Source organism: Triturus cristatus, chromosome 11 (genome assembly GCF_964204655.1).
Source record: "Triturus cristatus chromosome 11, aTriCri1.1, whole genome shotgun sequence".
In the NCBI taxonomy this organism is placed as follows: domain Eukaryota; kingdom Metazoa; phylum Chordata; class Amphibia; order Caudata; family Salamandridae; genus Triturus; species Triturus cristatus.
The window spans coordinates 13,400,577-13,472,665 of record NC_140594.1 but is presented as its reverse complement, the minus strand read 5'-3'; positions in this window follow the sequence as shown (position 1 = coordinate 13,472,665).

Here is a 72,089-nt window from a genome sequence, read left to right as displayed (position 1 = left end):
TTCTAGGACGCAAATGTGTCAATATCTTACGCCTGCCTCATGGCAGGCGTAAGAATGACGCAGGCGCATTTAACATGGGATGTGCCCATGTGAAATGACCCATTGCTGTAGTTGCGTCACTTTTGTGACACTCTCCAGCAATGCGTAATTTTTGCTCCTATAGGTACGTCAGAAATACTGATGTATCTGTAACTCCTTGCGACATGATGCGTCATACTGTAAATATGACGCATCATTGGTGTCGCAAAGAAGGTGCAATGAAAAGTGACGCATCGCTGTTTTCTCGCAGCGATGCGTCACTCTTCATAAAAGAGGCCCTTAATCTCCTCGTGCCTAACAAAAATGAATGTGTCCTCATGTAACGTAACTGGTGCTATGTAAAGCTCTCTGAAACCCGATACCTACGAGGTCAAGTCTGCGTTGTTAAAAAACTCTGTAAAAAATAAATAAATAGGTGGTGGTTTTATAGTGATTTCTCATGTTGTACAGCAAGGGGCTTATTTATGAGAGAGCCCTGCATCACTTTTGCACCACGGAAAATGATACATGTTTGACACAGGTCTCTCATATCAATTTATAAAGCCACAAAAAGACACCCTGTATGGCTTCGAGTGCCTCATAGATCATGAGCAAGGCGACGCAGCGCAAATCGCTGTGTCACCTTAGTCTGCCACAGGGAGGAGTTCCATGGGTGTTGAGGTGGGTTTCCCCCATAGAACACCCATAGATTTTGATGCTGTACCATATTTACAAAGTGGAAGTGCTAATCTGTACACCTCCCAATGTGAGGTACAACGCGGAAAAATGTTTTATTTCTCCTAGCCTTTTCCTCTTTCTACGTGTGCTGCATTCTTGCGAATGTTTTTGTGCAGGAAGGTGCCCCTTCCTTACCAAAAACAATCTTGCATGCAACTACGGCAGCCTTACACCACGGTGCCAGGGTGCCTAAGTGGCTGCAGGCTGCTAAAACGCGCCCCGCCCGAGAACAGGAAACGATCAAACCAGGAACCACGTGAAGACCATATTGACTTGGCATGGCCCTTGGTTTGATTTATTCCTGTTGCGTGCGCCAAGGCAAGTCACCCAAGCCAACATTTGTTTTTCTCTGAAGAAGTATGGGAACGGTGGGTTGTAGGAGTTATGTTGATCCCAGAACTACCGGAAGTTTCCGTGCCAGCCAGACCAGGACGCTTTACCCTGGCTTTCTACATTTCAGACATGACTGAGCTTGGTAGAGTTCTGTAGGTGTCAAATGAGCCCGGACCCAAAATCCACCGCTACTCACATCACAAAAAAATAGTTGATTATGACTGAGAAAATGTGATGTCTCTAACTTGAAGCTGGTGGCCTTTCCAGTTGTGAGTAATATGCCCACCCCCACAGGTGGGTTCATTGTCCTATTGGGAGAAGGGAACAGACACAGAATAGTGGATTATTAGACTTATTATTGCCAAATGGATTTCTTTCAATGTTTGTCCTCAAATATATCAGCCAGTGTGCAAGAAAGAATACCTTTTGCCCTCTGACTCACACGATAGTATGAGTAACCCCATATTTAGAGATGTACAAAGAGCCTCTGGTCAGTGTCTTGTGCACATGTTACAAATACAGACCTTCCTTCATACCCATTTTTCACCCATTCCATTTTACGACAAAAATTGCTGAACGATTGGAATGCAATGAAAAATCCTTCTAGGCTGCAGCTCACTTGTTGCCTCTGGATATTGTGAGTCCAGATTCCAGTTACAAGTGATGCAGCGCAACGCAGCAAGACAATGTGCTGCGCTGCATCGAAAGGGGAGAGCAGGAATGTGCCGTCATTTCTAACATATGGCACATTACTGCTCTCTCTCCGCGCTGGTGCACTTGTGACTGTCAAGCGCCAACATAGGCACCTTGAGCCATGGTGCAAGGGGGCATGCGCTACAGGCAGGATTGGTTTTGAACAAGAAATGACCCCTTTCTGAACGAAAACAATCCTCACTGGCATTTCCCTCTTTCTACACGTGCTGCCGAATGCAGCGCACATGTAAAGAGGAAATAATGAAGAAAAATGAAGATATTTCTCCTTGTTACGCCTCCCCTGGGAAGGTTTAGCATGTTGATGCAAAGGTTTACCAGTCGTAGTATATTTGGGGGTGCACTAAAACCCGGGAGTGGATGCATGTGAACACCCACACTCCACGCATGGAACGCCTTCCCTCACACAGACTTACGTAAGGCAGTAGCTTACGCTGCCTTGCATTACTCCAGTTTTACTATGTCACACAGAGTCAATCAACGTGGCTCTACATGGCACTAAAACTCAGACGATGGTTATCTTAGCACCATTTTTATTTTGCTGTTGCTGTTTTCAGAAAAAAATACTCTTTCTTGTACTACACTTCTTTCCTGTTTTCCAAAAAAGCCACAAATGAAGCTATATTGTGGCTAGCTTTCACTCAAAGGGAATCTATAAACCCTAAATACCTTTAAAGTTCCCATGTTTTTTTGAAAAAAGGACGCACATTTGGCCTGGATGTATTTTGTGGGTTACAAAGACTAATGTGGGAACTGCGGCAAACATCCAAAAAAGGGCTCAGCCCCAGGGTGAACCCTAAGAATCCCTGTAAAACTGATAAACTCATTAAAAAAAATGAAAAACCTCCTGGGTAATTGATATAACGCACTATTTGCAGAGCTGAAAGGACACAGGAGGGCTATTACAGGCAACCAGGGGCTTGGAAACTGTTGCTGCTATCGATCGACTAAGGTCTTTTACCGTTTGTTTCATTATATTTTAAACGACCCAGCACTTTCCTCCGCATACCCGCACTTAAATTGAACTACTCACCTGCCGTTTGAGCGGGGCTTCTCCTTCCTCACCCTTATTGAGCGCCATCTTGGGGGTAGTTGTGACACAATAGGGCGCCATATTGGTGAGCGCACTAGTGTTTAGGTACACGACGGCTGCCTAATTAATTGGGCCAATGCAAGCGAGCAGCGCGCGCGCGCAGCGGGCGCACCAGAGGCAAGCCTGTCTGTGCCCGTCCGCGCTCCGGACGTGCTCGGTGCGATACACGCTGCCTTTGTAGTCAGCGAGGTACGCCGCATTTATTCAAGAGAACAGCTTCTGGATATAGGTAACAGGGTAGAAATTGCTGCTGATTTTGATGCTGCCTACCTCGGACCTGTTGCGGGAAAAAGATGTACTAAAACATCTAGCAGCTTAAACTGCGGGCTGATTAACAGCAGGTCACTAGTAAAACACCACACGGAAATTGCTTTGCTGATCGACAATATGAAGCTCGATGCCCTGTTTCTAACTGAAACCTGGATTAGAGCGGAGTCCGTTGTAGAGATAGGTCTCGCCTGCCCTGATGGATTCAAAATTCTACACAACCCAAGGAAAGAGGGTAAAGGGGGAGGGGTGGGAGTGATATTTAGGGAAGAACTTAAGTTCGCTCTCCTGCAGGTGGATGAGATAGACGGGATTGAATTGATGGGATTTTCACTGCAGGAAGTTAAAGGCAGTCTTTATACAGGATTGATCTGTTACCGCCCCCCAGGGAGTACCACCATGTATCAGTCCCTCTTGGATACCATCACCAACTTATCCCTAACACACTCTAAAATGATCATCCTGGGCGACTTTAACCTGTGAGAGAATGCAAGCATGGGTAACTATTTGAGAGATCTGAAATATACCTGCACCAACTTTAATATTCAACAATTAGTTACCTCCCCGACCCATCAGGGTGGGCATATACCCGACCTCTTGTTCGCAAATGAGTCAGAGATGAAGATATTAAACATCGTACCTCTAAACTGGACGGATCACTACCTAATCCATTTTAAAATGCTGTTAGCCGGTTGACGAGACCAAGCCAAAACCTCCGTGACATTCCGGAGAGGTAGGAACTGGGCTAAATTGGGCAGGACAGGCGCCCTCTTAACACCACCCACAGTGAGCCCCTTCCGTGCATCTAGCACGGTAGAGGAAAACCACACTATTTATCAGGAGTTCATTACGGATGCCTTGGACCAATTAATTCCACTGAGGAAAATAAAAACCAGAAATAAAATCTCGGCACCCTGGTATAATGATGAACTGAAACAGTCACGTCTACTGTGCAAAAAGGCTGAAAGGAAATGGAGGGGGATAAGGTAGTATTAAGGACGGCACAGACTAGATATAAGATGCTCATCCTGGAAAGCAAAGCCAACTTCTATGCCAAAACCATCGTACAAGCATCTAATGGGACTAAAGAACTCTTCAAGATTGTTAGAGATATCTCGGCTCCAACCTGTTTGGAGAATAAGGTGGAGGCCTCACAGAGTTATGCAATACGATCGCTGCCCACTTTCAGGAAAAAGTGGCAAAGATCGTTGGCTCCTTTAAGGACAACGAAATTGCTATCCAGGACCTTGGTATAGAGGCAACTGAAGGGACTTTGGGTCAGCAATGCTCCTTGGTTAGTTTTCCTACCCTCACAGACCTCATTTTTAATACAATGGTGCAAAGTATTTCTTCGGGTTCGCCACTTGAACCCCTGCCCCAGAAAGTGTGGAAGACATATGGCCGCCTGACTCTTCCCTGGCTACGTCAGATATGCAACCACTCTCTGGAAGAACGCATAGTCTTGAAGGGATGGAAGCAGGCGGTGGTGTCACCTTTAATTAAGAAGCCCTCTTTGGACCCGACTAACCCGGCCAACTTTCGCTCCTCCCTTTTCCAATTAAAATTTTGGAAAAGGTTGTAAGTAGATCTCTATCAGATTACCTGGAGGAACATCACTTGTTGGACAGGGATCAGTTTGGCTTCCGATGATGGACAACTAGCGGATGCGGGCCGACAACAGGAACACCGCGGTTTTGGTGCTCCTGGATATGTCGGCCGCATTCGACACAGTGAGTCATCCAATTCTGCTTGAGAGACTGGAGGGTATCGGGGTAAAGGGACAGGCACTGCAGTGGCTTCGGTCTTACTTGACGGGGAGACAACAGATGGTAACTTTGGGTCCATTTACACCTGGGAAATCACCCATAGTCTATGGAGTACTACAGGGCTCTAGTATCAGCCCCATTCTTTTCAATATATATCTACAACCACTTTTTTCTATTATTAAAGCGTTTGGGGTCGAATTAGTCAACTATGCGGACGACACGCAACTGGCATTTTCTGTGGAGGGAAAACAGGCGGTCCCCATGGAACAATTCCAAGAGTGCAATCGTCTGACCACAGATTGGCTGCAGAGAAATTCCTTGCAGTTCAATGGAGGGAAGACCGAGGTACTGTATTACTCACCAGCAAGGCTGCCTCTGCATTCACCGGTGGAGTTCAGGCTTGCCCCTGAGGAGGTTTTGCTGGCCCTGGCCAATACAATACGCAATCTGGGGGTCCTAATAGATAAAAACCTCCAAATGGATTCACAAGCAAATAAGACAGCCAGTGTGTGTTTTGGGTTATTGCGCCTGCTGTGTCGGATTCTTCCGATTTTGCCGAAGGACATGCGCCCCCTGATTGTAAGGAGCACGGTGTTGAGTAGAATGGACTACTGTAATTCCCTGTACTTAGGGGCCCCTCAATACATCTTCCAGGGGCTGCAAAGAGTCCAGTCGGCCGCGGCTAAACTTGCGCTAAACCGTAGGCGCGACTCATCTTCTAATCAGGCTCTGAGAGAGCTCCACTGGCTTCCAATCAGGGAAAGGTTCCTCTTTAAATCTCTTTGTCTGATTTACAGAGCAACAGATAGGATGGGCCCAGTACCTCTCCAGGAAAGGTTCACCTGGTATCTCCCCCAGAGACAGTTTCGCTCTTCCAGCACCAATTTGCTGGTAACGCCTAGATTCAAATGGGCTAGAATGGGCGGGAGGGCATTCAGCGTTGTGGGCGCCCAGATGTGGAATGAGCTACCACAGAGGATTAGACAGATCGACTCTTTAACTGATTTCAGAAAGAGCCTTAAAACATGGCTCTTCCCGAGAGCCTGATCTCTTCGTCCTGCCTAATCCTCCAGCACCGGCAATACTTGTCTATATCAGAGCGCCAGGATACCCGTGGGGTGACAGCAGCGCTATACAAGAATCAATACAATACAATACAATACAATCCTATAGCTCTTGAAAGGTCTGCAGGCATAGAAACATAGAAACACGAGCCACAAAAGCATTCCTGACATCAGTAAATTAAAACCATCCCTAAGCAATCAAGGAGAAGGTCCAGAGAGATTCTAGGTTGCAAGGAGCAAAAATCTGGGAAATGATAGAAGAAAGTGAGTGATGAACATGAAAAATATGGGAGCAAATGTGTTATAAAGCATCCTTCACTCTTTAATGCTGCTTTTATATAGGATTCAAACAGAAACTGACATCATCTTGGATTGGGAACTTCAGGCAGAAATCTCTGAGCAACCGCCATTTTGGAAGAGGCAACTCAGAAGGTATGCCTCTCTCCTCTAACAAACGGCCTTGTCGAACCATGCGAGGAAGGAACCCAAGATGTATGTTGCACAATCTGGCTAGTTCCCTTGCTGCTGAGTGCTCCTCGCATATTGCAAACCACCCTCCCGTTAACAGCAACCACGGAACAAGCAGAGTGGTCTAGGTTGTGAAGATGTGCAGCTGGGCACAGAACATGGCATCCTGCAACAAACTTCCAGGGGGGTCTCACGTTAGTAAGGTCATCCAGTCCTACAACGAGCCAGAGTCTGGCGTCCTGCCAGTCCACGGCTGCCTTGTCCACTCCAGTCAGTGGCAATGTGGTAATATCGAGTCGCACAAGGTTTTATATCCACTGGCATTCAATGGAAGGACAGAGCGTTCCACTGGAAGTCTGTGATGCCAATCACTCACCTGATCTGTAACAGGTTTTAAGGTAAAAGTTATGGAGGCAGCTTCAACTTGGGTACATGGAGCAGAGTCGCGACAACACTATCTCTATAAGTAAGAAGCTCTAACCGTCGCTTGAAGTGCCACATCTCTGCTCCTGGGTGAATCACAACATGTGGGGCATTAGAAGCTCAGTTGGTGCCTCACAATGTTGGTCCGGGTCCCACAGAGGTTACAAAAGTTCCAAAGTGAAGGAAATGCCTCCGTCAAATCCAGAGCCTTGAGTGCATATTATTGGGTAAGGGAAATGATGGCCCAGAACATAGTTTTATACAATACATGGATAGGTAATAGCTATAAAAAGTCTATTTTCCTTATTCTCTCTCAGTTATGGCATGTTAGTCACCTATACTGAAAAAAACACCATTGCCCTCGCAAGTTTGATGGAACAGGATATTCACGGTAAATGTTTCACCAAACCCATGGTCCCCTCACCTCATTTAAAAGGGGGGGCTGGTTTCTGATGGCAGAACCTCATCTGGCTCTGTGTTGGGAACCTTTTTCCTGTGGCTCAAACATCAGAGGGTCACCAGGGTCAAAGTGTCACAAGGCCCACCCTATATAAGGACAGGCTTTACCACACAGATTGTCCTTGCCTGGGTCCACAAGGCATGTCAGACACAGACAAGAAATGCCAACAGTGACCACCGCCAACAGGTAAAAAGCTCTGCTGTCAGGGACATTGTAGGCTTATTTTCAAGCCCCTTGCGCCGCCGGTGTGTCTCTTTTTTTGACGCACGGGTCGTGCAGTGTGCTGGCCCATATTCACAGGCAAAGCCACCATGATGGCCCCTTTTCACACATCACTTTGCATGAAAGGGGCATGCGATGGGTGTTGCTGTAGCTGTTCCCACACAGCACCTATGGATTTTGCTGCATTCCCAGATTTACAACATTTTGTAAACCTGGGAATGCGTTACAATCGAATGCCTCCCGATGGGAGGTGTAAGGAGGCGCAACGAGGAGAAATGTTTTTATTTCTCCTTGTTTTTTGCTCTTTCTATGTGTGCATTAGTGATTGTTTTTGTGCAGGAAGGTATCCCCGCAATGCAGGCACCCTTGCATCATGGTGCAAGGGTGCCTGCATTGGCGCATGGCAGCCAATTGTGCACCAGAACAGGTTAAAGCACAGGGATGCATTATATTGTTGTAAATATGACGTATCTCTGTGTTTTTACAATGACACAACACAGCGCATCAAAATGGCGTGTCTCGCCACGCTGCGTCATTCTGTTGTAAATGAGGCCCTGTGTTTTTGTATTTGAGAAACAAACCCCCTGCTTGACATGTTACAATTTGACCACTAGCTCTCCTGCCATGGCAGTAGATGGTTCTACAAGTTTATAGAGACGCAACCTCGCCCATTTATTGAGGGTGGGAGGGTGATCCAACCCCCAGTATCTAAATTCACCAGCTATATGTTTCCGACACATCTTTCTATGACGCATCAGAGTACAGAGTAGGTTATTTATTCAATAATTTATTCACATGGACATAAGAGTTAAAGCAAAAATTTTAAAACTATATTTTTTTTAAACTGCTTCCTGTCCTACAAACATGCACCTTACAAGAAGGTGGCACTGATTTTACATGTTTTAACCCAAGTACTGCTTGGGCAGTCTGTCCACAGGGACATGTTAATGAGGCAAAGTGTTAATGATTGAAGGTTTTATAGGTTGAGCCTTCTGTATGAAGCCTTCTTCCCACTTTACAGGAGTGTTCAGCTGGGTAACAACCAATGTCCCTGGGTCTTTGCTATTTTGAATGGTTTTCTAATGGTGGCTCCACACTGCCTCTGCCTGGACAGGTTCCTCCTCGCTCAGGCCCTCCATGCACCAGGTCAGGCTGTCCCAACTTACAATATCTTCAATTTTGAGTAAAAAAACTGCGCATTGCTCATCTGCGTAACATAAGTGCTTTAAAGCTCAGAGACTTGAGGCTGACATAATTGAACATAAGGGCCTTTTATACTAATGTATGAGCTGCAAAGAGCACAAGGCATTTTCCACTAAAAGGAATACTTTAAAAACCAGGTGGCATTGATGAAAACTCTGACCTTTCGTCCATCCGCCAGAAATGGAGGGGCAAAATCAAAACTCAATTCAGGTTTTTAGAGACGGGAAATGGAAGACTGCATTTAAGTAGAGATACTTTTCTGTGGGATAAAGGCATAGAGGATGAGCTCTGAGGAGGCAGCTGACGGCGTCTCAGGGTCCGCCGGACAGGACACCATACGTTTTAGCTGAAGGCAGATAGACGCAATGCTTCTAGGAACTATGGGCCAGATGTACATGGGTATGGCTTTGCGGTTACCAAAACGCTAATGTTTGTGATTCGATATTTAGTAATCGCAAACACCGATGTGTGTTTGACACATTTTGTGATTTCCAGTGGGTCTCAAATAGACTTACCTTATTAATATTCATGAAGTAAGTCTTGGTGTGCAACCCATTGGGAATCGCTAAAATCTTAGGGATGGTGGCCTGGTGAGGTCAGCAGATCACCATGTCTGTGATTGCTTTTAAATTAAACAATGTCTATTTATGTTTTTAAATGTAGCCGTTTTTCTCAAAGAAAAACAGGATGCATTTGAAAAAAGAGTAGGCAGTGGTCTGTGGCACCACTGCTTGCTTTTTACAAATATTCACAAAGAGAAAGGGGTCCCTTAGGGGACCACTTCGCGTTTGCAGATGTGTTACCACCTACTTAAAGTAGGAAGTAAAATCAAAATGTTTTGCCACCGCATTTCAGTCGTAAAACATTCACATATACCACTGCAATTCGGTATTAGGAATGACGGCCTTAACACTCCACCCCCCACCCCCAATACCGAATCGCAAACCCAATTCTGACCTAAAAAAGCTTTGTACATCTGACCCAATGTGAATAAAAACATAAGAGTCCAGGCTTGGGGTTGCACAGAGTTCAGGAAACATAGATCCAGATTTAAATAAATGTGCATGGAGGGGCTCTGCCTAAGAGGGTCAAAGGACTTCTGACACTCTGGGGTCCACATAACATTCTTTGGCTGCTTTTTAGAAGTGAGTTTTGTCAGGGGAACCACAAGAGTCCCATAGTTCTCAACAAATCTTCAATAACAACCAGTCAGACCAAAGAAGGCCCTGGCCTGTGTCTGGGCTGTAGGAGCTTTCCAATTCAATTTTTTTTTATTTTGGCCTGGAGAAATTGCACATAGCCTCCACCTACCAGTGGCCCTGGCACACAACTGAACTTAACCCAATTTGGCACTTACTGGCCTTAAAAGTCAGGCCTGTCTGCTGCAGGGCCTGAAGCACTTCCTTCAGGTGGTTTAAGTGATCCTCCCAAGTGGAACTATGCGCAGCTGTATCATCCAGATAAGCTGCATTGAATTGCTCCACCCCAGACCGGACCCTGTTCACCAACCTTTGGATGGAGGCAGAGACATCCATCAAGCCAAAGGGCATTAGTTTGAATTGGTAATGTCCCTCTGGTGTGGAGAATGCTGACCTCTCCTTTGCTCCTTCACTGAGGGGAATCTACCAGTAGCCCTGGATTATATCAAATGTACTCAGGTACGTAGCAGCCCAAATGAGCTCATCAGATCTAGATATAGGGTGAGCATCAGTCTTAGTGACTCCATTTACTCCTCTGCAGTCCACACGAAACCTCAACTCTCCCCCCCCCCCCCCAACAGGGGTTAGGTACGGTACCAGCCCCACTGGGATGGCCCATGGACTGTCAAAGGGCACAACCACCCCCAGTCCTGGCATCTTAGCTACGCAGCCTTGATGCTGACTCTGACCTGGTCATACTACCTGTGCAACTCAATCTTGACAGGTAGGCTGTCATCAGTGTCAATGTTCTATATATTCCAGCTGGTGATACCTAGGGTCAGAGAGAAGAGAACAGCAAACTGCTCCAGCACCTGCTTGCAGTCTCTGTGCTGTTAGTCTGTCAATTTGGGAGAGAGTACAACTCCCTCCACTCACCCATCTCACACATTGTAGATGTGGAGGTCTGGCTCTGGCTCAGTCTCCTCCTCTCCTCTATCATCAGTGACCATCAACATTGTATTGTCTTGGTGGGGTTTCAAACTATTGACAGGCAGGACCTGCTGTTTGGAAACCCGGGTTCTCAAACACTCATAAGCTATCTCCCCCAGGTCTTTAGTGCTAGTCAGCTTAGGGAGAGGTGTGGCTCAGCGGCCTGGGCAGCTGACTCTGGAGCACGGGGCTCACAGTTCGGATGTATGATGGTACAACGCGTACCATCACAACGCGGTATGTTACATTGCGGTTTTGACAACGCAAGTCGGTACATCGACTTGCGTTGGAGGGCGCTGGATTTAGGAATAGTATGAATTACTATTCAAACTCCAGTCTACGTACAGTAGGGAAGGTGTTGGAATAGTAATTCACACTATTCCTTAGTCTAGAGCGCCCTCCAGTGCAAGTCGGTGTAACGACTTTCGTTGTAAAAACCACGATGTAACCATACCGCGTAGTAATGGTTGCGTGGTAAAGGATGTTTCCCTCACAGTTCAATCCCCGGCGGCAGCTCAGCCCAGCACCATGGGATTCTGGGCAATAGATCGCTTAATCTTCCTGACGGCCCCAGCGCTATGAAACCCTTAGGGGTGATTTGTTCACACTTTACAAATACCGGGTTATAGTGTGCTAGTCACTGGCATAACTTTTCTTGTGCACAATAAGTCAGTATGTGCTCTTTCAAAATTAAATTGTACAGTCCTTCATAAGTGCTCAATGGTAAGTACTAATCCAGCCCTCTAATGCCTTCACTGAGATGTCCACAAAGTCCACCCAGGACTGTGTGTTAACTTTCTGGGTGTCCCTGGGGTTAACCCTGTACAGCTCCGAGGTCAGACAAAATCTCTTGACTAAACATTTTATCATGTAGGATTTTGCCTCATCCACAGGTAGGGTCAAGAGCCCATCCCTCCAAGCTACTGGGATCAGTTCCCGCAGGAGCGAACCCAAATACTAAGAGTCGACCCTTTCAAAGGCAGTCAGCAATTTGTCAATATCATCCCCCTCGGTGCATAATGGAACTGTTCCCTTGGGAAGCCATGGATTAAACCCACCACCCCTGGGCATCTAAGCATCTTCTTCATTGTCACTTCCATCACTTCTTTTTACATTCGCCTCCCCCTATCTCTCCATAGCAAGTGCTAAAGTCTTCTCTTCTGGGGCTATGGAAGCCAGCTGAGCCTCAAGCTCTTGCCTTCTGAGGGCACTATCTGGGTCCTCTGTGGGGGAGCCTCTCTCCCCTCCATTAACTGGAAATATAAACCTAGTACTATAAGAAATAGATGAGTTGTCATCATCCACCTCCTGGAGTTGTTTGGAGGGTTATCGTCCCCCACCCCTTCCTATTCTGGAGTTGCCTGTGCCCAGGTCTCAAGGGACCTATTAATCTCTGCCTTCCTGATCTTGTTGCTATTAGGTAGCCCCCGGACCTACACTGAACCCCAAGCTCAGAGACTGTGAGTTTGTTTAGTTTAACCAGATCTACCTTCATGGTATGGCTGGTTTTGGGTCACACAAACTTTAAAAATCAGAAATAGAACAATTTTAGAAAAATCATACAGATGGATTAAAAATCAGTTTTAGTCCAAATTTCAAAAATTCAAAAATCAAAACTTTTGTTTTAAGTCAATTTAGAAGATCTTTAAAGATCTTAACTTATTTTACTGTATGGTATATTTGAACACAAGTACGTATCCACACCGCTGAACACCAAGAGGCCCATTAGGATGGCGGGCAGAAAAACACCCCGCCCGCCGGCACCGTGGGAAAATCGATGGCCAAATTAGGATTAACCGCCAAAAAAATCAGACCGCGGCAGAACGAGGCCAAGAAAAACCACCCGTAGCGGGCGGAGATGGACAAAATCCGTCCGCAAGTATAGCGGAGACACCACCTCGGAAATTAGGATATCCCCGACGGTCCCGCGGTACGTACCGCTGTCTCCGACCGCCGCGGTTGCACAATGGGATAAATGGAAGAGCCAGCGGAAGAGCTGAAGCACAGCCACCGCGGTGGACAAACCTTCACAAATATGGCAGATGAAGCCAAAACCCCACAAGAAGGTCAAAAAGTGCACACAGAAAACTAGCCATGTCCCCCAAATACACAAAACACACCCCAATGACACAACCACATGGCAAAACGAAAAATAAAAATCCCAGGACAACACACCTGTCAGCAACACTTCAATTGGACACACCCACATAGCTGAGTATAACACCAGCCCCTTCCCTGACCACAATCCCTTGCAAAACTCCAGGAGCGAAGGGACGCATACCCCAGCTGACAGGAGAGGCAAAGGACACAACATCACTAGCCACACCACACACAGCACCACCACCACCTCTACACCAGCACAACTAACCCCCCTGCACAACACACACCATACACAGCACAACCACCACTCACACTCCTGCACCCACAATCACTTTGCACACCACACACCATGGCCACACAGAAAATGCCCAAATTCACTGAGAGTGAGTTGAAGGTCATGGTAGATGAGATAGTCAGAGTGGAACCACAGCTTTTTGGTAGCCTGGTCCAACAGACACCATTAGCCACAAGGACACAAATGTGGGCAAGGATAGTCCAAAGGGTTAAGGCAGTAGGGACCACCCCAAGATCAAAAAGGAGATCATCATGAAGCATTGGCATGATCTGAAGAGGGTGGTCAAGGAGAGGAAGAGCAAGAACCATGAGCTGGCTCAGAGGACTGGCGGTGGGCCTCCCATTCCACAGAAAACGTTCACACAATGGGAGGAGAAGGTGCTTGCCATACTACATCCAGAGAGTCTCACAGGATTAGCCGGGGGAGTGGAGGCTGGTAAGTACAAACAAATGACTACCGCCACTCTGCCATGTACTTTCTTGCACAACTACAAAGCTACACCACCTAGGACACATACCATTCATCTCCACCACACACTCACAAAAACATGGCTCACAGATCCAACATTCACCCACTCCCATTCACCCCAAACATAGCTAACAACATAACTATGGGGGCATGTGTACAAGCAGACAGCACTACAACTCCCACCAGGCCCCCTGGCACACAACATCAGCAAGATGGATCCCTCACCCCACCCACCCCACCCAGAAGCATGTGTCAGCCATTACACAACCCACATCAAACTCACAGGTAGGTAGCCATCTTCCCTGGGAGGGTGTCTGGGGGTAGGAGGCCTGTACCACTACACCCACCATGCCCCCTCTCCCACACCTCAGCAGGATGGAGCCCTCCCCCACCCAGGAGCATTTGGAAGCCATTGCAGTACACCAAACAAACGTACAGGTAGGTAGCCAGTACGTGCACCCACCCATTTTTAAATAATCTAATGGTGCCATATGACAACACCAGCCCTCTCATTGCACAAAGAGGCATACCTACCCCATTGACAAGCACAGTGTGCACACAGGTAAGCTAAGGAAACTGTCACAGCTACCAAAGTGTGACACACCAATGCAGAACTAGAAGAAAGTCAGGGCACAATCATGCACAGCACCTATTGACAGGTGCATCGCCATGGGGCCAGAGCAACAAGGATCATTCGAAAAATAAGACTGCATGTGTGGTGGTAGAAATCAAGATATGCACATGACAGGACAAAGGGATGCAGGAGATGACAACGGCCAGTCCATGGCCAGATGTGATGTCTGCCAGGTCAGACAAATAAACAATGAGTTCGCAATTAAACACATGTTGTGCGAGGCCCTAGATGGCAACAAGTCCCTGTAAACCTTAATTGTGGATAGGTCGCATGGTATGCCTTGATGCCTCACACCATGGACAAGTAATGCCTGTACCACTGCATCATGTCAGGAAGCACAGTACTGCACATAGTCAACAATGTGATGATATGTCAATTGTGCAGTGTACAAAAAGTGAATGACACACAGCTAACACAAAGCTTGCCGGGTGAACTGCAATGACCATTTCACATCTGACCCACAGGTGACCAAGAACTCACTGCAGAGGACAACCCCAGCAAACTGCAGAGCCAGTCTCCACCCCGGAACAAGGACTCTCTGATGTTGACTCCCAGGACTCCATGGACGATGAGCTTGAGGCCGGCCCATCTGGTGTGCCAGAGAGCAACAGGTCCCAGGACCCTATCGTCCCCCCCACCACATTGGCAGCAACAACAAGTCCACAGCATACCCCTGCTGTCACGGCCTGTGTGGTTACCGCGACCACCACCACCACCACCACCAGTGCTGCCTGCAACACCCTTCCTATCCCAGAGGAGGACCAGCACACACCATCAACGGAGGAGGGCAGGGAGAGGATATGGGTGCCTACAGTGGTGAGGCAACAGGTCCGTGGCAGCAGGGCAGGTGGGAGGGGCAGGGTCACCCAGGGACACCAGGAGGCTGGGACCTACTCCCTGGAACACATCACCAGAGTCCTGGGTGCATACGAACAGGCCCAGGGACAAACGGGCTGGTTGGACCAACTGTTACATGAGCTCATCCTGCTGATGAGGTCCAACGACACCCGCATGGGACAAATCGTGGACCTCTTGGGCCAGCAAGTGGCGGTAATGAGGGACAGGCATGCACCACAGACAACACCTCCATCTCCCTCTGGTGGGCCGCACGATGACAGTTCACCATCCACACTGCGCCCACAGAGAGGGGTGAGTCCTCAGACCCCACTGGCCCCTGCAGCAGGGCCCCCCCACCAAACATCAGGCAACACCAGTGGACAATTAGCAAATCAGCAGTCCTCAGGCACACATGCCTCAGTGGCATCCCCATCCAAGGACTCTCCTGCCCCTAAAGCATCGCACAAAGATAATCGTACAGTGTCTGTGCCCACCAAGGAGGTGTTGCATGCGAAGGGTACACCAAGAAAGGGCTCCAAGGCAGTCTGACCAACCACCTCGACAGCCATTCCAAGCCCAGTGATGCAGGGGCCGGAGGGCACTGTAGGGGTAACACCTAGTACACAGGGGAAGGGGGGGCAGAGGCGAAGCAAGGCAAAGCGTTCCGTTGGGTCCAGCACATCACCAGAGGGGCTGCCAGCACCTGCACCTGCTGCAGCAGTGGTGGTGAGTGTGCCTGTTGTGCCCAAACAACTTCCCATTGATCCACAGTCAGTCAAGCCATTTAGGATCCCCAAGAAGTGGAAGGGCACCCCTCCATAATCTCCCAGGCACACCGTGACTCCCGTCTGCATGACTCCCCCTCCACGTGCCACTATACCACCTGGTCCAAGCAGCCCTCCAGCTTGCCAAGCCACTGATAGCTCTACCTCAGCTGTTCCGCTCTCTCCCCCGTCAAGTGCCCCGACAATCCCCGAGACACAGCCAGCTACCAGTCCGCCTGACAGCCAAGTCTGAGTGGTAGTCACCCTCACACACCTGTGTCTCACATAGGTGGGCCTGTACTGCACATTGTTGCCCCCTGACTGTGTTGCTAACCATGGAAAGGTACAGTCGCACACATTCCCTGTGCAGCTTCTCATAGACTCACTCTGCAATTTGTCATGCCCACTGGCCTTGTCGTTCACTGCTGTGTGCCCCCTGCCTGTGCAGCTTCTCATGGACTCACGCTGCACTTTGTCCTGCCCACTGGCCTTGTTGTTCACTGCTGTTTTGCCCTTGCCTGTGCAGCTTCTCATGGACATGCTCTGCACTCCGCCCTGGCCACTGGCCTTGCTGTTTTGCCCTTGACTGTGCAGCTTCTCATGGACATACTCTGCACTCTGCCCTGACCTTGCTGTTTTGCCCTTGCCTGTGCACTCTGCCTTGGCCACTTGCCTTGTTGTTCACTGCTGTTTTGCCCTTGCCTGTGCAACTTCTCATGGACATACTCTGCACTCTGCCCTGGCCACTGGCCTTGTTGTTCACTGCTGTTTTGCCCTTGCCTGTGCAGCTTCTCATGGACATGCTCTGCACTCTGCCCTGCCCACTGGCATTGTTGTTCACTGCTGTTTTGCCCTTGCCTGTGCAGCTTCTCATGGACATGCTCTGCATTTTGTGCCTTACTCTTCTCTTCTCATGGTGCCTATCTGCAATTTGTGAATAAAGACAGTTGCTCCAATTGTCTATTTTGTCAGTGTCCTTACTGAATAATGTTATTTTGCTGTGTGTAAATGGTTTACTGTGCCACATGGTCTGTGTGGCACTTCAACATAGTCAAGGTTTGGGCTCACTTACTCTCTTTTTTTCAGGGGTGACAGAGTCTTCAGTTCTTCTTGACCCAGATACTTGTGGTGGCAATGGTGTCAATTTCGAATGGTTAGCAGACGTCATTTACTTGATTAGTTCATGTTAGCTATATTGTACACATGTCAGGTTAGGGGGCACTGCCAGCACAAAGTGGGTTTCTGCGCACAGTATTGCAGGCAGGCTGTCTAGGGTCCTCTTGTGTGTGTTCTTCCTATATGTGTGCCCAGTCGTGTATGTGTGTGGTCATCTTGTGATGGCCAGTCATCCTAGTCCCATTGCTTACTTTCCATTTGTGCTCTTGGATGGCCAGGTACTGTGCAGTGTGAAGGGGGTGACTTTGTGGGGAGTGTTGATGTGTGCATGCCTCTGCAATGTCAACTACATACATGTGTCACCCAGGAGTTGTGTGCCTGTTGTTTTGATTGTTCAACCCTGTGGATGTGGTTGTATGCTCATGTGTGAGTTGTATGTTGTGCACTGTGCAGTGTGTTGGTGTGTCCTTGCAGTTCTGTCTGACTCCTTCTTGTTGTTTTTGCCACTTGTGAGTATGCAGAGGGTGTTACTGGCAAGTCAGTGTTGTGTTTTGTTGCACATCCATGTGTCTGGTGGCTGTTTGTGGGGTCTGTGCAAACCTGCTGCTCCCCACTGCCATTGTGGTTGTGTTTTCTCATGCCTTGCTGTCAGATGGTGCCTTCTTGCCTCCAGTGTGGCATGTTGTGTGTGTTGTCATGCCATCCCCTATCTGTGCTTCAGCTGCCTACCCATTGTGGGTCTGCACTTCCTCTCTTTGTGTATGGTACACTCCTGCCATGTCCCCTACTGACATGCAGTACACTTCACTTTGGTGTGAGCTGTCCCCTTGGTTTGTAGGTGTGTGTGCCTCCCCGTGACTTCATTTGTGCCACTGTGCTTTGTGGTGCAGTTCTTTGTCCAGGGTCAATGTGTCACTCAGGGCATTTCCCCAATGGGTCAAGTGTGATGTTCTGGTGCTGTTTGTCAGTCATGGTTGCTCCTATGCAGTTCAACTGTGTGTGCTGCTCAGTCCTATGGTCAAGTTGTTTCCACCTTTGTGTCCCAGACTTGTGCATCTATTGGGTGTTGTGTTGTATGTATTTGTGTTGTTTGTGTTCTTGCTTCACTTCCTGGGTGTGCTGTTGTCTTTGTGTTGTGCTGTATGGTGTTGTGTGGGTTGCTGTTCTGTCACTGATGTCTGTGTGTGTCTGGTATGCTTGGTGTGCACACACAGCTTGTTGTGCATGCAGTGCTGTGTGTGTGTATGATGCCTTGTGATTGCCTGTTGTGCATCCCCTGGTGTCCTGCTGTGTTTGCTATGTGATTGTTCTGCCTGTGCATCTGTTGTTTTTTTGCTGTGGCTGTGTTGTTCTGTGAATGTGCACTTCTTGTGTGTGTTGTGGTATGTTGTCTGTGAATTGTTCCTGAGTGATGAGGTTGTGCACTCCTGTTGTGTCTGTGCTCCCATTGCCTTTCCCCAGTTTAGTTGCACAGGGCATGTCTGTTGTTGTTTTTGTGGCTCTGTGTGTGTTTCTGATGGGTTATGTGTTTGTCTGTTGTATTTCTTTCCACATTTGTGGTGGCATCCCTGTGTGTGTGATGTTTGTGGCTGAGCCCAGGGTGTGTGGTTGTTTGTGTGTGTATTGCCTGTTAAGTATTGCCAGCCTTCAGTGTGTTTGGCACTGGTGTTGTGTGCTGCTGTTGTGAGGGGAGTATGTGTGTAGATTCTTACTGGTGTTTGTCGGTCCTGAGGTGTGTAGAAGGGCCCTGTGTGTAGTGCTGCTGGTGTACTCCTGTGAAGTATTTGTATGGATGTGTGGCTGTTCCCAGTTTGACTTCAGGGCCTTCCTTTCGTCCTTTCATCCATGTGCCTATATGTGGTTTGCCTTGCTGTCTTCCTGTGTTGTTGCACTGAGCTGTCTGTGGTTTGAGTTCACTGACTGTGCCAGCCATGTGTGCTTTGATGGTGTTGAGGAAATATGAATTTTGTGATCAGTTATGTCCCCTATCGTAGACCCCAACGGCTCCATGTGCATGCTATAAGTACATGTATGTTCCCTCCTGCTCCAGTTCTGAAGACGCAAATATATGTGCGTCCACCGCCAACATGTCCTCTTTCAGATCCACCATGAATGGGTCAGATATTCCTTTTCTAAGTATGAAAGGCCACCGACTTTATGTGGTTCACTTTCCACATTTTACAGATTCAGGCGAGTAGGCCCGAATTCTGTCATCAAGCCTTTTCTGCCTTCTGTCTCTGAAAGCTCCAGTCTGAGCCTGCATCTGTGACCATGAACTTTGTCTTACTCCCTGCGCGGCTAACGGTGCCTGATCCAGCCCATCGCCTGCCAAAAACTGTATTTCACCTTCAAGATTGTCTCCTTCGCCCCTCATCCGATGCATTCCTGTCTAGTAGTTTAGGTAAACATTCCTTCAGCTACCGTGCACAGGGCCAGGCCTCGCTGCCCTCATGCAAGTAATTCATAGCCTCGTCACCATGGAATATTCCTACCCCCTCGCATCTAGTGTAGACACTTAGACGCTTGTACACGCACTAACAGTCAGTATAGTCAGTATAGAATAAAATTCTATCCTAAGAGACCTCTCTTTTTGGATAACACAGTTCTTTAAACATAGGATATTAGATATGATTTGGGATTAGGTTGACATAACCCCAGACTTCTGTCTCCACATGTAGAGCTAAATGTCAAGTCCCCTTCACCCTCTAGTTGCACGTCAATCACACGTCATGCGGCTGCGCGCGCATCTCTGCCAACTATTTCTGCTGACATTGCAGGATTCTCTTATGGATCCACCCACTTGTGACATCATGTATGATGACGTTTATTAAATTACGCCCTCTATTAGCTACGTATGCATCTTTTATCAGCTGTTACGCCTCTTGCATCTGTTTCACTGTAATGTATTTTCTATAAAACTGCTTATCTGTCAATAATATGAGTCCCTTCCTTCCTGAACTTTCGTGGTGATGGAATAGAAGGCCCACAATTCGAATTGTATTCCTTTGTATAGGAATAAAGCCTTTTTAAACCCTCTAATACCACGGATTCTGCCTCTCATTTTACTGAGTTGTTCTTAATAGACTTTACCGCATAAAAAATAGTACCGGTAACGAAATATTTACCACATAAATTGGCGCCCGAATAGGGACACTTTCTCATCTCACGCGCCGGCGGTGCGTTGCAGGCCCGGTCTCCTGCCACAGCTGAACGGACAAAAACGCGTATCTGCAGGATTTCCTGTATCTCCCTCCGGCCAAGCGGGGACGACTGAGGCTGCGATCAACACCCAGACGAGGCGGTGAGAAGTGCGAAGTATCCCGACCAGAGCCTAGCTGAGAGAGCAAGATCCGAGGTATACAGAGACCCGCCAGGTTCCGAAGTTCCGAGTCCAGACGAGTCGAATCCAGTCCGGTCCAGTTTCAGTTCAGTTCCGAGGCCTTCCGTTCCGAGCTACCCGGTGAGTACCATTACCGGGGAGGCATTTTACGTGCACATAGTCTGTGCCGGTCAAGACGGGTTTGGGTACACAAATCCGGTCTGCACTGTTTTAGCAGTGTATCTGTACTGTTTAGCAGTATATATAGTATGTTTTGCATATAAATAAGTATTATCTAGTGTCAGTATAATGTCAGTAACTAGTTTTCTATTATTTATCATTGTCCGTAAAACTGTTAAGTGTTAAATGTTTTGAAATACGTTCTATATACTGTGGTGTGAATGACTGTTCATTATTGTGTTTTTTTGTATAAAGTGTGTTCTAGTAATAAGGTCTAAAAATGCCGCTCTTTTCGAAACTAAGACAGATCAAAACTAGAAAAGGTGTACTCGAAGAAGCCGTTCCCATCCCACCGAGGGACACTCCAGGGTACTTTATGTATCATAAGCATGGCCTAGATGCCGTATTATTTCTTGATTTATGGGTGGACTACACCAAAGAATTACCAGAGAGTCAGAGATGGCCCGCAGCGGGGACCTGGGATGCAGATTGCATCATGAGAGTAGAAGAAGAATTATGGAAAAAGAAAGCCAGACAGTCACAGAAAGATGCCATTGAATTATGGCGTAAAGAATCGTATAGACGTACGGAAAAAGCACTTAGACAGGAAGATAAGGGTAAAGAGAATTCAAATAAAGTCCGAGAAAATCTGTTAATTGAGGAAGGTACCCGAGTAAAATCAGAACAAATAGATAGACAAAGAAACGCCCTTATGAATGGTATGTATCCACTTCTGGCCGAAGGGTTACCTAAGGCTACTCCGGAAATACCAAAAGACTTGCAACCCCCATTGTTTCCGATAAAAGCACATCCCAAGGGGCATCCCAGAACTGCAGAAGATGTTTTCCTTTCCTCTTATTTAGATGACGCAGCTCCCGAGTATGCTAATACCGCACCACATAGACCGCTTGCCGATGATGCTCATCGCCAAGATCCTCCGTCTGTACCTCCGCAACAACAAGCTCTGACACACATTCCGACAAGCACATCTGTTTCTACCGCTTTTCCCGCAACGACGGTTGCTGTCTCACCTTCAACAAATCCTTTCACGTCCAGCACCCCAGACGGTGCTACAGGAGGTACAACAGACATTTTTTCTACGCCACACAGAGGAAATAAATTTTCCCTTAGAGAATTAGCACACCAACGTACGCCCAAACTAGCAACTCCCGACATGCTTAAGGAACTTCTAGTAGATTGTAGATATGATCCTGTGCCCGGTAAACGGGACGAAATGCTGCTGTCGTCATTACGTATTAGACGAGCTGCAATATATTTAACGAAGCTACCAGGAATGGCTACACATTTAGAAAATATATATCACTTTGTCCACTCAGGACGAGGTCCTGAAAGTATTAGCAGAGCCATGGAGTACCAGAAAGCGGAGGTACAGGGACAACTGTTACGTTTCCTCATAAACTGTGTAATCAGAAATCAAGACCGGCCTGGGGTAAATACGGAAGAAATGCAAAAACTTGTCATTTGGGGCCAGAATATATCAGAAGGGAGACATGATAAACAGTTATGTATAGTAGCTATGTACCGAAAGATCCGCAAAGAAATAGAAAGAATACACGAAGAAAGATTAGAGGTAGACGCCGCTGACCTAAACAGAGAGGAGGAGGAGCAAGAATCAGAGCAAGTAGACACGATAGCTTATGTAGGTAAAGGAAGACCCCATAATAATACCAGAGGTTTTAACGACCCAATACGTCCAATACGTCCGGAATATAATAGACATTTTCCAAACCCTATGCTAAATACAAAATCCCCCGAACACTTATTCCAAGCCGCTGATAAATTACTCCGAGATCGAAGGGGGTACCACGTGCTCGATTCCATGGACGAACAAGAATTAGCCAGGTCAGCAGTACAATGGGCTGACAGTCCCGGCGAATACAATGACGATGTACTTGCACACACGTTTCTGAATCTAGACCCATATGAACAGCGTTTAGCTAGTATATACATGATTCAACACCTCCTTATATTATATAAAAGCCAACACTCCGATCCAGGACCCTTACCTGACATATTGACAGAACTACTCACGAATATATGGAGAGGGTCAGGTACTGATTTGATTAAGGGAATTCTAGAATGCCGAAACCAATATTTAAATTTCGTATGCCCAGAACACGTTCCAGTTCCCATCATGGGAAGAAAAATGTATCACATAGATAGACAGAACCCGTTACGCGAAGTACACCCAATCAGATGTGAAGGTAATAACTTTACACGCGTGTTTGTGTACACGCCTATAACTAAACTGGAATTATTAGAAATGAAGAAAGTAGTACCCAGCCATGACAAGGACCCAGCAGGTTTCCACCGTGAGATAAAGGACATGTTACTCATGGGAGAGTATACCTACCCCGACATTATGAAAATATTAAAAGTCCTATTACCCGCCGGTGTTTATGAGAAACTCAAAGAAAAAGAATGGGAGGTGGGAGACCAGAAGATAGATTGGACAGCATTAGAAAACGGGTGATTCCGCAAGTCCTGCAAAAGGGACATGCAACTATTGTAAACAACCAGGTCATTATATACACGATTGTCCAGTCCTGAAACATAATATAGCCACAGGTAGAACACATGAGAGACCACGTCCACCCAGACAGGATCAGAATCAACAACAAACGCCTCAGCAGGCACAACCTAGGTTAGCTCCGCAACAATTAGCTCCGCAACAGGCAGCTCCACAACAGATCGTAGTACCACCACAAGCGCAGCCTGCTGCTGCAACTCAAGCAACAACACAACAAATGTATCAGTATGCACAAACAGATTATCCCGATTATCAGCGATACTCATGAGATAGCCTAGAGAGGGAAGTTGGCTTACCCCTTATAGAGGTTCCTGTAGACCAAGAGGGACCTTATGTACATAGTGAACTATTAGGGGAAGACAGAAAGTTTTTACTTGATACAGGGGCAAGCAGAACAACTATAAGACGCAGTGAAGTTCCAGGGGCACCCCTCTCAGGCTCACAAAATATTTCCCTTGGATTCTCAGGAAAACCGATAATAAATGATGTAACACAACCTCTTCCACTTACAGTCGGTCCATTAACACGTACTACAGATTTATTGCTTACTAAATCATGTCCAGAAAACTTGTTAGGTATAAAAACATTGAAAGCTCTAGGAGCCATAATATGTTGCTCTCCGGAAGGAGTACGACTATTTTTACGTGACTTTAAAGGTCCCTACGTATCCAGAGACATGGATCACCGACTGCAGAATTTACCTACACATTTATGGGCACAAGGCCCCACTGATGTTGGTTGCATGAACATTACACCATATCGAGTCACACTGAAAACAGGAATAGTACTACCACGAATGCGACAATACAAGTTACCTCCAGATGCTGTAGTGGCTTTACTGCAAATCATTGACGAGCTTATTACCCAAGGAGTGGTTGTGGAAACTGACTCCAATGTATGTAATTCACCGATAATTCCGATCCTTAAAAGAACGGATCCAAAAGCACCACCAGTATATCGATTAGTTATTGATCTGCGCGAATTAAATAAATGTATTGTACCACAATACCCTGTGGTCCCGGATATCTCTTCATTACTCACAGCTATTGACTCAGAAGCAACGTTCTTCACTGTAATTGATCTCAAGAATGCTTTCTTTAGTGTCCCAATAGATCCGGAAAGTCAATATTTGTTCGGTTTTAGTTTAAATGGACGAAGTTTTAAATTCACACGCGCACCTCAAGGATTTACAGAAAGCCCCAGCATCTATAGCCAAGCACTGAAACGAGAACTTGACAGTATACACATGCCAGTTAACACTGCCTTGCTTCAATATGTCGATGATCTGCTGATCACCGCCCGAAGCGAACCTGAATGTGAAACAGCGTCACTGACGGTTTTGAAATTTCTGGCTGACAAGGGGCACAAGGTGTCCCCTTCTAAGCTGCAATTCTGTGTCCAGCGAGTTGTTTACCTTGGGCACTCGCTGTCCAAGGAGGGAAGGCAGCTTACACCCGATCGCATCCAGTTAATTGCTAACATGCCACCACCCAAGACACAAAAGGAGGTGCGGGCTTTTATAGGCCTCACTTCATACTGTAGGCAGTGGATCCCTCAATATGCATTTCTAGCAAAACCACTCATCCAGTTGACAACACAGGAGGCAGCCACATCGACTGTCCTCCCTTGGACTCCAGAACATACACATGCCTTTGAAAGCTTAAAGAAAGCTTTATGTCAAGCACCTGTCCTAGCAACACCATGTTACAGTAAACAGTTTACACTCTTCGTTACAGAACGCGAAGGTACTGCTTTGTCAGTACTCACTCAGGAACAAGCAGGATCACACAAACCATGTGCTTATTTCTCTAGTACATTAGATCCAGTAGCTCAGGCACTTCCAGCGTGCCTGAAATCAGTGGCAACAACAGCTTTAGCAATCAGACAAAGCGATGCCATAGTGTTAGGACATCAATTAACAGTACAAGTACCACACGCAGTGGAGGTTCTCTTGAACCGCACACAAACACAACACTTGACTATAGCAAGACTCACCGGTTACGAATTAACCTTGTTTCAGCCACATATAGAAATCAGACGTTGTAATACGTTAAATCCTGCCACACTGTTACCAGTAGGCGGAACAGATCCATTGGCACATGATTGTGTCGAAGTCATTACTATCACGACGAAACCCAGACAAGACTTGACAGATATCCCTTTGTCAGATCCAGACTTGACATTGTATGTAGATGGGTCATGTATGAGAACAAGTACAGGAGAGTTAGTGGCCGCTTACGCAGTCACAACAGACACTGAAGTCATTGAAACAAATTGTATTAACACTTTGTCAGCTCAAGCAGCAGAGCTCACCGCTCTGACACAAGCCTGTATTCAAGCCACAAATAAAAAAGTCAACATATACACAGATTCACGTTATGCATTCGGAGTCGTCCATGACTTCGGCGTACTGTGGCGAGAGAGAGGTTATTTAACTTCTCACGGTGCTGTGGAAATGTGGATTTTCCTGATCAGTTATGTCCCCTATCTTGGACCCCAACGGTTCTATATGCATGTTACAAGTACATGTATGTTCCCTCCAGTTCCAGTTTCTAAGACGCAAACATATGTGTGTTTACCGTCGACATGTTCTCTGTCAGATCCGCCATCAAAGGGCTGGATATTCGACTCCTAAGTATGAAAGGCCACCGACTTTATATGGCTAAGTTACTTCATTTTTACAGTTCAGGCAAGTAGGCCCGATTCTGTCCTCAAGCCTTTCCCTGCTCTCTGTCTCTGACAGCTTCAGCTTGAGCTCGCATCTGTATCCATGAACTTTGTCCTACTCCCTGTGCAGCTAACGGTGCCTGCCTCGGCCAGTTTTCGCCTGTCTGCCAAGAAGTTGTATTTCACCTTCGAATTATCTATTTTGCTCTTCAGCCGATGCATTCCTGTCTAGTGATTTAGGTAAACATTTCCTTTAGCTCACAAGCAAAGGACTCAGCCTTTCCGTCCTCCTACAAGTGATTCATAGCCCTGTTGCCATGGAAAGTTTTCTATCCCTCGCATCTCATATAGACACTTAGACGTTTGTGCACGCACACAGTCAGTATAGACTAGATTCTGTTCAAGAGTCCTTCCTTGTGGATAACATAGTTCTTTAAACATAGGATGTTAGATATGATTTGGGATTAGGTTGACTTGACCCCCCAGACTTCTCGTCTCCACATGTAGAGCTAAATGTCAAGTCCCCTTCACCCCCTAGTTGCACGTCAATTACACGTCATGCTGCCGCGCGCGCATCTATGCCAAGTATTATCTTATAGATCCACCTATGTCTGATAATTCTAACCAATCATGTTTCTTTTATTCCTTATTACGCCTAGTTTCGATTACATGTCACTGTCACGTCACTCTTCTTATCAAATGTTACGCCTTCTACATTCGTTTCATTGTAATGTACTTATTATAAAAATACATGTCTGTCAATAAAGTATTGTACTTCACTTCCTGAACCCTCGTGGTGACGGAACCTGAAGGCCGCGACTCGAGTCGGCCATTTTGAATGGAATAAAGCCCATTTAGAAACCTCTTATACCACGGATTCTGCCTCTTGTTATTTTGAGCTATTTACTTTATTTTAAGATTCCGTATGAAATTCAGTCCGGTATTTTTATTTACCACATAATGGCGCCCGAACAGGGACACTTTCTCATCTCACGCGCCGGCGGTGCGTTGCAGGCCCGGTCTCCTGCCACAGCTGGACGGACCATAAACGCGTACCAGCAGGATTTCCTGTAAGCTCCCTCCGGTCAAGCGGGGGCGACTGAGGCTGCGATCAACCCAGACGAGGCGGTGAGAAGTGCGAAGTATCCCGACCAGAGCCTAGCTGAGAGAGCAAGATCCGAGGTATACAGAGGCCCACCAGGTCTTCCGAAATCCCGACGTCCAGAGGGTCCGCTGTCCGCAGTTATCGAGTCCTGTCCATTCTCTGAGGCCTTCCGTTTCAAGGAGCTACTCGGTGAGTACCATCGCCGGGGAGGCGTGTTGACGCGCACATAGGTTGTGCCGGTCAAGACGGATTTGGGTACACAAATCCGGTCTGCACTGTTTAGCAGTGTATATGTACTGTTTAGCAGTATATCAAGTATTCCGAAGTATTCAGTTATTGTCAAGAATTCAGCGTGGTGATTAGTTAGGCAGACTGTCATCATTGTCGGCCATTGTTAAAATGTTTAATGTTTAATGTTTAAAGTGTTCGAAATATTGTAGTATGAATGACTGTTCATTGTTCACTGTTCATTTATTGTGTTTTTCGTATTAAGTGAATTCAAGAGTAAGTATCAGATCAGTTGTCAATATGCCGCTCTTCTCGAAGTTAAGACAGATTACTACCAGAAAAGGGGTGCTTGAAGAAGCAGTTCCTATTCCTCCTAGGGACACCCCAGGGCATTTTATGTACCATAAGCATGGCTTAGATGCCATATTGTTTCTTGATCTATGGGTAGATTATACCAAGGGATTGCCGGAAAGTCAAAGGTGGCCCGCAGCGGGAACCTGGGATGCAGAGTGCATCATGAAAGTGGAGGAAGAGTTATGGAAAAGAAAGGTCAGACAGTCACAGAAAGACGCTGTTGAGTTATGGCGTAAAGAATCTCATAGACGTACAGAAAAAGCACGTAGACAAGAAGAGAGGAGTAAAGAAAGTTCAAATAAAGTTCAAGAAAATCTATTAATTGAGGAAGGTATCCGAGTGAAATCAGAACAAGTAAATAGACAAAGAAATGCTCTTATGAATGGTATGTATCCCCTTCTAGTCGAAGGACTACCTAAGGCTGTTACAGAGATGCCAAAAGACTTGCCACCCCCATTATTTCCAATTAAGGTACATCAAAAGGGGCATCCCAGAACCGCAGAAGATGTTTTTCTTTCCTCATATCTAGACGATGCAGCTCCCGAGTATGCTAACGCCACACCACATAGACCGTCTGGCGGAGGGGTTCAACGTCAGGATCAGGTATCTGTCCCCGTGCAACAGCAAGTCCCGACACAAGCTTCGGCAAGCACATCTGTTTCCGCATCTGTCTCCGCGGTCGACTCTACAGGGGTATCGACACCCATAGTTGCTGTGTCACGTTCAACGAACCCATTCACACCCGACGCCCCAGATGGGGCCACGGGAGGGGCTAGCAATACCTTCACACCACCTAGAATAAATAAACTTGTTTTTCAAGAGTCAGCACATTCACGTACACCTAAATTCGTAAGTGAACGTACGCTTAAGGAACTCCTTGTAAATTGTAGATATGACCCGGTGGTTGGTAAAGAGGACGAAATGGTCCTGGCATCATTACGTATCAGGCGAGCCGCAGAGTATTTAGCGAGGTTACCAGGGATGATTACGCATCTAGATAACATATATCATTTTGTTCAAACAGGACGAGATCCAGGATGTATTAACAGAGCTATGGAATTCCAGAAAGTAGAGATACAGGGGGAACTGTTACGTTTCCTCATAAACTGTGTAATCAGAAATCAAGATCGTCCGGGGGTAGACCCGAATGCAATGCTTACTCTTACAAGATGGAGTCAGAATATATCAGAAGGGAGACACGATAAGCAAAATTGTATAATAGCCATGTGCCGAAAAATACGTAAAGAAATAGAGCGTATTCATGAAGAAAGATTGGGAACAGACGAGTTTGAGCAAGATGAAGTGTCCGAATCAGGGAATTCCGCAAGACAGTCAGAGACCATAGCCTATGTAGGCAGAGGAAGATCCTGTGAAAATACTAGATGTTTTTCTGATCCAATACACTCTGTATGCCCAAATAATAGCAGAACGTATCCGACGCCTGTAATAAATCTGAAGTCTCCTGAACATTTGTTTCAAGCCGCAGATAAAATACTACGAGAACGAAGAGGTTACCACCTCCTCGACTCCATGGATGAGCAAGAATTAGCCAGATCAGCCGTTCACTGGATTGACAGTCCTGAAAAATACGGTGATGAGACCGTAGCACACACGTTTTTTAATCTCAGTACAGATGAACAACGTCTAGTTGGAATCTATATGATTCAGCAACTCCTCATATTATATAAGAGCCAACATGCTGACCCTGGTCCTTTACCTGATATATTAACGGAACTACTCACGAACAGATGGAGAGGTTCTAGTAACAAGCTAATTAAAGAGATATTAGTGTCACGTAAACAGTATGTCCTTTTTGTAAGTCCGGATTCTCTCTCGCTGCCCCGCAGAGAAAGAGCGCCGTACTATATGGATAGACAAAATCCTTTACGAGAAGTGCACCCAATAAAAGGCGAAGACAATGAGTTTCACCGTGTATTTGTTTACACACCCATATCAAAAATGGAATTATTAGAAATGAAGAAAGTAGTACCTAGTCACGACAAGGACCCAGCGGGTTTCCACCGAGAAATTAAAGACATGTTACTAATGGGAGAGTACACCTTTCCTGATATTATGACGATATTAAAGGTGCTTTTGCCTGCTGGCATTTATGAAAAACTGAAAGAAAAAGAGTGGGAAGTAGGAGACCAAAAGATAGACTGGACAGCATTAGCAGAGGAAGAAAGGGGCCGAACTGCAGGTTCAGGGCTCGGGGATAAAGTTAAACTGTTACCAGGTTTACTAGTACAGGTACTGCCACGTTTATTAACTACAAAAAAGGAAGATTGGGGTGCAATCACAGCCTGCAAACAAAAGCAAGATGAAGACACAAGCGATTATTATGCTCGATTTGAAAAATGTTTTGGTATAAATAGTGGTATAAAAGCAAGTAGTGACTCATATCCACATTTATTTGTGACAAAATTAGTGGAAAATGCATTGCCTCCAGTGAAGAATAGAATATTGAAATTCGAGAGTACCTGGCAAAGTAACACTCCGTCGCAAATGCTACAAATGTTACAGTATCATCACAATAGAATTAGGGATGAACAAGAACATGAGCATAGACGCATGAAGGATACAAAAATGAAAATGCTAGTTTCTCAGACAGTACCAGCAGATGGTCACAAAAAGGGTGTAACACATTCTGGTGATTCTGCAGTTCCTGTAAAAGGAACCTGCAATTACTGTAAACAACTAGGCCATTATGTACATGATTGTCCAGTCCTGAAACGTAATATAGCTACAGGTATTGCAAAAGAGAGACCACGATTAGTTAGACAAGATCAGAATGAACAAGGAGCTATGCAGCATGGACAGTCCATGCCAGTTCAGCAACAGGCAATGCCAGCCTCACAGCAACCCATACAGTTTGTGCCAGCTGCACCACCGTTGCCTGCTACTGCCACACAAACCACAACACGACAAATGTATCAGACTGCACAGTATGAATATCCTGAGTATCAGCGTTACGCATGAACAAGCCTAGAGAGGGAAGTTGACTTACCGCTTATCGAGATTCCTGTAGATCAAGAAGGACCTTATGTACATAGTGAATTATTAGGTCAAGATAGAAAATTCTTACTCGATACAGGGGCAAGTCGAACAACTATAAAACGTAGTGAAGTTCCAGGGGCACCCCTCTCAGGCTCTCAAAATGTTTCCCTTGGTTTTTCAGGAAAACCCATTGTTAATGAAGTATCACAGCCTCTACCACTTACGATAGGACCTTTGACACGAACTACAGATTTATTGCTTACTAAAGCATGCCCAGAAAATCTGTTAGGAATTAAAACTCTGAAAGCACTAGGAGCCATAATATGTTGTTCTCCGGAAGGAGTAAGGTTGTTTTTGCGTGATTTTAAAGGTCACTATGTGTCTAGAGACATGGATTCCCGACTACAGACTTTACCAGTACATCTATGGGCACAAGGCCCTACGGATGTTGGCTGCATGAATATTACACCCTATCGAGTTACATTGAAAGCAGGAGTGGTACTACCACGAATGCGACAATACAAGTTACCGCATGATGCTGTAGTGGCTTTGTTGAAAATCATTGATGAGCTGATTGCCCAGGGAGTAGTTATAGAAACAGACTCCAATATATGTAATTCACCGATAATTCCGATTCTTAAACGAACTGACCCTACTGCTCCACCAGTGTACCGATTGGTTATTGATTTGCGTGAACTAAACAAGTGCATTGTACCACAATTTCCTGTGGTCCCTGATATATCATCATTATTGACAGCAATTGATTCCGAAGCAACATTCTTTACTGTAATTGATCTCAAGAATGCCTTTTTCAGCGTCCCAATAGATCCGGAAAGCCAATATTTGTTCGGATTCAGTTTAAATGGGCGCAGTTTTAAATTCTCACGCGCTCCCCAAGGATTTACAGAAAGCCCCAGCATCTACAGCCAAGCACTGAAACGAGAACTTGACAGTATCCGCATGCCAGTCAATACTGCACTGCTTCAATATGTCGATGATCTGCTGATCACCGCAAGAAGCGAGCCAGAATGTGAAAAGGCTTCTCTGACAGTTTTACATTTTCTAGCCGACAAGGGGCACAAGGTGTCTCCTTCTAAGCTGCAATTCTGTGTCCAGCGAGTTATTTATCTTGGTCACTCGCTGTCCAAGGAGGGAAGGCAGCTTACACCAGATCGCATCCAGTTAATTGCTAATATGTCAATACCCCAGACACAAAAGGAGGTGCGAGCTTTCATAGGCCTCACTTCATATTGTAGGCAGTGGATCCCTCAGTATGCATTTCTAGCAAAACCACTCATTCAGCTAACCACACAGGAGGCAGCCACATCGACTGTTCTCCCTTGGACTCAGGAACATACACAAGCTTTTGAAAGCCTAAAGGAAGCTTTATGTCAAGCACCTGTTTTAGCAACGCCATGTTATAGCAAACATTTTACACTCTTTGTTACAGAACGCGAAGGTACTGCCTTGTCAGTACTCACTCAGGATCAAGCAGGATCACGCAAGCCATGTGCTTATTTTTCCAGTACATTAGATCCCGTAGCTCAGGCTTTGCCTGCATGTCTGAAATCAGTGGCAGCGACAGCTTTAGCAATCAGACAAAGCGATGCCATAGTATTAGGACACCCATTGACAGTACAAGTACCACATGCAGTAGAGGTTCTTGTGAACCGAACACAAACACAACACTTGACCATAGCAAGACTTACCGGTTATGAACTGACATTGTTTCAACCACACATAGAGATCCGACGGTGTAATACATTGAATCCTGCTACACTATTACCTGTAATTGGAACAGACCCACTAGCTCATGATTGTGTTGAAATCATTGAAATAAAGACGAAACCTAGACAAGACTTGACAGACGTTCCATTGTTAGATCCAGACCTGACATTGTATGTAGACGGATCGTGCATGAGAGCAAGTACAGGAGACTTAGTGGCCGCGTATGCAGTCACAACAGACACTGAAGTTATTGAGACAAATTGTATAGATACTTTGTCAGCCCAAGCAGCAGAACTTATTGCCCTAACGCAAGCCTGTATTCAAGCCACAAATAAGAAAGTTAATGTATACACTGACTCACGTTATGCATTCGGAGTTGTACACGACTTCGGCGTGCTGTGGCGAGAGAGAGGTTATTTAACCTCCCATGGTGCCCACATTCAGCACGGACCCCTCATTCATGCCTTGTTAGACGCAATACATCTACCCACTGCTATATCGATTATGAAATGTAAAGCACACACGAAGGTTACTGATATCATTTCTCAAGGCAATGATTTAGCTGACAGAACGGCTAAACAGACTGCTCAGAATCGCACATTAGACATGACAAAGCCAATAGTTCAGACACCAACACAGTGTATGACAATTAAGGATCCCGCACTTGACGTAATTGACATACAGACACATGCCACAGCAGAAGAAATAAAGAAGTGGACTGAACTAGGAGGGATCCAGACAGATCAAGGATGGATGACGAAGGAGAAATCTGTATGGTTTCTCCCTGATTCCATGGTTCAAGCCATTATAGCTACAGTTCACAGTCCAGCACATTTAGGAGAGAAGGCTATGCTAGACAGCATTCAGCACATTTGGTTCAATAAACATTTACGAGCAGCAGCTAAACAAAAGGTTCGTACCTGTATGATATGTTGTCAGTTTAATCCAGGAAAGAGTGTTCCCGTAGAGCAGGGTGGATTTCAGCCTCCTGACCATCCTTTTGAAGTCCTCCAGATGGATTATATTCAGATGGAACGTTGCCGAGGATTCAAATATGTTCTCGTAGTTGTCTGCGCTCTCTCCCGTTGGACAGAGGCGTATCCCGTATCAGATTACACTGCCCCGACTACTGCCAAGCAGCTAGTTCGAGAATTCTTCCCACGGTACGGTTTACCACGTGTTGTATATTCAGATAACGGTCAGCCTTTCTCATCCGAATTAATGAAACATGTCTCACTTTTGTTGGGATATCAGTGGAAATTCCACTGTGTCCGACACCCCGAGGCAGCAGGTCTCGTGGAACGACATAATCAACTTTTAAAAATCAGATTGTCTAAAATATGTCAGGAAAAGGGTGTGGACTGGATAGTAGCCTTACCAGTTGCGCTATTTTACATGAGGATGGTAGCACACTCTCGAACAGGGCTATCCCCGTATGAGGTGATCTTTGGTAGACCACCGAATATGTGGGGGACGCCTATACCCCGTAAAATAACTGATGTTGACTGTAATATGCTGACAGATTACCTGGCTTCCTTGATGTCTGCACTACAATCTTGTCGTTCACAGGTAGTCGCAGCTTTTCCTGACAACACCGAGGTGAAACCTCATGACGTAATTCCCGGCGATTATGTCCTCGTCAGGAATTTTGATCGGAAAACCCAACTGGAGCCAAGGTGGAGGCTTCCTAAGTTGGTCCTGCTGACAACAAGAACAGCTGTGAAGATCGAAGGGAGGAAAGGCTGGGTGCATTCCAGCCATATCAAAAAATTTCATGGACTTCCTCCTGACACAAACAGTACTCCCCGTGTGTCTTCCCCCATTGACTCAAAGCTACCTTTGGCTGAGGCCAGTAGCACCGAACTTTATAAACAGAAACTCAGGTCCAGATCTAAACTGTCGGACGATTTGATTGTTTAAGTCCTCTCCAAGGTGAAGCGGTTGAATCTGTCCCGACATGTATCCCTTAGGTCTGAATCATGTAGAGTCCAGAATCATAATGAAACGACATGCTTATTGTAAATTACTGCGTAGCCACTGTATTGTGACTTTATTAATTTTGTTTTTCTTGAGTTTCTTAATAGTTACTGCAAGTATATTGTTGCATATGTATTATCCTGTTTCTAAACGTGCTTTCAATATAACTGGTGAACATTCTTTTAGTGACCTACCCCCACATGAGTTGTCCTATAGACTTGCGCTGCGCAATAACACCTTCATTAGTATGTTACATCATTCCCATCAGACTAGTAATGCGACCAATTGTTGGGTGTGTGGCCGACTTCCTCCCTATCAGAATAACAAAGGAGTTCTGCCTTTCTTTCCACATCCATTCACACACAATGGCTCCTGTGGAGCATGGTTTAGTTTATTAAATTCCATAGACCCAGACACAGCAGTTTATCAACAACATTGGATATGGGGAAATCTGAATCTAGTGTTATTCAAAGTCTGTCACCCTAATAAGGAGGGTCACCCCAGTAGAACAGGAACTGATTTAGAAAATGAAGTGTATAAATTAGGTAATTTTACGCCTAATCTTATGATTTTGAATGTCAAATCCGAAGTTGAACTAATTCTGCCCACTATGTCAGTATTTCCAGTTAAGGGTGAATTATGTGTGAGAAAAGTTGGTTCCATACATATGGGCCACAGTAAATGTGTTACTACAGTAGAATATAGTGATCAAGGTAAATCGTCATTTAGAGCTTCTCGCCATTCTTACTTCATATGTGGTCAGACGGCATATATGCGTCTGCCTCTAGATTGGGATGGTACCTGTTACATAGCATTCCTTTTGCCACCTGTTTTCCTAGCTCCCCCTGATTATTATCGAAATGTTCATTTAGTACACAATAGAGAGCGAAGAGATCTCCCAGTTGTCGATTATACTGAGACAGCATGGGACAAGTATGTAGATTTCAATAAAGGTATCTTTCCCTATATAGGTACTGTATCAAATAGTAAGCTGATACGCAGACTCACCAAGACTCTTGAAGCTGTAGTAAACGAGACTATAGCCGCCCTAGGCAATCTGACAGAGGAACAATCAGTGATGAGAATTGTTGTTCTCCAGAATCGTCTTGTCCTTGACGTCATCCTGGCCGATAGGGGCGGAGCTTGCAGGGTCATCGGATCCAGCTGCTGCATATTCATACCAGAAAATTCGCCATCTGTATATAAAGCTATAACACGCCTTCATAAGATTGTAAGCCAGATACACGAGAATCCAGGCACTTGGACGTGGTCCGGGTGGTTTTGGAGTGTGGTATCAGCCTGGGGATGGAGAGTTCTATCCTTCCTAGGTATTGGCCTTCTTATGCTTTTCAGTTGTTGTTTATGCCTGCAATGTGGACCAGCGATTTGTGGTCTGTGTGCCACATCATGCATCCCATATCACAGGTCTCGTTCAGAATGCCGGAAGGAAGAAGAAATGATGCTCCATGAGCAAATCGATGGAATGATGAAGATTGATGTCTCGTGAAGGGCAAGAAGGGGACAAGGAGGGAATGTGGAAATGTGGATTTTCCTGATCAGTTATGTCCCCTATCTTGGACCCCAACGGTTCTATATGCATGTTACAAGTACATGTATGTTCCCTCCAGTTCCAGTTTCTAAGACGCAAACATATGTGTGTTTACCGTCGACATGTTCTCTGTCAGATCCGCCATCAAAGGGCTGGATATTCGACTCCTAAGTATGAAAGGCCACCGACTTTATATGGCTAAGTTACTTCATTTTTACAGTTCAGGCAAGTAGGCCCGATTCTGTCCTCAAGCCTTTCCCTGCTCTCTGTCTCTGACAGCTTCAGCTTGAGCTCGCATCTGTATCCATGAACTTTGTCCTACTCCCTGTGCAGCTAACGGTGCCTGCCTCGGCCAGTTTTCGCCTGTCTGCCAAGAAGTTGTATTTCACCTTCGAATTATCTATTTTGCTCTTCAGCCGATGCATTCCTGTCTAGTGATTTAGGTAAACATTTCCTTTAGCTCACAAGCAAAGGACTCAGCCTTTCCGTCCTCCTACAAGTGATTCATAGCCCTGTTGCCATGGAAAGTTTTCTATCCCTCGCATCTCATATAGACACTTAGACGTTTGTGCACGCACACAGTCAGTATAGACTAGATTCTGTTCAAGAGTCCTTCCTTGTGGATAACATAGTTCTTTAAACATAGGATGTTAGATATGATTTGGGATTAGGTTGACTTGACCCCCCAGACTTCTCGTCTCCACATGTAGAGCTAAATGTCAAGTCCCCTTCACCCCCTAGTTGCACGTCAATTACACGTCATGCTGCCGCGCGCGCATCTATGCCAAGTATTATCTTATAGATCCACCTATGTCTGATAATTCTAACCAATCATGTTTCTTTTATTCCTTATTACGCCTAGTTTCGATTACATGTCACTGTCACGTCACTCTTCTTATCAAATGTTACGCCTTCTACATTCGTTTCATTGTAATGTACTTATTATAAAAATACATGTCTGTCAATAAAGTATTGTACTTCACTTCCTGAACCCTCGTGGTGACGGAACCTGAAGGCCGCGACTCGAGTCGGCCATTTTGAATGGAATAAAGCCCATTTAGAAACCTCTTATACCACGGATTCTGCCTCTTGTTATTTTGAGCTATTTACTTTATTTTAAGATTCCGTATGAAATTCAGTCCGGTATTTTTATTTACCACAGTGCCCACATCCAACACGGACCCCTCATTCAAGCCCTATTAGACGCGATTCATCTACCTACTGCAATATCGATTATGAAATGCAAAGCCCATACAAAAGTTACCGATATCATTTCTCAGGGTAATGACCTAGCTGACAGAACAGCTAAACTGACTGCTCAGAATCAGACTCACACAACTGACATGATAAAGACAATAGTTCCGACACCAACACATTGCATGACAGTTAAGGATCCCGCCCTTGATGTAATTGATATACAGACACATGCTACACCAGAAGAAATAAAGAAATGGACTGAATTAGGAGGGATCCAAACAGATCAAGGATGGATGACGAAGGAAAAATCTATATGGTTTCTTCCCGACTCAATGGTCCAAGTCATCATTAACACTATACATAGTCCAGCGCACCTAGGAGAAAAAGCTATGCTAGACAGCATTCAACACATTTGGTTCAACAAACATTTACGAGCCGCAGCTAAACAAAAAGTTCGTACCTGTATGATATGTTGTCAGTTTAATCCAGGTAAAAGCATCCCCGTAGAACAGGGTGGATTCCAAACTCCCGATCATGCTTTTGAAGTCCTCCAGATGGATTATATCCAGATGGAACGATGTCGAGGATTCAAATATGTTCTCGTAGTTGTCTGTGCTCTGTCCCGTTGGACAGAAGCATACCCGGTTTCAGATTACACTGCCCCGACTACTGCCAAACAGTTAGTTCGAGAATTCTTCCCACGGTACGGTTTACCACGTGTTGTCTACTCAGATAACGGCCAGCCGTTCTCATCCGAATTAATGAAACACGTTTCCCTTCTATTAGGCTATCAATGGAAATTTCACTGTGTCCGACATCCCGAGGCAGCAGGTCTCGTGGAACGCCATAATCAAACTCTGAAAATTAGATTGTCCAAAATATGTAGAGAAAAAGGAGTTGATTGGATAGTAGCCTTACCAGTTGCGCTCTTTTACATGAGAATGGTAGCACATTCTCGAACAGGGCTATCCCCGTATGAGGTGATCTTCGGTAGACCACCAAATATGTGGGGGACGCCTATACCTCGCAAAATCACTGATGTTGACTGTAATATGCTGACAGATTACCTGGCTTCCTTGATGTCTGCACTACAATCTTGTCGTTCACAGGTATCCGCAGCTTTTCCCGACAATACTGAGGTGAAGCCCCATGACGTGGTTCCTGGTGACCTGGTTTTGGTCAGGAATTTCGACCGGAAGACCCAACTGGATCCTAGGTGGAAGTCACCGAAGTTGGTTTTACTCACCACAAGGACAGCTGTGAAAATCGAGGGAAGGAAAGGGTGGTTGCACTCGAGTCATATCAAGAAATTTTATGGACTACCATCCAGCGTAGAGACTCAACCCTGTATTCCCTCACAGACAGACTCAAAGCTCCCTTTGGCTGAATTAACGAAACCAGAACTGTATAAACTAAAATTGAGGTCCAGTAAGTCAGACAATTTGATTGTTTAAGTCCTCTCCAAGGTGAATCGGTTGAATTTGTCTCTGACATGTATCCTCTGGACCGGAATAGAGAAAGAAATAATCAAATGCTGCTCAAGAAGCATGCGTATTGTAAATCATTTCGTAGTCACTGCACAGTAACATTATTAATTTTGTTTTTTCTAAGTCTTCTGATCATCATTGTCAGCATCCTATTGCACATTTATTATCCTATTCCTAAGCGTGCTTATAATATAACTGCAGAACATTCTTTTAGTGAATTACCTCCACATGAATTGTCTTATAGATTTGCGCTGCGCAACAACACGTTCATTAGTATGTTACATCATTCCCATCAAACCAGCAATGCCACAAATTGTTGGATATGTGGCCGACTCCCTCCCTATCAGAACTATAAGGGAGTTTTGCCCCTCTTTCCCTATCCGTTCACACACAATGGCTCCTGTGGAGCATGGTTTAGTTTGATTAATTCCCTAGATTCGAATTCCGCAGTTTATCAAGACAACTGGGTATGGGGAAACCTGAACTTAGTTTTGCTTAAAGTCTGCTACCCTAACAAGGAGGGACTTCCCAAAAGAACAGGAACTGATCTAGAAAATGAAGTATATGGATTAGGTAATTTTACACTTAACCTCATGATCCTGAACGTTGAATCTGAAGCTACACCAATCTTGCCCGCCATGTCAGTATTCCCAGTAAAGGGGGAATTATGTATAAGAAAGAATGGCTCCATACACATGGGCCATAGTAAATGCACCACTGTAATAAAATTCGGTGATCAAGGCAAGTCTACATTTAGAGCATCTCGTCATTCCTACTTTATATGTGGCCAGACCGCATATATACGTCTACCTTTAGATTGGGATGGTACCTGTTACATAGCATTCCTTCTACCACCTGTTTTCCTAGCCCCTCCTGATTATCATAGAAATACCCATTTAGTACACAATAGACAGCAGAGAGATCTCCCAATTGTCGATTACACTGAAACAGCATGGGAAAAATACACAGATTTCAATAAAGGTTTCTTTCCCTATATAGGTACAGTCACTAATAGTAAGCTGATACGTAGATTAACCAGAACCTTCGAAGCAGTAGTGAACGAAACTATTTCCGCCTTAGGCAATTTAACAGAAGAGCAGTCTGCTATGCGGATTGTTGTGCTTCAAAATCGTCTTGTCCTTGACGTCATCCTGGCCGATAGGGGCGGAGCTTGTAGGGTCATCGGATCAAGTTGTTGCATTTTCATACCAGAAAATTCGCCGTCAGTATATAAAGCCATAACTCGCCTTCATAAGATTGTAAGCCAGATACACCAGAGTCCAGGCACCTGGACTTGGTCCGGTTGGTTCTGGGGCGTGTTGTCAGCCTGGGGATGGAGAATCCTATCCTTCCTTGGTATTGGCTTTCTCATACTATTCAGTTGCTGCTTATGTCTACAATGTGGGCCAGCGATTTGTGGTCTGTGTGCCACCTCGTGTATCCCACATCCAAGTTTTCGCTCAAGATCCCGGAAGAAGAAAGAAGAACAAATGATGCTATATGAACAAATCGATGGATTGATGAAGATCGATATCTCCTAAGGGTCCGAAGGGGACAAGGAGGGAATGAGGAAATATGAATTTTGTGATCAGTTATGTCCCCTATCGTAGACCCCAACGGCTCCATGTGCATGCTATAAGTACATGTATGTTCCCTCCTGCTCCAGTTCTGAAGACGCAAATATATGTGCGTCCACCGCCAACATGTCCTCTTTCAGATCCACCATGAATGGGTCAGATATTCCTTTTCTAAGTATGAAAGGCCACCGACTTTATGTGGTTCACTTTCCACATTTTACAGATTCAGGCGAGTAGGCCCGAATTCTGTCATCAAGCCTTTTCTGCCTTCTGTCTCTGAAAGCTCCAGTCTGAGCCTGCATCTGTGACCATGAACTTTGTCTTACTCCCTGCGCGGCTAACGGTGCCTGATCCAGCCCATCGCCTGCCAAAAACTGTATTTCACCTTCAAGATTGTCTCCTTCGCCCCTCATCCGATGCATTCCTGTCTAGTAGTTTAGGTAAACATTCCTTCAGCTACCGTGCACAGGGCCAGGCCTCGCTGCCCTCATGCAAGTAATTCATAGCCTCGTCACCATGGAATATTCCTACCCCCTCGCATCTAGTGTAGACACTTAGACGCTTGTACACGCACTAACAGTCAGTATAGTCAGTATAGAATAAAATTCTATCCTAAGAGATCTCTCTTTTTGGATAACACAGTTCTTTAAACATAGGATATTAGATATGATTTGGGATTAGGTTGACATAACCCCAGACTTCTGTCTCCACATGTAGAGCTAAATGTCAAGTCCCCTTCACCCTCTAGTTGCACGTCAATCACACGTCATGCGGCTGCGCGCGCATCTCTGCCAACTATTTCTGCTGACATTGCAGGATTCTCTTATGGATCCACCCACTTGTGACATTATGTATGATGACGTTTATTAAATTACGCCCTCTATTAGCTACGTATGCATCTTTTATCAGCTGTTACGCCTCTTGCATCTGTTTCACTGTAATGTATTTTCTATAAAACTGCTTATCTGTCAATAATATGAGTCCCTTCCTTCCTGAACTTTCGTGGTGATGGAATAGAAGGCCCACAATTCGAATTGTATTCCTTTGTATAGGAATAAAGCCTTTTTAAACCCTCTAATACCACGGATTCTGCCTCTCATTTTACTGAGTTGTTCTTAATAGACTTTACCGCATAAAAATAGTACCGGTAACGAAATATTTACCACAGTGTGATGTTGTTTTGCTCTGTTCCTTGTGTTGATGTGATGTACACATGCTTGCTGTGTGTCTCCATGGCCTTCCATTTGTGTGTAGCCCACTTTTGTTTCCCTATTTGTTGTGCTCCATTGCTGTTGGCATGTGGGGGTGTGTATGTGTGTGTGTGTCAGTCTGTGATATGTATGTGTGACTGTGCAGGCTGTGTGTTCATTTGGATGTTGATTCCTTGTGTGTGTTCATTTGTTGCTTGTCCTCATTGATATTTCCCTGAGTGTGGTGTTGTTTGTGTTTCCCTGGCTCTGCGCTACTGTGCTGTGTGTTGTGTGTTCCTGTGCAGTCACTCCTGTCATGTGTGTCTCCATGATTGTTTGTTGTGGGGTGCAGGGTGTGTATTGCCCTGGCTTGTTGTTGTGCATGGGGTGCACGGGGGGGCACATGGTATGTGCCTTCATGGGGTGTGCTAGTGTGTGGTGGGAGTGGGTGTGGCCCTGTGGTCTTTGTGCCCTGCCCATGCCTGGCACTGGCCCTGCCTTCTGCATTGTGCGCATGTATTTGCTTGTGTTCGCCACTGCGGTGACGTGACCAGTACATTGCTGCATGGTGGCGGTAGCTGTGTATCCAGGATCCGGCGGGGTGACTAGGTGGCAGGTGGGTGATGTGTGGGTGCCCTTGTTGATGTGTCCCTGTCCCCCTTAGGGTGTCTGATGTGGATTTGGACCCTCTGTCAGGCCATGTGTTGTGTGTTGTGTTGTTGCGTACCTGTGGAGGCGTCCGCGTGGTCCATGAGTTCCTGGTGATGTAGCAGGTACAGCACCGGAATGACGTGTAGAGCTGAGTCCATGGCGGTCGTGACCGGGACTCTGATTTCACGCTCCGCTGTCGAGCTTCTGCCATCTCTGGTTGGGCGGTGTCTCCGTTGCTGTGCGTCTGCTTGCTTGAGTCATCCTAATTTGTGGAGCGGGGCGGTCTCCATTGGCTCCCACCACAATGGTGGTGGCCGCACTTTGATGGCGGTGCGGGTCGCACCGCAGCGGTCGGGAATTGGCCTATGTTTGACCATACTAATATGGCGGGCATGATGGTCACACCGCCCTACATCCTAATGGCCCCCCAAATGTTGGAAGGTGGATTATTAATAGAGGTGAGTATGCACCTTACCACTAGCAATAAAGACATCAACACAATATAAGGTCCAGTCAAGGTCTCAATGTATTAGCCCTTATGTGAACCCTTGGTAGCTGGCTGTGAGCAGGAATGCTTAACTCAGGAGACAGGTATGTAAGCTATTTGAAATCACCAATACATTGAAAAACATAAGACGCAACACACAATAAAAATCCCACATCAATTTATGAGAATATTTTTAAAAAATGATCTTTATAATGACACCAAAATGAGGACCAATATGGGGAACCGGAGGGGAAACATCTGTTACAAGGCAGTCATTACAGTGACCTACCTTTACAAAGCATCTGTTACCACGCAACTGCCTTTACATCGCATGCCATTATAATGCATGTCATTACAACGCATGTCACTACAGCGCATGCCATTACAATGCATACCATTCCAAGCATGCCATTCCAAGCATTTTAAGGTAAGTAATGGAGTTTTTTTAGTATTAGGTTGGGTATGGGTTTTGGGGTACATGGGAATAGTAATTTTTACGCCTACACTATCCAACACTTTCCCTACTGTTGACCTCACTGGAGTGGGGATATTAGTTTTTACCCCTACACTATCCAACACTTACCCTACTGTTGCCCTAAAAGTATTATGCGTTGTAATGGTATGCGTTATAATGTAATGCGTTGCAATGGTAGTTTTTAAAAATGCGTTGTAATGGCATACATTGTAAAATCATGCAATGTAATAGTAGTTGCGATGTAAAGTCTGCATTGTAAAAGCATGCATTGTAATTGCATGCGTTGTAACGTCATATATTCAACTGGAGATATGACTTTTTAAAGATTAAATACTTTCAAGTGCTAGAAACATACAGTGCCAACTTGGGACATCGGGATGCACTTGTCCATGACAAAGTAAAGGTTTGAGGCCAAGAGCGATGTAACCCTAGTCAGATACACTAATCAGGAGAACCCGGTCTAAATTTTACCTGCTGACATAGAAACTTTTCTGGAGGCATTTCTCTTGACTTCGTGTGGGCCCCTGTAGCAGGCTGATTTCAATGCAACGTCATTGGAGTGCTTCTCCACAAGGCCCAGATAAAATCCTGGAAGTCTAGAGCTCCAGAGCTTTCACCGTGATGCACCTGAAATCCATGCCGGGTAGCAGTTGAAGGTAGCTTGACTCTTGACATCGAGTCGGTCCCCTTATGGAGCTTTTTCCAAACGTTGTTGCGAAAGTTTCCCAACTTCTGGAACTTCATCCTGAAGTTCCCTTTGAGGGTTCAGCATTTCTAAAACACAAATCCACAGGTCTAGATGCTCTGAGATGGTCCTTGGAAGTTTGGAACTACAAGTCCCGCAATGCACCTAGCTAAGTCCTTAAAATTCCACTGGACACACTCCAGACGGGTGACGTCTTGAGGGTGATGGTGCAGGAAAGCTCTGTTAACCTGTTGTTTTCAAGGGAGTCCACTCCTTAATCCTTTTTGAGGCAAGGCAAAGTCCTCAGGGCTGTAGTTCCAGGTTGAAGCAGGTGCAGTCCTTCAGAGGGTTAGCCTTTGGGGTGCAGACTTGTGTTCTGGCAGGGCCGGCCTTCTTCTCCTTGTAGCGTAAGGCAGCAAATCTGAGTTGCTATGCAGCTGTCACATATTTATTTAATGATCTGGGGTCAAAAGCAGGGGGTCAGCCCTGTCCAATGAGGTGCAGGGTGCCACCCAAAGGCATGACAGCTTCCTTCAAAGTGTGGAATATTCTTGACCCACAAAGCATTGCACTTTAAAATTCAAGATGGAGACTTTCTCTGCCTGGGAGTGAGACCTGGCTAAAACAACCTACTGGTGTGGCTCATTTCCATTAACACTCCCACCCCAGCCCTCCTGCAACTACCGTTCCTGGGACTGGCTTCTGGCTGGGGGGTACCGGAAGAGGCGGTAAGCCTGGTTGACATTCCTAACTGTCCTGCTGCTCTTTGAAGCCTAGTTTGATGTACCCAGCCCCCATTCTGGACTGTTCTCTGCAGCTGCCGAGTTCCCTCTACCACATAACCTCTTCTCGATGCAGGGCACTTTTCATCTCGTCAAAGCAGCTTGGCTAATCCTGTTAAGGCTGACCAATCAGAAGAGGCTGAACGAAGGCTGGATTTTGGTTCACAGAAAAAAAGTCCTATATCATCTTTCCTGTGTTAGGTATGATAAATTCAACAGTGGCAAATTGTTGGATCTATCATTACTAATCATTTCAGTGCTTGAATACCATTTGAAGCCCCTTCCTAGCAATATTTATACTTAAATAATATATTCTTATGTTAGCCTATGGAGCTAATTATCTACAATCGGGAAAAACGAAATTGCTAGTTTTTCCCTCACTATGGCATATGAAGCATCTTTTGTAATGTCCCTGCTTGTAGTTATATCGCAACTCACCCCTAGGAGACCTAGGGGAGACCTTAGGGTTTACTTCTACCACTTTGGAAGTATCTTTAATTCCAAAGTCGAATTTGCATGTAATTTACTTTTAAAGACAGTCTGCAAAGCAGGGCTGCCTTTAAAAGTGACAACAGGCAACACAGCAGAGCGCACTCCAGTGCATGGAATCTGCTGGGCCTCTAAACCTCCCTGCCCTATTATATACTAGGGATTTATAGGTAGTTTGAATCCCCCTTGCCTTATTACATACTAGGGACTTACAGGGGTCTGTCACTGCCAATTGTAATGATACCTGGTTACCATGGGCCTTTGTATTCAGAGCCCTGGCCCTGTGCCTGGTGAGAAGAGCCTGGGACACAGTCAGAGTCAGTTACCACTAATATCAGTCAAAAATGGGAGTGAACCGGGAAAAAAGGATGACATTCTCGCATCTCTCTTCGGGTTCTGAATTCTGCAGCCCATGTAGAAAGAGGAAAAAGCTTCTCCGGATTGTTTTTGTGTAGGGAGATGTGCCTTCCTGCACAAAATCAAACCTGCATGCAATGGAGCCAGGGTGCAAGTGGGCCTGCATTGGTGCCAGACTGCCAAAACAGCACCAGCAGAAGGATAAATGACAGGAATGCATCCTTTTGGATAAATGCAACACATTCCTGCCCTTTCCCAGTGACGTAGGGCAGCACAGCATGCTGACTTGCTGCGCTGCGCTGCCCTGCCGCACTAGTTTCATAAGTATGGCCCTCAGTGCTTAGTTTGTAAAAGAATGAATGTGGTGCCTAAAGCTCTGCTCAGAAACCTGTGGCTGGTGCTAAATGTTGCTGATTCAAATGTGTAGTCCTGAATCCACCTTATGCCTCTTTAGTCCTCTACCAGACACTCCCTGCCATTTATCTCTCTTTTGCAGGTTGCTGCTTTCTCCATTTGTGATAGTTTTTCTGTCTTTCTCTTCCTTCTTCTTCGTCTCTCTGTGTTTGTTTTTCCACCCCTTGTTCTCAGACTGATGAGGAAAAATAAATGCTGGTCTCCAAAAATGAGTGCCTGTGGTCCTCACCTGAAACTACCCACTCAAATTAAACAATGCTTGTACCCATCTTTCCTTGTCAATTGGGGCAAGTTTACATGTTGGAGATGTATATGTAAGTCTTAAGTTTTTATTCATAAAGAGCACAGGGCCAGATGTATGACTGTGTTATTTTGCGAGTCGCAAATTGCACTAAATTGCGAGTCGCAATTTGCGACTCACAAAATGATATGTACAACAGTGTCAGAGACACTGTTAGTGATTCTCAATGGGGTCTCAAATTGCATACCTCATCAATATTCATGAGGCATTTGCAAATTGCGACCCCTTTGAGAATGGCTGGCCCTCCCAGGTGTGGTGGCCTGCTGGGCTCAGCAGACCTCCATGTCTGGGACTGCTTTTAAATAAAGCAGTTTTTTTTTTAAATGCAGCCCATTTTCCTTAAAGGGAAACAGGATGCATTTTTTTAAAAAAATGAAACATTTTTGTTTTATTTTTTTAGGTGCAGGTAGAGGTCCCTGGGACCACTGCCTGCCCCTAAAAAATATTTTGCCCTGCATTTGCAAAGGAGAAGGAGTACTCTGTGAACCCCTTCGCTTTTGTGATTGCATTACCACCCTCTTGAAGAGCGCAGTAAATTGTGAGTGTTTTGCGACAGCATTTGCTGTCGCAAAACATTTGTACTTGGCTTGTGGGGTCGCTATTAGGAAGGGAACGCCCCTTCTTAATAGTGAGTCGCTAAACAGGCCTGGGCGTAGTGGGCGTAGTGGGGCTACGTGGAGCAGCGCGTAGTGTGGCAAAATCTTCGCACACTCACACGCTCCGCGTAGCCCCACTATTCGCCGCCCGCCTCCCGCCCGCCCTAATTTAAAAATAATTTAAAGAAGGTTAAAAGTAAATATAAACCTCCTTACCTTCAGCGCGGCGTCCCGGGGCTCCCTCTTCTTTGTGACGGTAACTTCTTCACGCAAATGCGCATGCGCGGACGCCCGCGCATTTCTCACGAGAAATGCGCATGCGCGGGCGTCCGCACATGCGCATTTGCGTGAAGAAGTTACCGTCAGCAAGAAGAGGGAGCCCCGGGACGCCGCGCTGAAGGTAAGGAGTTGTATTTACCTTTAACCTTCTTTAAATTATTTTAAAATTAGGGCGGGTGGGTGGCGGGCAGCTCTGCTTCGCTACGGTGTGTGCGTAGCGCTGCCTGCTACGCCTACTTCGTAAACGGCGAAGCAGGCAGCGCTACGTGCACTCCGCGGGCGAAGCGGAGCACGAAGCCCAGGGTTATCGCTAAACACTATTTTGCGAGTCGCAATATATTTGAGACTCGCAAAATAGGGTTAGTACATGGCCCACAGGATTTTTGCATGCACAAATGGGTCGCAAACCCATTTGCGCATGCATGATCCGGTCGTACAACTGGCCCACAATGTACAATCCTTATGTCGAGTGTGCCTGTGGCATCTCAGGTGTTCTGCGTACCTGCTGCTCTTGTTATTCACGAGCCTCCCTCTCTAGCATCAGGTGCTAGACACTGTGACACTGTGACACAGTTCTGCAAACTCATTAAACAGGAAGATATGAATGGTCTTCCTGTAATCCAGCTTGCTGGCAACAATAACGTGAGTGTTGCTTGGGAGCCATTTGAAGATCTTCCTAAGCAACTTCAGGGTGTTGAAGCAGGATGTTGTGATAGTGTTGGCTTGTATGCTCTTGTCCAGTTTGCTGTTAAAGATGTTTCCAATGTTTCTGGCGTGGGTGCTGGATGTGGGTCCGAGTTCAGCCAGCCACCAGGTGGCATTACATGGTGAGGTGTTCTTGCTGAAATCCACTACTTCTGTCTTGTCGGTGTTGAGCTTGAGACAGTTGACTTTCATCCAGTTAGCGACTTTGGTCATGCAGGTGATAAACTTGCTGGGCATCTTGCCTGAGTGGGAGAGTATGAGTTGTATGTCGTCGGCGTAGAAGAGGGTGTTGGTGTTCTTTTCAGAAATTATGTTGGCCAGAGGAATAATACATGCATTCAAGAGGGTGGGGTTGATCAATGAACATTGATGCACTCCGCAGATGAGTTTGAGGGTTTCCAAGGAGTAAGGTGTCAGGCTGACAGCTTGGGTTCTACCCTTTTGGAAGGTCCAGAGGAGAGCGAGAGGAGAGAGAGTCCTTGGATGCCAATGCCACAAAGGGCTATGATAAGGATCCCTGCATTGTTTGGGGTAGGTCCACCGATGGTCTTGCTGTGAGAGCACAATACTGTACGACAAGGTGTCTTTACATGTCGGGAGTCGATGTTGTGAGCCAGCAACCCAACTAGGGTTGGCTGACTATATTTACAGGTACCACACTTAGGGTGCTGTTTATGGTCTATCATCGTTACCTAACTAGACAACCACAAGTAGTGTAGATAAACAGTTTTTTTGGTCCTGAAGAATTGACGTCAAATAGGAACATGTCGACCACTTTTTAGAGCGCGATATCCTGTAGCATTATAACAGGGGCACACCACATCTTTATTTTAATCAGGTCAGAAGCCATTTGCATTAAAATTGTCTTGATTGGACTTCTAATTCCTGTTTTAATCCTTACACGGTCTAGTGCCCCACATTCCACATATCTACACCATTTAGGCCCCTCACACCCACTACACCAAACAGCATGGAATAAAATATCTCCGCCAAAGAACCCTCATAGGGTGCCCGTGAGGTATTGCAGCGCCGACCTGATGAGGAGCAAGCCCTATGATCCAGCATGACACCTACCTGGCTGGGTGTGTGAGGCCCTCATTCTGAAAGAACGAATTCCCCTTTTTCCTCTCACCACTTAGTGAACACTGCCTCACACATAGCCAACCTGTTTACTTTTTTCGTCTTGCCTGTTAGGAACTGCATACTCATTTTGTTGAAGGATGGGATAACATCATGAAATGCTCTCATTTGACAATGTTACTTTAAGTCACGTAAACAATGCAGATATAACATGAATAAGGATGAAGATTGTCAGCACACAACACACATGAATATTAAATGTGACAACAAAATATGTGTCACTGATGATGTACGGTACAATGTACACACATGTAAATTGATAGTATTGCAGTTAAATATGAGGGCTAAACTGCAAACCTTTCCACTCTAGATAAAGAACATCCCCCTTAGCAACAGTTCACCCTGAATTACTAGGTGAAGTCCTCTCCAGATAGAAGCTAACCCCAAGTCATTACAGCCTGCTTAGCCTCGTCAGTGAAGTATAGCTTGAAGTCTAGGGGGCAGTGAGCATGGGACTCAAGTCTGTGCACAATCTGTGTAAGAAACTTGAATATTATTTGAGGGGTTGAAAACCCACCTCAAATAATAATCACAAATTCTTCTCAGGCTGAACCACTGATGCCACTAAATAAACCTGTGCTGAACCCTCTGGTAGCTTGGCACAAAGCAGTCAGGCTTAACTTAGAGCCAATGTGTAAAGTGTTTATGAAGCACACAAAAAGTAATAAAGTGAAAACATAACACAAGAAAAATGCTCAAACCAATTTAGAAATTAGAAAATATTTTGATAAATAAAATGACAAACAAAATATAAGTGCAACTGGAGATATGAATTTGTAAATTTTTAATTAAAAATGAAACTAAAAAGCCCACAGCACCAACCGCAGTTATCTGGTCATCGTAGACTGGTTCAAAGTCAAAAATTAAGGCCCACCATGATGGAGCGCAAGTCAGATTCATGGACCAGGTTCGTCATGGTGGAAAGTTTACCTTTGGATTTAGAAATGTTTCTGTAGAAAAAGTGGCCATTGAGAAGTCATCAGTGGACCGAGCTGCAAGCTAGATTCAAAACAGGGCTTCGGGACTGTGGGTTGCTGGAGAGTTGGATCCCAGAGTAGTCGTTGATAATTGCGAGAAAGCTCTGGACAGTCCATGCCTGGTAAGGCCTTGATTTCGAGGGGACTTGGCATCGATCCCGATGAAACTCTCTGTGTTTGTGTTTCGAAACATTTGTGGAAATAAGAACTCCATCAGCAAGACACACCAACAAGTTGAATCCGACCGGCGGATTGATGCCGACAGCTTTGGCCAGACAGCAGTCCTGGTCTCCCATTGGTTCTCTGGAGGAAATGTTGGCAAAAAGCTTCTAAGTCTCAGCTTTTTCAGTTTGGACAGGAGAAGTACACTCTAGCACCAGCCCAGGGTCCATCACTTGGAAGTGATGTTTCACTCCAACAGAGCCCAGCAGCTGGATCCAGGGAAGGTCCCATTGGTACTGATCAGCTGGGCAGTGGCAGGGACAGAGGCATCTGGAAGCTTGTTTTGTCCCTGTCGCTCAAACAGAAAGTCAGCCAACTGACCCTTGGTGTCACCTCTGGGGTGCTGGGTTCAAGGCAAGCAGGTACCGTCTTCCTTCAGGTTCTTCAGACAGCTGGACAGTACTTCTGATCCTCCACAGGTCCAGAAGGGTTCTGAGGAGAGTACTGGTGGTTCTGCATTTATGCCCAGTGCCAGAAACTCCTGGCCACTCCTTAACCAATGGGGTAAAGGTTCCCTGAGCTGATACTACCCACTTTAGCAGCACTCCCTCTGTGTTTTACTGTAGGCTTTCCCACTGTACCCTTCTTTCCGCAAACCCTACAGAGCAGAACACTTCTACCCTTGGTCAGAGCTCCATATGCTCACCCAGAGGTGTGGCTATTGAAATTGGAAATCCCCCTTTATGGGCACTACAAATTAGTGGTAGTATCCTCTTTTGTTGAGTTTGGAGCCAAGCTGGCTACCAAGTCAAAAGGGTGACAGGCCTAGATGTGAGCTACATCTACCAGTGACTGGGTAGGCATTCTTTGAAACTTAGGATGGGTCTGGACACAGCCCCCAGGCCTTCCTTCTCAAGAAAGAAAACACCTCTCTACACACCTCTCTTTGTCGAGAGTCTGGGAGCAAAGTACAGCTCACCACAGGGCATCCATCAGCAATCCGGGGACACTGGCAGATAGGAGGCTCATTTGGCAGAGACAGTGAAATGACAACTTTCTAAAAGTATCTCTTTCTAAAATAGTGATATTATGGTCCTATTTATGATGTCGGTAGGATGAGTATCTGACTGACGCCACTGCAGAATGGAACTGCCATGGGTCGGTGGTTTCAACCCGGGCAGTTGGAAATATACATTTTTCAATTACAGCTTGTGCGGCGGGCGGAAAAGGGCCTCAGCAGAAGCCACATTTGAAAAATGGATGTTTACAAACATCCCTGCACTGTGTGACAGGCACCATGCTGTGCTTGCCACACGGTGCAGGAATGCTTAGGGGGTCACCATAGGTGCCCCCCATAGACCCCATAGCGGAGGGCCAGGGGGCCCTGCTGGGGCCCCCAAAGACACTTTCCGCCTGCCTTTTCATGGCTGCGGATCGCCATTAAAGGGCAAGGGGAAGCGGCATCATAATCCTTTCAGCGGAGCTAAGGTTGGCTTTGCTGTCATTATGGGATTACCACTCCACCCGCCGCCCCGGCGAGTTCTTTGAGCCCATCAGAAGCTGAGGGTAATCCCCATGTGGGTTTCCCTCCAATCGCAAGTATTGTAATTTGCCAATCGGATGGAAACCATTGATTTTGGGCAGAAAGACTTTGTATAGTTGTCGGATGGCTTTCTGCTCGACATTGTAATCGAGCCCTAATTTGTATTTTAATTTACTATTAAAATGAGTCCTTGAATTAATTTTTTTGCAACTGTCAAACTGAAACTAACTACTATGAGCTGTTATATTGTAACCTATGGGAGAGCTAGTCTTGGCACAGTAAAAAATGGCTTTGAAAGATTTTTAATGCCAGGACATATAAAATGTTAAACATACATGTCCTACTTTTTAAATACCATGCACCCTGCCTTATGGGCTTTTAGGGTCAACCTTAAGAGTGACTTATAGGCATTAAAAAAGACAGTTCAGGGATGCAAAAGGTTTATTGTGCCATGTGGAAATGGCAGCTTAAAATTGCATACCCAGACTGCAGGGGCCCATCCCTGGAGACATGTGTATAATGAATTTAAGTGGCACAATGAGTGTGCCAGTGCTTAATTATTTTTTATTATTATTCTTTTTATTAACAGTAGGAATCAGAGTTACAAGGCAAGAATACAATGTGGTCAGATATCTTGGTTGGACATGATACACATATTGGTACAAAGCATAATCAGTTGGTTACAGTTGATTTGTGCATTTGCTATAGTGGTTCATCTTGAGCTGGTAACAGTGGTGGGGTGCATATAATCCCTCTATATTCATTCCACTCGTTCCAAATGCGTGACCACTTCTTAGGACATCCCCTGGCTACATAAACATATTTTTCCTGGAACATGCACCAGTCCATGTCTTTCTTCCAGGCACACACTTCTGGAGCCTGCGATGCCCCCCATTTCTGGGCTATGTTACGTTTCGCTATCATCAGCCCCAATGTAACCCATGTCATCCGTGTGTTGTTTAAGTCAGTGGGCTCCCATACATTCAGGAGGCATCTCTTAGCTTCCAGTGGGAGAGCCTGATGTAACACTTCACCCATAACCTCATGTATTTTCTTCCAGGACCTCTGGACAAAGGGGCATTCCCATAGTATGTGTAGGAAGGTGCCTGCGTGTCCACAGCCCCTTCTACACCTTCCATCTGGCGCTCTACCCATTCGTACCATCCCAAGTCCTGTGATATAGATCTGGTGTAAAATTTTGAGTTGTTTTAGTCTCAATTTTGCTGCCATGGCCACTTCCCATGGTGAAGACACGGCTGCCACCCAATCTTCCTCATCTAGGATTATACCATCCCCTTCCCACTGCTCTCGCAATTTCATTAGGTGGTCTACAGAATATGTGAGCGAGATGGCCTTTGCTGGAAGATAGCCATCCAGGAGTCAGTCCTCGAGGGGGGTGGCTTCAGGGGGGTCTCCCCCTTTGGGAGACAGGAGTATAAGGCGTGGCGGACTTGCAGGTCTCTAAAATGTTCTGTAGAGGCAAGCTCAAACTCTTGCTGCAGAGTGGGGAATGACTTGACCTCCCCCTTTACCCATAGGTCGCCCATTTTTGATATGCCTATGAGGTCCCATTGGTCAAAACCTTTAGTGGACCAGTGGTGCCCGAGCTGTTCCGAGGCCCATATTGGCGTAGCTAGAGTTATCTTGTGTTTCCATCCCGTGCTCCTGGTGGATGCCCTCCAGACCTGCACTGATTGTTTGGTTGGTCCGGTTAATTGGCGTCCCCCGGCATTCGAGTAAAGCGCTCGGTCATAGTTCCCGCCAGGCAGTAGCCACCGATCCTTTGCGCATCCCGGGTCGCCCGCTTGTCTATAGGTGCCATGGTTAATGGCAGCCAAATGTGCTTCCCAATAATATTTTTAGGTCCGGCAGGGCGATCCCCCCGTCATACCAGGAGAGGTTCAGTTTGTGCAATGCTATACGTGGTTTCCCGTACCATAGGAGGCGGCGTTGTAGGGTCTCAATCCCAGTGCTTAATTTTAAAACAATGAGTGCCAGGGCCCTTGCGGGAGCCCGCTTCCACTTGCAGCGCCTCTTGCCACTGTCAGCACTGCCAATTACAGTTTCAACACTACCACGAACCATCCCACTCCTACACGTGTGCCAATTCTGACAATTCCAGATCCCATCCCTTTAACAATTACTTTGGCAGCAGGTTTTAGTAATTTTTAATGTATATTGATTAAATAAATAATTATTGTTGTGTTTAGCTCTAAATTAGACAAGCAGCGCCTCCATGTAGTAGCCTGTCTTAAGTGCCAGTGTTATGAATTAAGTGCAACCCCGAGCACCGGAAACCACCGGCTCAAATTAAGCGCTGGTTACAGCCCACAACTAACTTTTAATTTACAGGCTCTGGGTAAATGTAGTACCATATACTGAAGAGCTTTAAGTAATTGAAATGTCACAGTATAAGGAATATATTACTTTTACTATGTTTCAAGGGTGAGCACAAGCATGTTACCGCTGGTTAACCCCTTCGCCGCGGCAGGAATTCCGCCGCGGCGCTGGGGGGGGGTTTGGGGCCAGCGCGGTGGTGCTGTGCTCGTGACGGAACCGCTCCGTCACGAGCCTTGGTTGAGCTGTGCTCATGACGGAGTGGTTCCGTCACGTCTCCGCCCACTGCGCTAGTCGCCCGCACAGGCGGGGAATTAGCGCCGCGTGGGCTGAGCGGCGGCCGACGGCCGCAGCATGACGGAACCACTCCATCATGAGCACAGCGCAACCGTGGCTCATGACGGAGTGGTTCCGTCATGAGCGGGGAAGGGGTTAAAAGGATTAAAGTGGACAGAGTCCTGCGGCCAACACAAATGGGTTTAGCAACAGTAGACAAAAATCTGGGAAAATTCCACAAAAAGTGTGGTTATTTGCAATATTGTGCAATTTAGAGCGTTTTCTGCAACAAACTATGAGATAGAAGAAATAATTCAATTAAATTCAGTCACTGATGTTAGAAATTGGTTTGGTTGCATTCCAGTCCATCATGCTTTTCCACCATGCCACTATGAATATCAGACTTGGCCCCGCTCCGGTGGGACCAGTCATCCCAATCTGTCGGGCCAGGTCCCCTCCGATAGGCACTCAAGCAGCGTCAAACCAGCTTGTCTCAACACCTGGTTGCGTTAGAATGCATAATATATGTCTGGAGGACCAGATCAGCTATTCCCAAGGAAGCCTGCCTGATGTATTATACATTCTATTAAGAAATCGTAATTTACACCAAATAACAATTTGGAGTTTTCAGTTTCTTAAACGGAATCTACTAAATTACATTCAGTAGAAGTTGTTGCAATTTTCCCATCTACCTCTACCAAATGCATTGGTATTTTGTGAACTAACTTAAGTATTCATAGGTTGGCTCACAAAATACTGATTCGTAGTGGGTCACAATTCAACCTACCTCATTAATATGCATGAGGTAGGTCACAAATTGAGACCCTCTAAGATTGCTGAAAGCAACAGGTCTGCCGGGGTCAGTGGATCATCATGTCTGTGATTGCTTTTCAATAAAGCATTTGTTTTTTTTATTTAAATGCAGCCCATTTTCCAAAGAGGAAAATGGGCTGCATTTGAAAAATAATGAATATTTTTCTAAACATTTTTTTGAACAGGAGGAGATCCCAAAGACTGCTCACAAAAATGTTTTTCTTGCGATTCACAAAGGGGAAAGTGGTCCTTTGGTATCCTGTCCTGTTTGCGAATGTTTACCACCACTTTTGATTTGGTGGTAAAAATATAAATGTTTTGCAACTGTGTTTTGGTTGCAAAACACTAATAGAGTAGCTTAAGAACCTGACATTGAAAGGATCGCCTTTTACATGCCCCTCTGAAATTAACTGTATATTTATACAGCGATTGATTGCCCGGGGGCGTCTTGACACTGCTACTGTATGAAGGCATAACAAAGAATCAGGCCAGTTTATGAACGAGCTATGTTTAAAAAAAATATTTGAAGGAGAGGAGATTTCAGTTTTCTTTTTTCAGATCAAGAGGTAGAGAGTTCCATAGTTAGGCGCACAGGTTATGAAACTTCTGCCACCCCGAGAAGCGAGTTTCAACTTAGGAATGGCGATTCAAGCTTTCTGGAGGAGTGTATAAGGTAAACATTTGTTTAAGGTATTCAGAGCTCTAGTTACGCAGGGCTTAAAAACAATACAGAGGGCCTTGAATTCGATATGCTTTTTAGGTCTCGCCTGAGCCAGCGCTTTAGCGCTGCTCTCGCGAGAGCGCTTGCAAACGGGGGATTTGAAAGTGCAAACTAGTGCTTTCAGGCCGCCAACTACAGTGCACGTGCGCCGGGCGCGCGCACCATTTGGCAGCCTGCGTGATCATTTTGTGGCCGCTTTGATGTTCACTGAGAACATCAAAGCGGCCGCGAAGTGCACACCATTTGCCACCCCCTCTCTTATCCCACTTCCTGCTTGTGTTACCGTTAACCAATCCTCTGAATTAATTTTCTCCGAACCCGTGTCCCGAGATTCTATACTCTTCACCTATTTTTATATCTACAATTGAAAACTTACTATCGTCAATGTTATGTACGTTTATGATTACAAAGTACTATCGGAAATTTCCATGTAAAATAGATATTTCCACTTTTGGTTACTGCAGCCAGTTACTTCCATTATCCTTTCAGTAACAGAACTTAGTAAACAACCTTGTAAATATGTGATGCACTGGGCAGAATACGTGTGAAGTTGGTCGTTTTGGTTTGTCAGACGTGTGTGCATCACATACAACTCGGATGATAAGCCAGGAAAGTAAACAAGCATTTGCAATGCATTAGGTCTCGCATTTACACAAGTTTGAGCTATTGACATTGCAAATAACAATGCCTATTGGCATTGTCATTTACAATGCCAATAGCTTTAACTCGTGTAACTGCGAGACCTATTGCATTGCAAATACTTGTTAACAGGTTGCCAGTGCAACTTGTCTGAAGCCTGAGAGGCTGATTGGTGTCTAGGAACCCCTGTAGCTGACGTGCTGCTGCATTCTGCAGGATCTGCAGTTTGTTGAGTCTTTGCTGCATGTTCAAAACAAGCACTGAAAATGCAATAGGTCTCGCCTTTGATTAAGTTAAAGCCATTTGCTTTGCTAATGGTATTGTATAGCAAAGCAAATGGGTTTAACTTAAACAAAAGCGAGACCTATTGCATTTTCAATGCTTGTTTTCCCCTGCGACCGCCTTATGGACTCCTAAGGACAGCCAAGGGCAAGCCGGCAGTCGCAGCTACAGGGGGTTTAACTTGTGCTGCTTTACAGCTTTCCCTTCTTCGTCGCCCTGAGGCGGGTTTCCCCTGGTGCCTCACTGTTCCATTGTTGCACTGCTGGTCGCACCGTTGTTCTGATCCTTCGTGCCGCCATGTTCTGTTCAGTATAAACACTCAATTGCTGTTCCCTTGGGAGATTCAAAACAAGGAAAAAGGAGGACGAATAAAGGAGAAATACGCTGGCTTGAGGATATTTTTATTTGGACAAACAAGCGAGGCGTGATCTGGAGTGTTGCAGTTGAGTGATCTTGGGTGTTTGAGGATAGGCTTGTGGGAAAGATCCAAAGTGTTCAACTTATTAGCAGCACACGGGCACAACTCATAACGTGTATTTAAAGTCACTAACAATCAGGGGCGCAACAAGTGAAGTGGATTATATACATATGTACACAGTGATATTACTGACTGAATTCGGTGAAGAGAAGGGTTCATGTTTACCAGGATTCCTCCAGGTCCAGCAAGCAAGCCTGCTCGGCATAGGCTGAGGTCACGCTCCCCAAAACGAAGCCACTCTAGGTTCACACACAGCCACTCAGTGTTATTTCTGGGTGCGGAGGAACGGCTACCAGGGACGCGGCTGCATGCATTTGGTGACTGTCACCAAAGTGCTGTGAGGCAGATCACAGCTGGACGCTGCGTCAATGTACCAATGGTGCGCGCCAGAAAAACCACGACACACCGCCAGTTAATGCGTGGGGTAGTGTTGGACCTGTCAGCCCTAGGGTGGTCTCCCCATCTATTTTTGATCGTCCCTCATTTTTATGTTGGACTAGGTCTCCGGGCGCCTTTTCATTGCCAATCAGTGTTAAGGTGCAGGTGCTCCCTTCTCCCAAGATGGCTGCCACAGGCCCCTGCTACTGCAGAGTGGTCTTTCATAGTAGCACCCTAGCTGCCAGGAGCTGGCTGGAACCCCACAACAATGTTGCGACTCCAGCCCGCCTTTTTGTCCCATAGGTAGAGTGGGGAAGCTCCTGGAATGTGCTGGAACCTTCTAGAAGGGAGGTGTGGTTTTTCTTTTGCCGCCTTGGCCAGAGGTCACCTGACCTAGGGCTACTTAAGTGAGGGAGGGAACTTTTTGTGTTGAGTTGGCCAGTGGGGTGAAGCAGAGCTGGAAGAATCCACCAGGAGTGTAGGCGGTAGGGCCTAGCCAGGGACTTATGCCTCTGAGAGTGACAGGATTTAGGTGCTGCCTCTTAAGTGAGTGAGGGACCCTGTGAAACCCACTGATCTTGCCCAGCAGTAGGAGGACCCAGAGAACCTCTGCCCAGCCTGACTAGGAAGGACCTAGTCGCCTTCTCCATCCCTACCCCCCTGTAACAGAACCCCTTTAAGGGCGCCAGATACATCTGCGCCAACCAGACTTCATCTAACATCTGAGAACAGAGACTTATATGCCAAGCACTGAGACTGCGTGTCCAGATTGAACTCTAAAACTTATATGCCAAGCCCTGAGACTGCGTGTCCAGACTGACCTCTGACGCCGTATGCAAAGCAGATTGAAGAGCCACCGGGGATCGACCAGGTATTAGCGCTGTGACCCCTGCGCTCCCTGACCTGGTCTGGGACCCCCGGCAGCGTGCTCTGCTGAGCGCGGAACCCCCATCCTTAACTTGAGCACCCCCCTGTGACGTGGAAGCCAGCGCGCTCACCGCCGCGGCCCGGAGGCCGGAAGAAGTGCCCTGCGGAGTCGCGAGGCCCGTGAGAAGCCCGGGGCCCCGCCGCTGCCGTCGCAGCTGTGTGAGAAGGTGCGCGAGGCCTGGGGCCGAGTTTCCCCATCATCGCTGGAGCGGACGCCGTCTGACGCCGAGAACGAGGTAAGCCCGGAGGCTTAGATTGCCCCTGGTGTGCCCCCTACTGGTTGGGAGCCGCACCGCACCCTCAGCCCGGGTCCCCTCTCCGTGGGAGTTCCCCCCTGTCATCGCGACGGAAAGACCCCGCCGAGGGATCCTCTCCTTGTGCCCCCTTGAACAGTACTGAAGCGTGGTGCCCTACGAACTGCACCGGAGCTGGGAGACTCGCTCTGCAAGTCCCGTGCGCTCCCTGCGGACAGCCCCCGTGTGAAGCATTGACTGCCCCGGAGTACGAGCAGCGCTCTGTTAGCCCGGTTCCGACCTGAAGTGCTCAACACCCGTACTCACGAATAGCGCTATGTTATCTATACTCCGTAGTGAAATGCTGAATGTCATTGCTCACGAGTAGCGCTATGGTATCTATGCTCCGTAGTGAAATGCTGAATGTCATTGCTCACGAGTAGCGCTCTGTTGTTCATGGTCCATATTGAAGTGCTACGTGCTATTGATTACGAGTAGCGCTCTGTTATTCATGGTCCATATTGAAGTGCTACGTGCTATTGATTACGAGTAGCGCTCTGTTATTCATGTGCCATATTGAAGTGCTACATGCTATTGATTACGAGTTGCGCTCTGTTATTCCTGGTCCATATTGAAGTGCTACGTGCTATTGATTACGAGTAGCGCTCTGTTATTCATGTGCCATATTGAAGTGCTACGTGCTAGTGATTACGAGTAGCGCTCTGTTATTCATGGTCCATATTGAAGTGCTGCGTGCTATTGATTACGAGTAGCGCTCTGTTATTCATGTTCCATATTGAAGTGCTACGTGCTATTGATTACGAGTAGCGCTCTGTTATTCATGTTCCATATTGAAGTGCTAAATGTCCTTGACTACGAGTAGCTCTCTGTGCTAGATGCCCCGTTCTGAGGTCGTCACCGATTAGCGCGCCTAGCGCTATAATCACCCCCCCTCAGGCGCTACAGGAAGGTGAAGCGCGCGAGTACATATACGTGAAGGGTAATTGTATCTCAGGCAGTACTGATATTTCATGAATTGCATTTAGGGGATGACCAACCTTTATATCTCCTGTCTGACATTTATATCGCTAGGAATTGTGTTATCAGCTTATGAAATGTACTGCTACCTCATGAACTGCTTCTAACGTGGTCTACTTGGATAAACTTGAGTATTTACATAACTCCTCCAGTGTGGCGTCACTTATTGTGTGTGTTCCTCGTCCCATGTGAGGTGCGTGTTGTATGGTTGCTTTACACACAGACCTTTGGTGGCCCGACCGCTCGTGTCACGTTACCGCCCCCATAGGGCCTGGAGACCCCAGGTCCTACATTGGTGGCAGCGGTGGGATCCTTAGGACCTGTGACCATACAGCACCCTTCCGTGAGGCGGAGGGCACCACAATTAAACGCCTAATTGTTCCAGAGCTCTGAAACCATTGATTGCTGCACTGTTATTTCCACTGTCCAGGTTGAGAGTACAAGAAGCCTGGTTAGCTGAGAACTGTTGCCTATCCCCTAGGAATTTTTCTCCTTAGTGTCTAGGTCCCCACCTGCCAGAATGGAATTCCGGTTAGCTGACCTCGAGGGGTACTCGGTGAAGCAACTAAGGGAGTTCGGGCAGGGGATGGGGGTGCCTGGGGTACGGAGGGCCAAAGGACCGGAACTCCGCACCGCCATTAGAGCATGGGTAGAAGCCCACCAAGAAGGGAGAGGGGATGAGGGACAGGAGGCGCCAGATGCACCTCAGGAGGAGAGCGCCCAGAAAGTACTAGACATCTTAAATGTAGATATGTCGGAAAATGTGCCCCCAGGGAGACGTTCTGGGGCCAGTAGTAGGACCGGGTCTAGAAGGAGCGCGTCCCCAGAGGAGTACGAGGACAGGAGGGAAGAGAGGCAACTAAAATGGGAGCTAGCGAAATTAGAACATGAAAGAGAGAACAAGAAATGGGCAATGGAGGAGAAGAAGCTGGCGCACGAGCTTCAGCTAAAAGAGCTAGAGCTACGCGCCCTTCAATTGAACGCATCCAATAAGGACAATGGTGGCAGCATACCTAAGGAACCTCAAGAATCAAAGTTCTACCTACCTAAAGAGGTAATTGCCAATTACACAGTGGGGGACGACATCATGAAATAGTTGGAGGCATACGAGGTAGCCTTGACGGCCCATGGGGTACCCGAGAGTAATTGGGGAGGTGGTTTACATATACATATACCTCCCCATGTTAGGGACACCCTGCTATATTTGGCCAAGGCGGATCAGGTAAGGTATGCCCCCATGAAAGAGGCCTTGTTAAAAAAGTTTGGTCTCAACCCCGAGAGGTACAGGCAAAAGTTTTGTGGCAGCCATAAGCTGTCCACACAGACATGGGTAGATTTTTTTGATTACGCGAGGAAGGCACTAGATGGTTGGGTGCGTGGCAGCGAGGTGCAGGACTACCAAGGGTTGTACGATCTTTTTTTAAGGGAGCACCTCTTGGATAAGAGCTTTCCGGAGCTGCGCCAACATCTGGTGGACCGCAAGTTGATGGATCCCCGTGAGCTTGCGGAGGAGGCAGATATTTGGGTGAGCACCAGGGTGTCTCACAAGGGCCCCCCAGGAGATGGCTCGAAAGGCGGACAGGGTTTCCCCCAGAAGAAAGAGGGGGGAGATAAAAAGGTGGAGTTCTTGAAAGGTCCCCAAAATAAGTTTGGGAATGGAGTAGGAACCCCACCCCCGTCCAATTCCACAAGCCCCACTTACCCTGACAGGAGTCAGCAGCCTAGGATTGTGCGGTGCTACGAGTGTGGGGAGATTGGACACTATTGGTGAGATCCCAAGTGTCGCAAGCGACCACCAGCCCCAACGGGAGGGAAAAGTCCCGGGGTGAGTAGTATAGCGCTTGGGGTGGAGCTGCCCTTAGATAGGGAAGGGGAGTGGACAGGCCTGATGCTGGGTTCACTGGTGGATAGAGAGGTGGTCCCCGTAGTGTCCCTGCCCCCGAACACTGCTAAATATCAGCAGAGGGTGAGAATTAATGGGGAGGAGGTGGAAGCTCTGAGGGACACAGGGGCCAGCATGACCACTGTCGTGCGGCGGCTGGTGTCCCCAGACCAAGTAGTCCCCGAGGAGTTCCATCCGGCCGTATTGTCTGACGGCAGTATGAGTCACTATCCAGTGGCTCGTGTTCCATTTGAGTGGGGAGGAGTCAGAGGCCTACTGAAAGTTGCTGTGGGCCCTGCCTTGCCTGTGGGGTTTTGCTAGGGAACGACCTGGAGCACACCAAGTGGAAAGATGTCGAGTTTCACGCTCACACCGAGATGCTGGGATTACCAGGGTGGACGGGGCAGACATTGCGTGGGGTAGACACAAACACGCGATTAGTGGGATGCGAGGCACGTTCATTGGAGCCCCCCATCACCGTGAACGGAAGTACATGTACTTGCCGTCTTTCCATACCTATGCAGCAGCGTTATACAAAGCAGTTTTTGCTTAACCTTTGTACTGTTCAGTTTCCAGAGCTTTACACAAGTGCCACTCACTGACAAGCCCCAATGCCATTATGAAAATACGTTTATACCTGCATAGGCTTTTACTACCCTGAATCAAATGCCGCATAAGAAATACAAAATAACATGTTATTCAAGAAACAAAAAACGAACTGCAAATAAATCCAGCTGACTGAACTCTGAGCATTGACAGAACTCTGATGATGTTTTGATTGGGAGGGTCAGCAACCCAGAGATCTCTTAAGGTGGGAGACACTTCTGGAAAATCTCAGCCCAGCTAAATCATAAACAAAAGGTGGAATCTGAGGAAACGTCCTTAACAACCGGCCGCACAACATTCTGTTCAGTCCTTGCATTCAGCCCGACTCGAAGCTCGTTAACCCCGTCACCCTGAGCTGGAGCTGGGAAGGGGGGGCAAGAGAAAAACAGCACCGACCAGAGTACCAACACCTTCTGCTCACGATAGGTGGGCTAGACACTGAACAGGAAACCCAAGTGGATTCAGTTCACCGCCTCTGTCCGACCTACACATGAAAGCATGGCTGACATTCTACACAACGTTTAACTAAGACCAGTGGGTGTAGGAGTGTTCCTTGCAAACGGATTACTGGTCTGTAACCTCTCTGGGATGTTCAGTGAGGGGAATGCCCACTCTGAAGCATGTGGTGGATCTGCAAATCATGAGTTCAAATCTTGGCGAGGCCGACTCAGCCTGCTATTCTCCTTGAGTCGGCACGGAGTCGATTACTATTAAGCTAGTTAACAGTAACATATGATTTACAGCGTTTAACCGTATTGCTGCTCATGACAGAACCACTCCGTCATGAGCCACGGGCCCCTTGTGCTCATGACGGAGTGGTTCCGTCATGCTGCGGCCGCTGGCGGACGCTCCGCCCACGTGGCGCTGATTCCCCGCCTCTGCGGGTGAATAGCGCGAGTGGGCGGAGTCGTGACGGAACCACTCCGTCATGAGCACAGCGCGCCCGTGGCTCATGACGGAGTGGTTCTGTCACGAGCATGGCGGCGCCGCACTGCCCCAAACCCCCCCAGTGCCGCGGCATAATTCGTGCCGCGGCGAAGGGGTTGAAAACAGCAGGACTGAGGACTGCTGTATGATGCGATACATTAAAAGGAAATTGTAGTTTTACAAAACCATTAGTAGACGGACGGTGGTGTTAGCTAACCCCTGACGCTTTCAATGTTTCAGATCTGGCAACAGAATGCAGACCGTGTGCACATGCTAAAGGCTTGTGAAGACAGCTTTTGATTACAAGCTCTCGGCTTTGGCAAACGCAGCCGCTTGTTTATAATTGTATCGCGGTTTCACTTTAAGTAAAAGCGCAATGCAAAAATAAACACGTGGCTGCCTTTGCCAAAGGCGAATGCTAAGAAAAAATTGCGTAGCAGCTAATTAGGAGACACTGTCTCCCGCCGCCAGTAAGAGATCCAATCCCGCTGGGCGTGGATCAAAGGAGACAGGGTGGCAACAATGAGGGATTGACATGCCTTCAGTGCAATCATTGCACTGGCTTTGGCATAATTCATGACGCCAAACGACACGCACAAATCAAAACTGAAGGCGGAGCTGGGACGAGGCTTCTGGAATCGTATCAATTCCAAGAAGACTCGTATGACGAGTGCAGCGAATACGCTGCTTACGTCAGGCCGAGACCTAAAAAGAGCATTGCAGTAATCCAATCTGGGTAAGACAAAGCAGTCACTCTAGATTTCTGAAGGTCATAGGGAATTAGGGCCAGATGTAGGTGGCAAAATACCGGTATTATGCTGAGAGCAATGTAGGTGAGTTTAAACCTACTTGCAAAATAAGGAGTCGCAAAATTGTGATTCCTTATTTTGCTCTTGCATGTAAGGAATCGGAAATTGCGATTCCTTAAATGCAATGTAAGTGGCACAAAAAAAGTGCTCTTCAGCCTTAAGGAATCGGTAATTACCACCAACTTCAAGATGATGGTAATTAGCGATTTTTAAAAGTGCCATGTGGCACACATCCATGCCCTTAGGGCATGCATGTGCGCCACATGTTCACACATGCACTTTTCAGGGGTGCAACAGTTGTCCTTTTGTCCTTTTGACACCCTGGCACCCTTGAAATAGCTCTCACTATTTGCGATTCTTTAATACCGAATTGCAAATAGTGAATATCTTCCCATTCATTCCTAAGGGCCTCTTAGCCCATAGGAATGAATGGGTAGGTATTCCTTATTAATATATCTGATTTTGTGATTCGTTATTAAGGAAAATTAAGAAATCTCTAATATTTTAGTGATTTCCACCTACATTAAATTTAGCGAGTCCTTAATAGCGATTCGGTAAAATTCGCTATTAAGGACTCGCTAAATTGAATTTACCTACATCTGGCCCATACTTTCTTAATAATCTTCAGGTGCAGAAGGCTGAAGAAGTCACCGCGTCGACCTGATCTTCAAAGGGCAGCTTATTCTCAAATACAATCCCCAGATTCCTAACTTTCCCCACTGGGGTTTTCAGCATACCTAGTTCTTGTGGCCACCAACTGGGAGTCCAGAGGGAGATGTCACTGCCAAGGGGAAGAAGCTCAGTTTTTCCTAAGTTTAACTTAAGGCAATTTGCCGCATGCAGCCATTGAGCCTGGCAGCTGTATCATCAAGATTGCTAGAGTGTGAGACCACAATTTGTGTGTCATCGGCATACGAGACTACTGAGAATGCAAAAGAGGTGATAAGTCTGACCAGTGGGGTGACATAAAGATTAAAAAAGGGGGACACAGGGAGGAGCTCTGAGGCCCCCCACAAGGCGGGGAGAAAGCATCAGAACCAAATTCGATCATAACAACAAAGTGTTGCAAACAAAAAGCGACTCTAGGAGAGAAAGAGACGTTCCCCTAAGGCCTATATTAAAAAGATAGCCAATCAACAGTTTATAATTGACGCTGTGAAATGCCCCCTAAAGATCTAATAAAAGGAGAGCAGCCTTAGCTCCCATGTCGAGTGTGGCTCTTAGATCTTCTGAGGCAACAATCAGTGCTGACTCGGTAGTGTGCTTCCTCGTTTATTGGCGTCTATAAAAGAGGCCAGTTCTAGGTTAATTGCATTTTCCATTAATTTATCTGGGAATGGGAGACGTTAGATGAGTCTAAAGCTACTAGGATCTTGCGGGTCAAGATTAGATTTTTTCAAAAGTAGGAGGATAGAAGCTCTTTTCCATCCTCTGGGGAAGTAGCCAGAGTTGTTCATATCATTAAAGGTGTTAACAAGATGAGAACTTATGATCTCAGGTGATAGATGTATAATCTTTGGAGAGCACGGGTCCAAACGAGAAGCTGATTTTATAGAATTGGCCAGGCATAAACACCTGTTCGGAGCTAAGCGAAGGAGAGAGAGCACAGAATTTCTGAACTAATGAGTCAGATATTATCAACTGGAGATTCTAAGTCTACGAGCTTATTTGCCGTGGAGGTATTATAAACGTCCTCCATTTTAGCCTGAAAGAAACCTGCTGGAGGATTGCAAAAGGCTTGATCACAGTTGGTTTTGTTTTTCTCGGGCAGATTGGCAAGTTTCTCAACTGTCCTAAAAAGTTCTTTAGAAGAGCTCTTAGAGGTCTCAATGTTATTGGTGAAATAGAGTATTTTCCTTTATGATCAATGCTTTGTAGTCACCATCAGACTGTTGACGAGTGTATCTTTGAAGAGGATCGTAGTCCCTTCTCTACCTATGTTCCTGTCTCAGGCGGAGTTGTTTCTGATCTCTGAGTTTATTGGAAAACCAGGGCTCTGACAAGGTCATTCTCAGGTTGGTATAAGATTTATGGCGTGAGTAGAGTTATCGCTGAGCCTAACCATTTGGAGTAGTCTGATATGGCCGACACAAGATCTTTGACGACAATAGGCTTAGAGTTGGAAAGCCCTAGGCTACGTTGCAATGAGTTAATATTGTGCCATGGCCGACACCTTTATGGAAGCGGGGGAAGTCCTGACCACTGACTGCATGCAGGGGATTTTAAGTAAAAAAATTGCTGCTCAATGGTCCGACCGTGTCAGTGGTAGTGAAGCAGTGAACTTAAGATATGGCTGTCAGAGAAAATGTCATCCAACGTGTGGCCAGCTGCATTCATTGCCTGCGGCGGTGATTCCCGGCGGCAATGAGGGGTAGGCTCCCTCTCAATCTGAAGTAGACTGCGGGGTGGGCTCCCGCCGATTAAATAACGTACATGCGGCAATGCGGGGTGGGCAGCAACACACGGGGTAGGCTCCCGGTATATTTCTAAGTATGCAGCTCTCCCCGGCAGCCCGTGGGGATTCGCGGCAAGCAGCGCTCCACTTCTTAGCACTACACACCGCGCGCAGGTCCCGGCCAGCGGAGTTGATTCCTGGCGGTGAGACGCTTCTTTGCCACAGCGCTTCAGTCCCCACACAGAACTTTCCTGTCCCGAGCGGCGGCGGTGACTCTGGGCAGTTTAGAAGTGCGGGGTGGGCTCCCGCCTTCAAACACAGATGACTGCGGGGTAGGCTCCCACCTGGAGCAAACAAGCAAAGTGCAGCCAAACAACGCGGGGTGGGCTCCCGCTGCTTTACAAAGCGCTCCGGACGTGGCAGAAATGCGGGTTGGGCTCCCGCTATTTTTAAAGTGACAATTGCGGCACAAACGCAGGATGGGCACCCGCTTACTTCAAAAAAGCCAAAGTGCACAATAACGCGGGGTGGGCACCCGTGACGGACCACAAATGCGTGGTAGGCTCCCACTGTACTTTTAAAATAAACAGCTCTCCCTGGCAGCACACGCTGCAGAACCCACGCACCTTCTTCTCCTGGGCAGGTGCTGGAGGCAGCGCTCACGAGGCGCTAGATGGCTCACAGTCCCGGGGTCCCACTGAGTAAAGTAGTGCCCACGCTCCTCACCTCCTTGGAGTGCAGGCAAAAAGATGATAGCGCTCACAAGGCGCTAGGGCAGGAGAGCAGGCAGGCAATGCTGACCAAGATAAGCAGACAGTGGGCACTCATCAGTCCAGGACAGCAGTTCCTAGAAACGGTCAACTCCCATAAAGTGGTACTCCTCCTGGCATAGCAGTCTTCACTCCAGCAGAGGCTCTCACTAGCCCTGTAGACAGCAGAAGGGGTACAGATGGGTACAGGGGCCAGTACACAGGCCCTTGCGGCGGTTCCTCCTGGCAGTGTCCCCTCTCAATCAAAGTCCACGCACAGCACTGTCACATTGAGCCTCAGCTCCTCTAAATATGCACTCATCACCCCACCGACCAGAAAGGCCCAGAACCTTCTAGAAGGCTGTCTGGGGAAACCGGTCCCAACTGGTTTTGGGGGAGGTGTAGGGCACCCTGTCTGCCAGGTTTCCCTCCAAGAGTTGGGGGTGTGTGAGACGGACACACCCCAGGGGGGTGGAGCAAGCCTTGGTCACTTCGAGCACTAGACCTGCAACCCACTTCAGGCAGGCACAAGCGCACAGACAGGGAGAAATTTAAAAAGTGATACTTTCTTCAATGGTGAAAATAAGCCCATGCACACCATTGCGCAGCATTCAATCACATCCATACAGCAAAAAGGCTAGGTGGAAAGGCAAAAAGTCCAACAATAACAATACATTGTTTCGAAATCTGATGTGCTTTCCAATGTTTCAGTATAAGACAATGCAGCAGATTTTTCCAAATCAGGCAACATATTGTTTACAGTTTCAAAATCCCAATCATCGGAAAATGTACTCGAGGTAATGATATAACTCAATGATATTTTAAATGAATGAGGAATTCTCAAAAGTTCGGTCAGACCAACTATATATCGAAATCAACCTTGTCCCAAACTATACCATCAGGCATAGGAACTGCTGTAATGTTCACTGATGAGAAGTCTCTTTGTTTGAGATGATTGGTGTGGTTTTAAAATTAAAGTCACCTTTTTGGCTGCAGAGCTTTGTCGAAGGTATTTTCCATTAACAAGCATGCTAAAAACTATTACTAAGCCTCACTAGAAAAGAAAGAAAAGTATCCCGGTAATAACCCATAGTTCTACCCACGGTGATACCAGGAAAGTCTTTTTAAGAAAGTTCAGAAAGTCTTTAACTTGCTGCTTGCGCGATTTGTGGGCTGGCATCGTTTCAGGTTCACTTGGATTCAAAGAAAACGTTTCAAAGTTTATGAAGTAGCCAGAAGTAGTTTGATCAATTGTTGGTATTGCATCAGGATTTGTGGAAAACGTAGCTTGCTCTTGTTGAGGCATGTTGATGTAGACATCTGTATTTGATCGAATTGAAATTTGTCTTTCATAAGTTGAACTTTAGGTTCAAGGGGAACGAGTTCCATAGCATTGTTGCATAGTCCACCATTCCCTGCAGGAGACTCTAGAAACATGATGAGTCTTTCCATTTAAACTTCCAGAATTGTAGTGAGGGGAGGGCGTCTGCTACTTTGGAGTCCACGCGGCCTACTACTCAGTATCGGCCACATTGTGTGGTTTGATTAGGTCGATTGAAACAAAACTTTTCTCCTTTTTTCCGGCAAGAGGAGGTAGAAGTACAGTTCTTGTTCCGTCAACTGCCAGGACATGTACAGGCTTTCTGTATTATGGCCCAAATTCTTTCCTGTCCACTATTTTTTCTCAGACCAGATCCCTGACTTTTGGGATCCAAACAGGTCTTTCCGTGACTGATTTGACTTCCCCAGTGGCGGTCGGCTTCATATGGACATTACTTTGTTGTGTCCTGGATTCATTTAGATTCTGGAAAACAGCCAAACGATCATGGATGTCAAAGGGCTTTTCATCCGCCACTGTGCCTTCACAATCAATATCAGTTACCCACATTCTTGTCCCAAATAGGACCTCATATGAATATTATACAGGAGATGTTAGTCCTGCAGCTCTTCCAAGAAGCCTCATGCATAATGTATGAGATTTGAACTAGGGAAAAACCTGCGTTCTGAATGCAGTGTCGTACCTAGGTAAAAGGTCAGTCCCTAAGAACTGTTATGTATGTAATGTAGAGAAGAATATAGGTGAAAGGTTGCAATGTTACCTGCGCCTATATAGGGTACCTATGTGGAATATAACACTGTGGGGACTCGTTAGCACTCAGCGGGGGTGGCCTGATCGACGAAGGCACTGGACGCCCCCCAGCAGTGGACCATTTGTCACATTTAGAGACCCCCGTCTCTCTGGCTTGAATTCTGTGAGGAAAGTTCATTCACTGGCACGGTAAACTCCCTTTTATTATGCTTGAACGAGTAAGCTGTCATGTTTTCATAAGAGAGCCAGGAAGCTCTAGGAAGTGCTGCCGGAAGTGCTGCAAAATAAATGGAAGCTCGCCCACCAACTTATGTGATGAAAAGAGGCTGCTATTCCCATTTCATCAGGGGCGCAACACCCAATGATGGAGCCCCCATGAAAAATGTGATAATAAGGGGCCCCATCATCTCCCAGATAACAGACATATTCTTTGGTCTAAGGCTGAAAAGGGCCCCTCAAAATAGTTGGGGCCCCATATTTTGCATGGCCTGCTCAGGAAAGCAGCGTGACTTTCACGAGCAATAATCCACATCATGCAGGGCATGCAATGGCATGGCTTTGGGAGATGAGGGGGTGCTCTAAAACAAGGAACCCTGGCCTCCCCACCATGCACTGCGGGGGGTGCAGGGGCCTCCATTATGCCCCTGCCTTTCATTGTTGTCCTGTGTCAGACTGACACCATGTCATCAATAACCTTATGAAGTGCCCGATGGACTTGGACTTCCTGCTGTACCTCGAGTTCCCTTCCCATTTGGCCTTCAGTAGAGAATATGGTGTGACTGAGGTCCACTGGGGGAGTCATTGACATTGGTCGCGTAATGTAATGCGATGAGAAGGAATGAATTACATTTGGAATTTGATTGTTGTGATTACCGTGCATTTGGTCGCGTGTCTTGCACATTGCATGAGCAGTTCTCATACAGCGAGGTTCCTACAGCGGCTTGTTCCCTACAATGAGGAAAGATCCTGGGAGCAGCAGTGTTATGCTCAGAGCATGTGCAGTGGGGAGGGAATCACCAGCATTTGTGTCCTTTCATTTCAGGGGTGATCCCAGCTGGAGGAAAGCTTGGCAATTTAAGTCAAGAGAGCTTGGGTTAGTGCCAGTGATGCCACTTATGTTGATATATTCCAAGGTATTTTATTATTTATTTTGTTTGAGCTTGGCACACTTCAGTGTGGGCAAACACCACAGGAAGTGGCGTCCCAATGTGTCTTCATCAGCTTCTTCTACATCTTCTCTCCAGGTCAAGCTCTTCTGCTCTTTGAAAGAGAAGGAAACATTTAAGCACTTCTAGCATGAATTAGAAAAGATCAAGAAAATGTAACTAGAACCTGACATCATTAAAAAAGGAAGCCCGGTCCTGATTCCTCAAGCCGTGGATTGGCTCTTCAAGGCAATGCTTCGACCTCCAATGGTTCTGAGTTGCCAGGAGGTGAGCGGCGTAAGCAGATTGTCAAGGACCTGCTTCCTGATATTTTGAAGCCCGTCAAAGAAAACTTGGAACTTCCAGTCTTGGAAGAAACTGGCAGTAGGGAAGACCCTGTCCCTCATCAGACCCACTGCTCTCCTCGGACAGGGCTTGGATGCTGTTAGGAGGCAGTGGAAAGACCCAGATGAACTCAGTCTGCCAAGGTGTATGCAGTGTCTGCATCTAATAGTCAACATAGTTTCTAAGAAGCCTGACTCAGGCCCCGGCCATTGCCCAAAGCTGAATATGATGTGGCTCAATAACTTGAAGTGCCATCCTATGCCCATATCTGAATGTGAAACTTGTGAGAGGAAGGTTTAGGAGACACTGGAAGAGAAGAGAGGCAGAGTGAGGTGACACTTGAAGAGAGCAAAGGTGAGGAAGCCCTTGAAACCAGAACAGAAGGGTGAGAAGACGCTTGAAGAGAAGAAAGAAGAGTGAGGAGACATACAAGAGCAGAGAGGAAAGGCACGGAGGCACTTGAGGAGCACAGAGCACTGGCGAGGAGGCACTTAAGAGAAGAGTGATGAGACAGAAGAACAGAAAGGTGAGGGAAGGAGGTATTCGAGTAACACAGAGCAGTGGCGAGAAAGCACTTAAAGAGAAGAGTGAGGAGACAGAAGACCAAAGAGGTAAGGCAAGGAGGCACTTGAGAAACACAGAGCAGTGGTGAAGAGGCACTTAAGAGAACAGTGAGGAGACACAGAAGAACAGAGAGGAAAGGCAAGAAGGCACGTGAGGAGCACAGAGCAGTGGCGAGGAGGCACTTAAGAGAAGAGTGATGAGACAGAAGAACAAAGAGGTAAGGCAAGGAGGCACTTGAGAAACACAGAGCAGTGGTGAAGAGGCACTTAAGAGAAGAGTGAGGAGACATACAAGAGCAGAGAGGAAAGGCAAGGAGGCACTTGAGGAGCACAGAGCACTGGCGAGGAGGCACTTAAGAGAAGAGTGATAAGACAGAAGAACAGAAAGGTGAGGGAAGGAGGTTTTCCAGTAACACAGAGCAGTGGCGAGAAAGCACTTAAAGAGAAGAGTGAGGAGACAGAAGAACAAAGAGGTAAGGCAAGGAGGCACTTGAGAAACACAGAGCAGTGGTGAAGAGGCACTTAAGAGAACAGTGAGGAGACACAGAAGAACAGAGAGGAAAGGCAAGAAGGCACGTGAGGAGCACAGAGCAGTGGCGAGGAGGCACTTAAGAGAAGAGTGATGAGACAGAAGAACAAAGAGGTAAGGCAAGGAGGCACTTGAGAAACACAGAGCAGTGGTGAAGAGGCACTTAAGAGAAGAGTGAGGAGACATACAAGAGCAGAGAGGAAAGGCAAGGAAGCTCTTGAGGAGCACAGAGCACTGGCGAGGAGGCACTTAAGAGAAGAGTGATAAGACAGAAGAACAGAAAGGTGAGGGAAGGAGGTATTCGAGTAACTCAGAGCAGTGGCGAGAAAGCACTTAAAGAGAAGAGTGAGGAGACAGAAGAACAAAGAGGTAAGGCAAGGAGGCACTTGAGAAACACAGAGCAGTGGTGAAGAGGCACTTAAGAGAACAGTGAGGAGACACAGAAGAACAGAGAGGAAAGGCAAGAAGGCACGTGAGGAGCAAAGAGCAGTGGCGAGGAGGCACTTAAGAGAAGAGTGATGAGACAGAAGAACAAAGAGGTAAGGCAAGGAGGCACTTGAGAAACACAGAGCAGTGGTGAAGAGGCACTTAAGAGAAGAGTGAGGAGACATATAAGAACATAGAGGAAAGACAAGGAGGCACTTGAGGAGCACAGAGCACTGGCGAGGAG